The sequence below is a fragment of the Tenrec ecaudatus genome, chromosome 7 (genome assembly GCF_050624435.1).
Source record: "Tenrec ecaudatus isolate mTenEca1 chromosome 7, mTenEca1.hap1, whole genome shotgun sequence".
NCBI classification, from domain to species: Eukaryota; Metazoa; Chordata; class Mammalia; order Afrosoricida; family Tenrecidae; genus Tenrec; species Tenrec ecaudatus.
Window position 1 is genome coordinate 36,883,187 of NC_134536.1, and position 72,089 is coordinate 36,955,275.

At 40.2% G+C, this 72,089-nt stretch overlaps 5 protein-coding genes and 1 pseudogene across 5 annotated transcripts in view; all 6 read right to left on the minus strand.

The window, feature by feature from the left end:
* Positions 1-725: 725 nt before the first annotated feature.
* On the minus strand, positions 726-1,790 carry LOC142452703 (trace amine-associated receptor 6-like). The gene has a single exon (XM_075553926.1). It carries the CDS (start codon positions 1,788-1,790, stop codon positions 726-728), a length of 1,065 nt encoding a protein of 354 aa, XP_075410041.1.
* A 4,366-nt stretch (positions 1,791-6,156) lies between these two features.
* On the minus strand, positions 6,157-17,340 carry LOC142452337 (trace amine-associated receptor 6-like; annotated as a pseudogene).
* Positions 17,341-23,189: 5,849 nt separating this feature from the next.
* On the minus strand, positions 23,190-24,254 carry LOC142452338 (trace amine-associated receptor 6-like). Its single transcript, XM_075553719.1, has one exon. It carries the CDS (start codon positions 24,252-24,254, stop codon positions 23,190-23,192), a length of 1,065 nt encoding a protein of 354 aa, XP_075409834.1.
* A 12,439-nt stretch (positions 24,255-36,693) lies between these two features.
* Positions 36,694-37,758, minus strand: LOC142452339 (trace amine-associated receptor 6-like). Its single transcript, XM_075553721.1, has one exon. The coding sequence runs from the start codon at positions 37,756-37,758 to the stop codon at positions 36,694-36,696; it is 1,065 nt and encodes a 354-aa protein (XP_075409836.1).
* A 16,266-nt stretch (positions 37,759-54,024) lies between these two features.
* Positions 54,025-55,056, minus strand: LOC142452704 (trace amine-associated receptor 8). The gene has a single exon (XM_075553927.1). It carries the CDS (start codon positions 55,054-55,056, stop codon positions 54,025-54,027), a length of 1,032 nt encoding a protein of 343 aa, XP_075410042.1.
* Positions 55,057-70,463: 15,407 nt separating this feature from the next.
* The window catches only part of LOC142452705 (trace amine-associated receptor 9), a 3,985-nt gene continuing 2,359 nt past the window's right edge, over positions 70,464-72,089 (minus strand). Inside the window, exon 2 of the mRNA XM_075553929.1 lies at positions 70,464-71,516. Within this exon, the coding sequence (XP_075410044.1) occupies positions 70,464-71,510 (1,047 nt within the window). The 5' untranslated portion in view covers positions 71,511-71,516. The remainder of the gene's footprint in view (positions 71,517-72,089) is intronic.

Genomic DNA, 72,089 nt, shown 5'->3' on the forward strand with positions numbered 1-72,089 from the left:
GTCACCATTCCTTGAATAGGTCACACTTTTGACAGCTTTGAGTGCCTAGTTTTGATAACCCACAGTGGACATAAATTGGGTAGTTTGCAGAAAACTTTGGAAATACAAATGAAAAATACACAATTGTTCTTCAGTATGAAGGACAGGGAGCATCACAAATTTTATGCAGTGAGACAACCATTGTAGAAATGACACACTCCGTTCATGGTTATTGCCAACACTCTGAAAAATGACCACTGCACTGAGTGCAAAATGACAGATAAAAATGAAACCGAGAAGTCTTAAGAGTTCCAGAAGTACCACGCCACAGAAAGAAGCTGCCGAGAAATGAGGTTAGGGCCAATCGATTCTAGAGAAAGACATTGAGTCTGAAATGTTAACAGGAAATATGAAACCAGGACCCTTTGAAAGTGACAGAAGGTTTAGGCATGAAAAGGAGGCTCAGAAGAAGCAAACAATACCTGAGAGCCAGAAAGAAGCAAATGGTGAAGACAGTAGGTAAGAGAACCTGTAAATACCACTTAGGAAAAGAGGTCAAAACCTATTTACACTATTTAGTAAACACCATTGTAGCAAATATTTTGTGATGCTCAGTACCAAATAACTGAAAGTATAAAACATGCACTATTGTGAATAAATAAGGTAATATTTATTTCCTTCCATTAATTTAACATGAATTATAATTTATGTCCACAATATATGTGCAAATATCACATTTCTCACATTTAGGCTTCTTTGGAAAATAAATTGATGGTGGAAGAACTATCTTTTAATACTTTACCTGTTAAAATGAGTTTTATTGCTCTCCTAAACCAAGGGTAAAATACAGCATATATCAAAGGATTTAGAGCAGAGTTATAATAACCAAACCAGACTAATATTTCATAGACAAAAGAAGGGGTCATAATACCCAAATAAGAATCAAAAAAGGAGTCAGTAAAATACGGTAGCCATGAAATCAAAAATGCCACCACTGTGACCCCCAGGGTCTTAGCTGCTTTTCTCTCTCTCTTGGCCACTCTGGCTTTGTAAGATTCAGATGATGATTCTGAATTGCTAACAGAGGCTTCAACCTTTTGAGCCTGTTTTCTCGCCACCAGAAAAATCTTACTGTAGAGAGTGATCATAACAAGGGTAGGTAGGAAAAATAACAGAAAATCTGTCAAAATCCAATATTGATTTAAAACAAATTGACAACGACCTATGCAGTAGAGGTCACGGGCTAATTCCTCTAACCCATCATCGTTGGCTCCTGTGTAGAACAGGGCACCAATGTACACAACAGGCAGGATCCAGGAAATGCTGATGCACATTACTGACACAGACACAGTGAACTTGGTCGGATAGACCAGAGGGTCAGTGACAGCGATGTACCTGTCGATGGAGATGAAGCACAGGTGGAAAATAGAAGAGTAGCAAAATGCCCCATCACAGCATGTGTGGAAGGTACAAAAGCTGTCCCCGAAGTACCAGCAGCTCTCCACGGACCTGACCATGCTGAAGGGCATCACGGTCACACCCACCAAGAAGTCAGCACAGGCCAGGGAGGCAATGAGGAAATTGGTTGGAGAATGCAGCTGCTTGAAATGTAGGACGGAAATGATCACCAGCAGGTTTCCAAACACTGCGAGCACAGCTCCAAAGCCAAACACCACATACAGAAGCACGCGGGGTCCTGGTGAGTAGGGAGACTTGACACAGGATCTGTTCATGTTCTCATAGCAGAGCTCCAAGGGGGAAGGCGGGGACTCACTGCTGCTGCTGATGGTGCTGCTTACCTGGAGAGACATGCTGTCCTTCTTGTCAATCATGGAAAAACTGGGAGAAAAAAGATCCCATAAAATGAATTTTAATTCCCAAATCACTAGAATTATCTGTCACAACTTCATTTTTTAACTATGGATCATATGGACCAATCAAGAGTTCCATAAGTATGATAAAACTTGTTATAAGTAATTATATAATCACTTTTATTCTTTTTATCCAAACACACCTGGTTCCTAAAAGAGAAAGTGCTCAGATGTTAACTAGAGGTCTACAGTCTGAGCTAGCAGCTCTGCTGAATCCAGAAAGACAGCTTTGGAAACTCTATTGGCCAGTTCTCTTCTCACCTGGAATTTTGCTGTGACTCAGATTTGACTCCACTACAGTAGGTTTTCTGCTTCAGATGGAGAAAAATTGAAGCTTAAGAAGAATTTACTCTGAAGAAAATCTGTCACAAATTCTGTATTACACACACACACACACACACACACACAAACACACACACACTCATACACACCAATTCTTGCTTTTCAATTTATCAAATCCTTTTTGCTAGCTGGTCTAGATCACTAAGAGATTGGTCATTGAAAAGTTATTCAAATGTGAAGGGCTTTGTTACGGTCTGCTACCTTTAATACCCCTTCCCCACTCCGCCCCCGTGGGAGGTTGCTGAGTTAATATCTCAAGCTCCCAGGACACACAAAAAAACCCCATGTCAAAAACACCCTTGTGTAAGGTGAAAATAGTGATGAAAACTTGTATTTAATAATCTCACACAAAGTATCATATTGATATCCTTAAGAACAGTGTTTTTTAAATGAAGGACCAGTATCACACATCAATAAACACATCTTTAGAAATACAACCCAGTAATACATGTAATGGATAATAAATCCAAAATTAAGTCTGTACTGAAAATGGTAGTTTACTGTACCGAGAATGATAGTTTATGGCAAAACCAAGGGACCAGATGCCTGAGAAAGGGAGAATCAATCAGAGAATTTGTCTGTTGCCCAAGGACAGGAGATGCCGTGACCAAAGAAAATGTTCTTCATAATTTCTGATTCCTTCTCTTTCTTTTCCTCTTTTTTTGGAAATATCAAAAGCAACATTTAGGGCCAATTTTTCTTATGCTTCAGATAAACAATAAAATATTAAAATCAGTTGCTGATTCAAACTTGTGGTAACCTAGTTTAATTGCCCCAATAAACCTCCATAATGGTGAGCTTTGTCTCAAAGTTCCCTGGAGTCATTGAAACGAAAGCTCAAACCTAGTTTGAGGCAGAGTGCTGTGGAGAAACTGTTGGTGTCAGAATTGGTAAAGGAAGATGGGAGGGGGAGACAGAGCTGATGCTGCCTTTTGAGAATTGGGGATGTTGGATTCTCTTTCTGCTTTGTGTAACCAGGGAGGTCAGCTGTGATCCCCAAGCCATTTACTCAGGTTTCCATCTAATACATGAGAAAGATGTAAAAGTGTAAGAACCTAATGGCTAAACCTGACTCCTGCACAGAGTTAGAAGAACAAGAAGTTCAAGCTGCACTGAAACATTAGCCAAAAAGAATAATTAAATGGCTCCAGAAATTAACAGAAAAGCAATTGAAACATTTTAACAAGATAATGAAGCACTGGAGGCGCTCACTAGTCTCTGCCAAAAAATTTGGAGGACAGCTACTCGGTCAATGGATTGAAAGAGATTCCTACTTCCACCTACTCCAAAGAAGGGTGACCCAACAGAATGCTCAAACTATAGAACAGCATCACTCATGCCACATGCCAGGAACATTTTGCTGAAAATCATGCAAAATTGATTGCAGCTGTAGACGGACAGGAAGCTGCCAGAGGCTCAGGATGGATTCAGAAGAGACGGTGGAACAAGAAATATCATTGCCGATGTCAAGTGGATCTTGGCTGAGAGCAGAGACTATGAGAAAAATGATTGCTTGTGTTTTATTGACTCTGCAAGGCCATCCAAATGTGTGCATCATATCAAACCTTGCATAACCTGGAGAAGATGGGAGTGCCAGAACACTTCAGTGTGCTCATGAGGAATTTGTAAGTGGATCAAGAGGGAGTTGTGCAAACAGAACAAGGGCAGACTGCCTGGTTTAAAAGCAGGAAAGATGCGTGTCAGGGTTGAATCGTCTCACCGTACTGGTTCAATCTGTATTCTGAGAAAATCATCAGAGAAAGGAGATTATATCAGAAAAAGAAGAATATGGCATCAGCATTGGAAGAAGGCTAATTAACAACCGTTGATATGCAAATGACAAGGCATTTCTACCTGGTCTTGTGAGGCTTCTAGGAGGCAGAATGACTTTTACAAAGGCAGTGAACTTTTCATTTGTGATTTGACAGTGAGAAATACCGTAGGATGAACTCACAGGACAGCATGTGCATGGGAAGGATCAGCCAGGAGATAATTTTGGATCTAAGGATGAAAGGAAGTATTGAGTTAAGAAAAGGGAAAGCTTCAAAATTGAGCCCGGGCTTTTCCCTCATGGCACTCATTCCAGAGTGTTGTTGTTCATGGTGTGGTCAAGTCAGGTCCAGCTCTCAGTAACTCTTCTCAACAGAAGGAAACACTGCAAGGTCTGGCAGCGCATCAAAATCTTTGTCATGTTTCAGCTGCTTGTTGTAGCCACTATGTCAGTTCATCTCCTTCACAGTCTCCCTCTTCTTCACTAACCTACGTTCACAAGCATGGTGTCCAGACGCCCTTTTCCAGGAACGATCTCTCATTCCAGACTTCCCCTGTGAAGTGTCACCCTCTGCGAATGGACTCCTCAGAGGACGCAAGCATCCGTGAATAGCTATGTGGTGGATTATCTCTAATCATAAGAAATCAGAGTGGGAACTTCAACTACCCCAATAAGTATGAAGAAGGAAGGATTCTCAGTTGACAGGGATGACACTTTATCTATAAAAAAATCAGAGCTGAAACAATAGGATAGGATGACCTGAAGAAACCCATGTTATGGGATTGATGAACGAGGTGACATAAGAGGTGAAAAGGATGGCTCAAGTCTTCACTTGATTTGTACAAGCAGAAAAACTTTACTTCTGAGAAACAAAAGGCTAATTTCACTTATTGAAACCTTATTATGGTCCCTGACTGACTTTCCAGATTTGCTCCAGTTGACACAGCTTGAGTAAGGGGAAGCTAATTCCTGGAGGAAGAACACTGTGTCATGGCCAACACTTTATACTGTCTATCTGTCACGCGCCAGGTCTCGCCAGCAAGAAAAGACGCACCACAACAGGATTCTTCCACAAGCATTTAATTTTTCATAATGCGGTAAAAGACCCCGAAACCCCAAACTACTGCTGCTTATATATGCTCTATGGGGACGTGCTGTGCCTTGATTGGTGCATTTGCCAAAACCTCATGCATTGATTGGTGAGTTCGCCAGAACCTTCGTTTGCATACTCCAGGGTGGAGTTATGACTACGTCATCTCAGCATCGCGCATGCCCTAAGTGGTTGTTTACCACTTAGCTGGGCCACCGCCCTGACTGCCCGGCGCCATCTAGTAATGGCGGCGAGAGCTGCAGCTACCCACATCACGAGAGCTGTGGCTTCCCACATCTCGCGAGAGCTAGGGCTTCCCACATCTATCTACTTTTCCTTATGTGGCATGTGGACACTTATGAGGAGAAAAAACTTTGGAGCAGAGGGACAATTCTCACGTGTTGGGAATTACTGGACACTCGTGTTAAACTGGCATTATATGCAGGAGTCAAAAATACTTCTCTGGTTCTGTGGTTTTGAGTGTACTATGACCAACAGAGTTTTAGTTCAATTCAACCTCACAGTGTCTCCAAACACCTCATTTTTATTTCCCCAGTGTAGGATTTCATATTAGAAAAGACACAGGTACCAACTGGTAGAACTACAGCATTTTCTTGCTGACCGAGCGAGTGAAAGCTATTGTGGTTGTAAAACCCAAGTGGAAACCACTATACATGCTCTACGTACAAAACTAATTAACTAATAAACCCACAGTGAATGCAATTATTAAGGTTTTGGAAGGTGCTGGAGTGGAGACTTGATTTCTATGAAGTCCTCATTGCGTTTGTTTATTTGAGCTATGAGGAAGACCAAGGGAACTTGGAGAATAGTAGATTTTCCTAAATTTAATCCGGCGGTGACTTTGATTGTAGCCACTGTTTCAGATGTGGTTGTAAGAGGAAAGCTCCACATCTGCATGTACCTGTAATGCAATTTTATTCTGGCGATTTTTTTCTCCCTCTATGTTGTCATCCCTCAATATCCTAAAAAAAATTGTGTAGAGTGGATTTGTTGCAGAACCACTTAGGACACCAAGATCAACTCGTGCATTCCTATAAGAGCTCTAAGAGCCCCCAGTAAAGGTATTTGGAAAAAGAGGGAGGTCAGAAAAATGGAAAAAATTCAAGACATACATCATTAATATATGGTAGATATGAAATAAAAAATACTACCACAGTCACCCCAGGGTCTTAGTTGCTTTTCTCTCTCTCATGGCCATTGTATCATTGCAGATTTCAGATGATGATTCTAATTTGCTAATAGTAGCTTTAATCTTTTGAGTCTGTTTTCAGCTAAAAGGAAAACCTTACTATAAAGAATTATCGAAAGAAGTGTAGCTATAAAGAAACACAAAATTTATGAAGAAACCTAGCCTCAATTTATAACTGTGGTACAACCACATATACAGTTGATGGCATGATGTAATTCTTCCAGTCCTTCATTGTTGGCTACTGTGTAGAATAGGGCACCACTGTACACAACGGGCAGTATCCAGGAGAATCTGATGCACATTTTGCTGACAGACACTGTGAACTTGGTAGGAGAGACCAGAAGATCAGTAACAGCGATGTACCTGCTGATGGCAATAAAAAGCAGAAGAGAGAAAAGTAACATAACACCATATCACAGCATATGTCGAATGTACAAAGGCTGCCTTCAAAGTACCAGCAGCAATTTATGGACCTGACCACGCTGAAGGGCATCATGGTCACACCGACCAAAAAGTCTGGACAGGCCAGGGAGGCAATGAGGAAATTGGTTAGAGAATGCAGCTGCTTGAAATGTAGGACTAATATGATCACCAGAGGTTTCCAAACACTGCGAGCACAGCCCCCAAACCAAAGACCGTGTACAGAAGCACGCAGGGACCTGGGGAGTAGGGAAACTTTGCGAAGGGTCCATTCACACTCTCTCAGAGATCCATGTGGATAGGCTGGGATGCACTGCTTCTCTGGATGCTGCAGTTTATACTGACAGGCATGTCCTTGTCAACCACAGAAAGCAGAGCACCTCCACATTTCCTGAAGGGAGAGAAAAGTTCCCCTAAAGGATATACTTATCAGAAATATGATCTGACACATATGCATTTAACCAGTGACTGTACAGAATGATCAGAAAATCCATATAAATATTTGATAAATGATATAAGTATTACCTTTAATATTATTGTTCTTGATGTAGCACTCAGCTACTTATATAGTGAAGTCTGTATTTTGAACCCACCAGCTCTGCAGAATTCCATAAAGATTTATAGCATGAGGAACACTATGGAGAAGTTCTATTCTGTTCTACAGAGTTCCTGTGAGTCAGAATCCACTCCAGTGCAGTTTAAAAAAATTTTTTTACTTTAGAATATATTGGGGGAAAGGGTTTGAAACCCAATCAGAGTTTACACTGAAGCAAATCTATTGCAAATTTGTTATTGCCACACACACACAAAATATCTTTGCCTTCAAATTTATCAAACACCTTTTATTACCTAGTTTTGATATCTCTCTTTTTGGAAAAGTTTGTGAGATGTGATGGGCTTTGTTATGTGTTACCTTTTATTATCTTCCTTCCCTTGAAAGACTGTGAAGTTAAACAAAGCTCCCAGGACACAGGAAATCCTATCTGAAAATAAACCTGAGTGCAAAGTGTGAATACTGACCAAAAATTTAAATGCATTTTGTTCCACTTGTTTAATGTTTTAAAAAATCCTGATTAAATCCCATAAGGAGCATATTTTTAAAATATCATTACACTTTCATAAACAAAGGTGTAATTAGCATAAACAAATGCTTATAAATGATATCCATAAATACATACAAAAGATGGTGCTTCATTAATTATCTGGACTGTGGAGGGAGATTTACTTTAATATGCAAAACTACGAAGCACTATGAGATGAGAACATTAAAATTTTAAGATTACCTAATGAAATACAAGGAAAATCATTTGTGAAAATCCAATACATGTCCATTAATAGAAGAAATCTGGGATTTCCGGGAAAATGACGACCAAGTAACACATACCAGAGTGATTGCAGAAATCACCACAGGACAGACACTGAGAAGGAATTCCACTCTTCCAGATCACAGGAGGAACATCATACAGATAAGTAGGTTTTGAGGAGCTATTGTCTTTTGGCTTACCACTGTAGAGGCTGATTAAGGCTTACCCTTAGCCCTGTCTCAATCTTGGTCAGATCTGGACGTTTTTGCTCAATCCAAGGCCTTTAATTCCACACAAACACAGTTTGCTGCTGCATTAGGGCAGTGTTTAAACCCCTCCAGCCCCATGGTCAGGCGATAGAAGATCAGCTATTTCTTTACTTCAATCAGCTGGGAGAACTCCCACCGCTCTTTGTGGCATCCTATTCGGCTGGGGGAACATCTACCCACCTTCCATGACACTTCATGTGGCAAGGGGAGACCTTGACCATACTCCGTGGATCCAATGGCTAAGGAAGTTCCTTGAGCTCACCACAGTGCTTCACACAGCCTAAGGCAGCTTCACCAGCCCTCTCTATCTCTTCATGCTCCTGCAGGAACCTCTGAATGACATATGTGGCGATTTTGCAGACCAAGGAAATTCCGCCTATCCATGGTGCTCTCCATCAAAGCGTGCACACCCACCAGCCCTCTGCTGCACTCATGTGGCAGTAGGCACCCCTGCACGCTCTCTGAGATATTCTAAGCTTCTGTGTAACACACCACCATGGCTACCTTTGAGATCATCCAGTGTAGTGATATCCTTGTGGGTCCACAACCATCCAAAAAGCATCCCCTGAGAGGACCATCCATCCTGCCCACCAAATAAGTAAAGACTGGTTGCTAGGGAAAGAGTAAAATCACAGGAGGACAAAACAATAGCCCAAGCCCCAGTGCAGTTATCTGCAGGAAGTTTGAAGAAGCATTCCTATAAGTCTCCAAAAGAGAGAGCCCAGTGCTCTTCACCACTCTGGAAAATAGTACCAAGCTCCTCTAAAACAACACAATGCAAAGAGAAATCAGCCCCAACAACCTCAACAGAAAAATAAGAGAATCAAAAAACAATGTTAGAAGGTGGCCTTAACCTAACAACACGCATAGAAGAAGCATACATTTCTCTGCCACAGAAAGAAATCTTCAGAATGCTGCTTGGAATCAAACAGCATATGAGGGAAGCAATACAGAAAAAAGATGAAATGTTAGAGGCAATAAATGCCATATAACAAAGGGAAATACAAGAAACAAGGGACGAGAAAACAAAATCCTGAAGTAAATTAGAGACTTTAGCAACAGATTTGAGGAGGCAGAGAATCTCACTAGTGACCTAGAGGATAATGAGGCAAAATTCAACAAACGGGATAGTCAGTCAAATAAGATAATCAAAGAAGCTGAAGGAAATCTGAGAGCCATGTCTAATACTATGAAAATGAACAACGATAAAATATTTGGACTACTGGAACAAAATCCAATAAAAAAGTCAACAGGAAAAATAGTGAGAGAATTCTTAGAGGTAAACTTCCCTAGCTCAATGAATGAAAACCAGGCAACCATTCAGGAAGATTAAAGAATACCAGCTGGACTGGATCCCAAGAAGAAGTCAACAGGGCAGAAAATAGTTAAACAATCCAACATTGAGGGGGAAAAAAAAAAAGAAAATCAGAAGAACAGGTAGGGGAAAACAAGCAGTCACCTATCAAGGTATCCAAATAACAATATTCTCAGATCTATCAGCAGACACTGAAGAAGAGTAGAGAGTAGAGTAATAAATTTCAAAAATTGAAAGAAAAGAAAGCAAACTGAAGAATTCTTGATCTAGCCAAATTATCTAACAAGATAGATGGAGAAAAAGAGACTTCCAAGACAAGGAAAAAGTCAAAGAATATATTATAAGAAACCCAGGTTACAAAAGATCCTTGCCGACTCAGTATGGGCAGAAAAACAGCACTCACTGAACACAAATAAGAGACCACCACATAGAACAACCCCACCCAGAGGGCAACAAAAAGAAAACAGCCCCCAGAATAGCATTGGCTTAAGGATGGAAAGAAGGCAAGAATAACCCCTGCACACACATGCACAACACACTGATAAGAAATGGAGGTTGGAAAACACACAACACAAAAGGAACAGATGAAATCACAGGGTCCACAGATGGATGTAATAGCCCTGAATTTCAATGGATTGAAATCAAGCATTAAAAGGCAAAGGCTAGAAGACTGGATTAGAGACCACAACCTGCCTACAGGAGCCACATTTCAAGATCACAGACAAAAATAGGCTGAGAAGCAAAGGCTGGAAAAAAGTATTCCAAGCAATTGGCAATTCAAAAATAGCAGCGGTTACGATCCTAATCTCAGACAAAATTGATTGCAAGGAGCAAGGTATAACAAGAGATAAGAAGGGGCAAAATATAATGTTCAAAGGAACAATAAACCAAGAACCAGTGAGTATAATAAGTGTATACGCATCCTAGAAGAGAACTGCAAAATTAATCAATCAAACACTGCAAAGATAAAAAAAAGAAATCACAGGCTCAACAATTATTATAGGTGACTTTAATACATCACTCTTGAGAAAGATTGAGCACAGAGAGAGAAGCTTAACAAGGAGGCTAAAGAGGTACATATTATAATTAGACAATTGACCTGATATATTTTCAGAGCACTTCACCCAGATGCAATAAATTCACAATCTTTTCAATCCCACGTAGCACATATTCAAAGATAGACCACATGCTGGTACATAAGTCGAACCTGTGTTATTTATAGCACATACAGATCACACAGACTTCTCTCTCTGATCACTATGCGATAAGGCTAGCAATCCACAAAGCACAATGAAGACTACAAGGGCAAACAATTGGAGGATAGATAACTCTCTATTGCAAAAGGAGTGGGTATGGCCCCAATTCAGGAATGAAATTAGGAAGTTTCTAGAAACCAATGAGAATGAGAATATGACATACCCAAACCTTTGGAACATAGCAAAGGCAGGTAACAGAGGATGTTTGATAACAATATGTGCACACATGAAAAGGAAAAGAGATTTATGACTGATATGCCGACACAAAACTTACAGCAATTAGAGCAGAGTCAACAGGACAATCATACTAATAGCAAAACAAAGAAATAATAAAAATCAGGGCTGACATTCATGAGACAGAAAACAAGAAAACTATGGAAAACTTTAATGTAGCAAAAAGTTGGCTCTTTGAAAGGATTAACAAAATCGACACACTGCTGGCAAACTTAACCAAAGAAAGGAAGGAACGATTTCAATAACAAGGATGAGAGATGAAACAGGGATCTTTACAATGGACCCTAGTGAAACCAAAAGGACAATTACACAGTACTATGAAGATCTGTACTCCAATGAATACAACAACTTGGAAGAAATAGCCAAAATACTTGGAAAAATGATCCCTCCCAAAACTATCCCAGGTGGACATTAAGAACCTCAACATACCCATAGCAATAGAAAAAATAGACAAGGTTATCAAGGGATTATAAATTTAAAAACCCTGGACATGAGAACTCTACCAAGCATTCAGAGAAGAATTGACATAAATCCTACACAAACTCTTCCAGAATATAGAAAAAGATGGCAGACACCCAAACTCTTTTCATGAAGCTAGCATAACTCTAATACCTAAACCAGACATGGATATCATGGGAATTGAGAACTACAGACCAATATCTCTAATGAACATGGATTCAAAAATCCTAATGAAATACTAGGTAAGAGAATACAAAAGTATATAAAATAAATAATTTGCTATGACTAAATGGGATTCATACCAGGGATACAGGGATGATTCAACATAAGAACAACCATTATTGACATTTGCAACATTGACATGAAAACTATACCAACCACATGATAATATTGATAGATGTTGACAAAATATTCAACAACATCCAACACCAATTCCTATTTAAGACACTCAAGAATATAGGAGTACAAGGAAAATTCCTCAAGATAATACAAAGTTCATGGCTTTCTGTTTTAGAACCACAGTGCCTCGTGCAATGAATGCTACAGTGAATAGCCCCAATAGGATCAGAGCTCTTTTCTTTAGTATGCGTCTCCAAATTCTGTAATGGTGAGCTTAATTCTAAGGTTGAATTAAGGTGTTATTTTCATTTCTTATAAGCACTAAATAAACTGCATTGCTGCATTTCAGAAAAAAAAGATAATAAAGCTACATATGAAAAACAACAGCCAACATGGTAGTCAATGGAGAAAAGATGAAATCAATCTCACTGAAATAGTGGACCAGACAAGGTTGACCCCTGTTCCCACTCTTATTTAACATTGTACTAGAGGTTTTAGCTAACAGCATAAGGCAAAGAAAGGACATCTAAGGTATTCCCTTGGGGAAGGAAGAGGTGAAAAAAAATTATTTGCAGATGATATGATTTCATATATGGAAAATTCCAAAAGCTCCACAAGGGTAGTACTGTAAGCAATAGAGGACTATGGCAGGGAGGCAGGATACAAGGTCAACAAACAGAAGTCTATCGGACTGCTATACACATTGGAAAAAACTGTGGAAAAGGATATCAAAAAAGTAGTACCCTTCACAATAGCCAAGCAGAAATTGAAATATCTAGGGCTATACCTGACTAAAAAACCAAAAGATGTGTAGGAGGAAAACTTCAGAACACTATTTAAAGAAACCAAGATTGAGCTCAACAAATTGAAGTATATTCCATACTTGTGGACCAGAAGACTCAATAGTGTAAAAATGTCAGTTCTGCCCAAGGCACTATATAAGTTTAATGATATCCTGACAAGGATACCATCATCTAACTTCAAAGAACTGGAAAAACTGATTACCAACTGCATATGGAGAGGGAAGAAGCCCAGAATTAGAAAATTCCACAAGAAGAAGGACAAAGTGGGAGTGCTTGCTTTACCTGACTTTAACACCTATTATACAGGCACAGTGGGCAAAACATAGTGATACTGGTATAATGATAGATACCCAGACCAATGGTAAAGAATTGAAAACCCAGAAAAAAATAATCAGCATACATACAGCTGATCTTTGATGAAGGTCTAAAAAATATCAATGGGAAGCAGATGCCTTCTTCAACAAGTGGTGCTGGAAAAACTGGATATCTACCTGCAGAAACATGATGCAAGACCCTTCCCTCCCTCCATGCACAAGAATAGACTTAAGGTGGATCACAGACCTTGAGGTAAAACCCCCAAATATTAGGGCTATCAATGAAGGAATTGGGACAAACCTGAGAACTTTGGTGCAGGGACTACATAGGCTATCGGAATTAGGGAAGGACACAAATATAAAAGAGGCAAAAATTGACCAGTGGGATATTCTGAAGATAAAACACCTGTGTACATCAAAATTAATCTCCAAGAGAGAGCCTACAGACTGGCACACATCTTTAGTAATGACACATGAGACAAAGACCTTAGTACTAAAATCTACAATACTTTGTTAGTTTATAATAAGACAAAATCTAACCACTGAGGAAGTGGGGAAAGACTTGAAAAGAAGTATCACAATAGCAGAAATCTGAATGTCCAATAAACATGAGAAGATGTTCCCGATCATTACCCATAAGATATATGCAAACTAAAACAACTATGAGACACCATCTAACACCCTAAAAGGTAGAATAATTCAAAATATCAGAAAATAACAAGTGTTGGAGGGGCTGTGATGAGATAGGAACTTTCGTCCACTGCTGGTGGACCTGTAGGTATGTACAACACTATAGGCCTCGATTTGGCGATATCTAAAACAGGGGAAAATCTAGGTACCATACGACATGGCAATCCACGTACTGGATATATGCCCAGGAGAGGCAAGAAACAAACCACAGCCAGACATTTGCGCTCCACTGTTCATTGTGGCATAGTTCACAATAGCAAACAGTTGGAAACAATCCAAATTTCCATCAATGGACAAATGGATTAAAAAACTGTGGTACATATATTCAATGGAGTACTCTGCATCCCTAAAAATCAGTGCTGAGTACATGAAGCACTTCGCTGAATTGGCCGAATTGGAGGAAATAATGCTAAATTAAGTAAGCCAAGCACAAAACGACAAGTACAACATGAATTCGCTGAAGTAAGCTTAAATATGCAAAAGGGGAACATGGGAAAAGCTACTGTATACATACATTCCCAGGGTGAGGTCCAGGTACTATGAGAGGGACCAGACCCAATCCAGGGATATATATGGCAGCCAACTAAAAAGGAGGGGAAAAGAAAGACATGTGTAGCGGGGGAACAGGGCACTAACCTACCCAAGGGGAGGGTATTGTTTATATCTCCACATGAGAGGGAGAGAGAGAGAGACCAGGCTTCAATTCCATGTGCCAAGATATGAATGCAACATACTGGCGTGAGGAAGGGAAGTAATAGAGAGGTCTTTGGGGCTAGCCCCAATCCCAGCTATGTGGAGAGACACCCCCCTCCCTCAAGCAGAATTCAGTTCAGAGGACAGCACTGAAGCTACAGCTCAAGCAGAAGGACTCGTCTGATTAGAGCACACAGGAGCAAATGAAGAAGGAAGAAGAAAGAATGGAATGCATCGTGGCCCACCAACCCCTAGGATGATATTCCTTCTCAGAGCAGCCAATGCATAGAGAAGACCACAGGGCCAGCTCTACCAGGAGATACAACATCCCTCACTGACCCATAACACTATGGGACACAGAATTAGAGATACAGTATGGGGATCTGACCTTATCACAGTGGGGTGAAACACTAAGGGTGTGCAACAGAGTAACCAGGCAAGCAAAGCAACGAAGTCCCTGGAAACACCAAAAATAGACTTTGGGTCTAGGGTGAGGCACCCCATCAGCTTCAACCAGAAACACTCCTAAGGTCAATAAACAGACCTGGAATGATTCATAAGCTTTTCTTTTATTGTCATTTTTCCATTGTTATAGCTTTGTGGGGTTTTATTCTTCGTTTTGTTTTAGTTTTCTTTGGTTGCTTTGTTTTGCTCTGTCCTGGTTTTTTTGTTTGTTTGTTTTTGCTATTATTTGTTTCTGCATGTCTATGTAGATAAGATAGGCAGGATAAACCACCTGGAGAAGAAAACAATGGGATCAGTGGTTCGGAGGGGACATGGAGAGGGGGAGGGGGGGTAAGGGTGGGGGTTGTCAACCAACCCAAGGACAAGGGAACAACAAGTGATCTTAAAATCCATAGCGACGGGGATATAGGATGCTTGGTGGGGCTTAATCAAGGACATTGCAGCTGAGAGGAATTACTTGAGTCCAAATGCAGGCCCAACATGGTAGTGGGACAAGAGGAAAGTAAAAGGAAATAGACAAAACAAGTAGGAGGCAAAGGACATTTACAGAGGTCTAAATACAGGCATGTGCATAAGTAAATATATTCATATATAAGGATAGGGAAATAGATCTATGTACATTTATTTATATGCTAAGTAGTAAGGTAGCTGACAGAGATTGGGCTTCTACTCAAGTACTCCCTCAATGCAAGAACACTATTTTCTAATAACCCGGCATTCTGTGATGCTCACCTTCCCAATACAACCACAGAAGACAAAATTGGTACATAAGCAAATGTGGTGAAGAAAGCTGATGGTGCATAAGCAAAGGTGGTGAAGAAAACATATAGCATCTGAGGTCTTAAAGGCTGGAAAATCAATAAGTGTCCATCTACCTGAGAAGCAACAAAGCCAATATGGAAGAAGCACACCAGCTAGTGTGATCGTGAGGTATTGATGGGATCAAGCATCAGGCATCAAAGACCCAGAACAAAAAATCATATCAATGTAAATGAGGGGATATGCAGAGTGGAGACGCAAAGACCATCTGTAGACAATTGGGCATCCCCTTACAGAAGGGTCATAAGGCAAAAAATGAGCCAGTCAGGGTGCAGTACAGCATTGATGAAACACACAACTTTCCTCTAGTTCATTAATGCTTCTTACCCACTCTCTGCACTCATGACCCCAATTCTACCTTAAAAATTTGGCTAGACCAGAGCATGTACATAGGTACAGATACGTGCTGGAAACACCAGGAATACAGGGCAGATAAATCCCTCAGGACCAATAATTAGAGTAGTGATACCAACAGGGTAAGGGTAATATGGGGGGAGAAATGGGGAACCGATCACAATGTGCTACATAAAATTGCATCCCTGGGGAAGGACAATAGAAAAGTAACTGAAGGGAGAAATCAGTCAGTGTAATACATAAAAAAATAATAATTTATAAATTATCAAGGGTTAAGAGGAAGGTGGCAAAGGGAGGGGGGAAATGATCTGATACCATGGGCTCAAGTAGGAAGAAAGTTTTCTGAAAATGATGATGGTAACATATGTGCAAATGTGCTGACACACTGGATGTACATATGGATTGTGCCATACGAGCCTCCAATAAAATGATTAAATATATACTTTTTGTTTAGATCAGTAGTTCTCAACCTTCATAATGCCATGACCTTTAACACAGTTCCTCATGTTGTGGTGACCTCTTAACCAAAAAATTATTTTCGTTGCTACTTCATAACTATAATTTTGCTACTGTTATGAATTGGGTGATGGCTGTGAAAGGGTCATTCAAGCCCCAAAGGGGTCGTGACTCACAGTTTGAGAACTGCTGGTTTAGAAGAACAATAACCAGAACGTGTGTTGCTCCTCATAGGGACACTTGAGAGCACCCTTTTCATATACATAGTAAGATCAAGATGTTTCAATGTCAGACGAAAAAATGGGATATGAATCCTCCCAGGAAAACCATAACTCCAAATGAAGTTCACGCTTTCATCTATGCAACTTAGCTAATAATCATGAATCTATTTGCATCAAGTGTTTACAGATACAATGTACAAACAAGAAATATCACCTGCCTTTATTTGTTGTTCATGATAATAATTATAAAAATATAAGAACACGATGATGTCAAGATAAAATCAACACCTTTATTGAATTTAAAGTCAGAAATGGCAGGTGTTCAGCTCCCATGGCTGTAATTGCATGAGAAGGAATCAGCAAGGAGGGACTGTAGCTCCCACGGAGGGCGATGAGGGGAAGGGGTTCAGGTAAAGATCACAAGGCTGCAGAATAGTGATCTGGATTTTAGATCATGCTGCTCAAAGATTAACAGATACAATGTGTACATGAGAATTGAGAAAAATAGCATGAGAATTTCAACTGCTTTAAATGTAGGAGAGACAGAATGTTACTTTCTTTTATTTTTCATCATTGAATTCTGAATCTGTTATCAATTACTATCTGATGTGATACCATAAACAAGCTTACTTTGGCTTTTCTACCAAAGCTGTACCACACTGACATACCGCCCATGTGGTCTACCTAGCTTGCACATGAGAGTTTTGGATAGTCTTCGTATGTGTCATTTTGAACAAAATGGCCATCTTTCCCATAATATGAAAAAGGGATATCCCTACTTCCTCAAACTATGTGTATGTGTTTACCAATATGTCCCCTCTAGGCCTCGGAAGGGCTATGACTTAGTGACCGCATTGGCATGCTTCAGATCACCCATATATGAGGTCACATTTGTGAAAATTAATTCATGTTATAACCTTGCTCCTTACTGTAGTCAAGAACTTGCTGTGGAAGCTATTAAACCCCAATCCCTTAATAACTCATTCTGTGGCATACAGTGGAATCCGCTTTATAGTGATAGAAGAAAGAATAAAACTTCCCTAATGGGTTTCCAAGCTGGTAAATGTTTCCTGAAGCCTAAAGACTCATATTTAGCCCGTAGAGTAGCTGGAGGGCGTCAACTGCCGACCTTTAAGTTAGCAGCCCAATAGGTAACCCACAGTTGACCAAACACCCCATTGCCACCAAGTCTATTTCAACACATAGAAATCATATATGACAGGGTAGAAGTGCCCTTAGGGTATCAGGGACTCTAACACTTTAGACCATCGCTTGTCTGTCATTTCATCATAGTCTGGTGGCTTACTACTGCTGTGTCGCTGGAAGCTCTGTCACTGGTATTTCAAATGCTCACAAGGTCACCCAGAGAATGTAGGTTACAGCAGAGCTTCTAGATTAAGAACGATCGTTGCAGCAGTAAATTGGAAGTACATCTAACTGGATTCAGATGTGGATACAGAACAAGAGCTATTATTACAGATGTCAGATAGAACTCGGTAGACAGCAGAGTATTCCAGAATGATGCTTCCTTGTGTTGTTTTAACTATACAAAGGAATTCAACTGTGTGGATCATAATTAGCTTTGGTGTGGAACATAACTGACTGTGGATCACCTTGAGAAGAATGGGAATTCCATAACAATGCATTGCACTTATGAGGAACATTTTCATAGATCAAGAGGCAGTTGTGTGAGCAGAACAGGGGACTATTGCATGGTTTATAACAGGAATGTGTGCATGAGGGCTGCTTCGTCTCCCTGAAATTATTCCATCTATATGCTGAAAAATAATCAGATAATAGGGATTATCAGAAGAAGAACACAACATCAAAAAAGGATGAAGGCTTATGAGCAATCTGTGATATGCAGATGACACAATCTGGCTGAAAGTGTGGAGGTCTTGAGGCCCCTGAGAAAGATCAAGGATCGATGCAATTGAATTGTAGTGCTGGGGAAGAATATTTAAATGGCTTGGACTGCTAAAAGGACAAACTGTACAAGCCAGTAGGCTTTGGAAGAAGTAAGACTAGACTGCTCCTTAGAGGCAAGGATGGCAAGACTTCACCTTATATACTTTGGACATATTGTCAGGGAGACCAGTCGCTGGAGAAGGACATCGTATTTGGTAGAATAAAGAGGCAGTGGAAATGGGAAGGGCTCTAACAAGATGGATTGATCCAGTGGTTCCCAGCAATGGGATCAAGCAGAGAAACAATTGTGAGGCTGGTGAGGATCATGTGTATTTTGTTCTTTTGTTCAGAGGGTCATGATGAGTTGGAACCAATTGCATGATACTGTACAACAACAACAACACAAAAAATCTTCAGAGGAGCAGACAGACTCATCATTTTTCTACGGATATTTTCATGGGTTCAAACATATGACCACCAGTTAGCAGTTCAATGCATACCCACTCTACCACAGGGTTCCCAAAGCGTGGACATGGACGGCAGTGTCAATATGATTTGCTGTCAAAATGGGCAGCAGTGTCGATATTATAGAACAGTATGGTCTGTAGGATGTTATTGGACAGATGATCAAAGCAAGATTAGAGGTGAACTATATGATTCAAACCTTGTTTCATCTGTATAAGGAGAAAGGTTTTCATTATGAGGAGTAGAAGGCCAATGTCAACCAAAATAGTATGCCATATTTAATTCCCAGATTTGTACTGGTTCACAGAGCAGGAACCCTGGAAGTAAGGGGAGGCCGGATCCCTCTGAAGAAGGATATGTTCAACACTTTATAGTGTCTATATCTTCATCAAATCCTGTCCTAATGTTGAGTGTAGCTACTTACCAAGAGAATTAGCAGTAGAGAGGTACAACTATAAAGGTGGCTGGTGGTATACTGGACACGTTTTCCGTGGAATTAAGTCCAGGAGGCACAAAAGGCTGCATTGTTCACTAGGTATAGACATTAGGTGATCAGAAGAAATCGAGTTTACCTCAGGTCCATCACACAGTGGATCCAGGGTGTGACTGAAACGACCCTTTGCCCAGTTCAGCACACAATAAAATAAACACACTTAACAACTGGCAAAACTCCAGCTTCTTCTAGCTGACCCAGAAAGAGAGAGCTATTGTTGGGGGAAAAGCCGAGTGGAAACCACGAGTATTGGCTCTCCTTACAAACGGAGTAACCAAAAATTCTATCGGTAAAACCTTTAATGGCTTAAGAGATGCTGCAGGGGAGGCTTGATTCCCACCAGGTCTTCATAAACATGTCTAGTTGTTCTACAAGCAAGGCAAATAGCTCTAGAGAATTCCAGTGGATCACCACAATGTCATTCGGGTTGTGACCATGAGGAGGGTCACAGATTTTAAGCTGTCTAGTCCTAGGTGTTTGTCCCACTACCAAGAAAGACTTCACGCGAGGGGCAAAGTCCAGACCAGAGTCAGAGAGAAGGAGGGACAGAAGGAGTGAGTGTATTGGATGGGGATACTTAGAAAAGAAGACCAAAGACCCTCAGCTGGTCTGAAAGGCCTGGCAAAATGGCAAGCGTGGCCTTATGTTCAACTGATGGCAGACGCCCTCCTGGGCTGACTTTCTGGCAGGCCTTCTGCTATTGGCGGGTTTCTAGGGTACATCTCTTTTATTGTGGCATGTCAGCACCCAACACAATGCTGTGCTCTTGTGTCAGACTTCAAAATCAAGTCACTGTGGGCATTGTCAGAACATCTCATCTTTCTTCCCACCTTCACCCATGCCCACCCCAATCCTTTCATGATTCACAATCTGTCCAGGTCGCCTCCAGGAATAAGGCAATGTGTTTCCGTCTGCCCCCCACCTCCTTTGTGTTGGTGCATCTGTGGCATGGCTCTGCCTCACTTTGAGTTAAGCTTCCCGCAGTTTCCTTCCAATATCACCTCTTCTCCCCTTGCCAGTCTCTCACTAGCCAACAAGGTGGTGGTTTAGATTGCAGCTGCTGTTTCAGATGCGGTTACAAGGACAAAGCAGCACACCGAGTGACACCTGGTCTGTAGCTTTAAAAAAATCTGTCAAATGCGTTTTTTCTCTCTACAGCCATCCATCAATATCCCTGGAAGTGTGAAAGGGATTGGATGCAAAAGTCTGTCAGATACCAAAATGCACTATGTTCACATCCTTTATAAGAAATAGAGTAGTGTTTACATATGACTATTCACATTCTCCCTTGGTGCTATAAATCATCCTAGATTTCTTGTAATCCCTACAATATAAATGCTATGCAAATAACACCCCATACGCCTCCCCCTCCCCAGCTTTCAGAGATTCTTTTGACCACTGTATTAGAGCTTAAGTGTTGAGCACGCTGGTTTCCAAAAGGGCATGATTGGCAGTGACAGCCCCAAATGCATGTGGAGAGTCCCCAGGTAAAGTTAGCCTCCAATGAATGCTCTCTAATCATTCAAGGGGATCTAGATTATCTTGGCCTCTGGCAGACTGCCTGGGTCACTGGACTGTCTCCACCCCTTTCCAGCCAGCCCAGGGAGGGACAGTCTCTCTCTTGGATGCTACCTGAGGTGCATTCTTGATGGCAGTCACTATTCGGGGACAGTACAGGGGATCCCATAATCATAAATAATGCCCCATCACTGTGGTCCTTACTTGGCATGTTCATAAGACCCTGGACCAATCTTGTAAAACCTTCTATCTAACAATGTATGTGTCCCAATTTTGGTCCTATTATTGCTTCTATAGTCCCACCTGTAACTGCTGTATTGCCCGGCCTTAAGTCATGCTTTTGTGCATTTCCTTTACCCGCTGACTCCCCTTTTAAAGCTTGGCATGTCAATGAAACCTAGATGCCACTTCAACTTCCTGTTGGTGGTCTCCCTCATCTGCATGGTGTGTCTGTGCCTTTGAGTGGTACTTGTCTCTTTTAAGACTTAATAAATGTTCTTGTTAAATTATAGTTGAGATGCGGTCACTTTTGTGACCCCCAAAATATTTTAGCTGCAAAACCTGCTGTTCATGAAGGCAGAATGTACCTAACATTATTGATAACTATCCTGTTACAGTATGAATTATATCCTTCTATACTCTACACTCCAATTTATGTGAAGCTCATTTTCCTTAGAATGTCTAAGAATTGTTAAATGGGTCAATTTTGAATACTTTACACTGCAACTACTTTTGATTCTTTGTCAACAGATATGCATAACACCACTTTAGCCAGGCATTCACTTTTTGATAACTATGACAGGAATCATCATGCCACTTCACCTTAACCAATGGGACTTCTCAATCAATGTTAACCCTCCTTTCCCCACTTCAGTGTGTCCTTGGTGATCAATAATAATATCTGTTTTCTAGTCATTTATATGAAAATTGTTTTGTATACGGTAGTCCCTCTTGTTAACTCGTTTTGTACATACAGCCTAAGATTTCAAGTTTTATCCATATTGTAATAAGTATCAAGAGTTTATTTCTTCTACTGGTTGAAGGTTGTATCATCGTACATATGAACCACATTTTGTTTGTCCATTCATCTGCTGAGGACATTGAGGTTGCTTCTACCTGTTGGCTGTGGTAAACAGTGCTGCAGTGGGGAATGCATCTCTATTTGATACTCTGCTTTCAAGGCCTTTGAGTAGACACCTAGAAGTGGAAACACTGGGATATATATATATATATATATATATATATATATATATATATATATATACATATATATATTCATACATTTATCTGCATTTTCTATGTGATTCCACCAATAAAATTATAAAACCAATAGTTATTTTTCCTGATTCCTTAATATCTAAAATAAAGCAAAATGCTCAATAGTATTTGGTCCTAAATTCCATATCTGATCACCTTTTCTTGAGTAAGTTCCTCTTTTCAACAGCTCTGAGTGCCTTGTTATTTTGATTACCCACAGTGTACAAACATTGGGTATTTTTTAGAAAACGTTGGAATCACAAATTAAAGGATACACTCTGCCCTTCACTATGGTGGGCAGGTAGCACCACAAAACTCATGCAGTGAGAAAATCATTGGCGAAACTGCACCCTCAGTCCATGGTTATTGCCAACACTATGAAATCTTATTACTGTGCTGAGTCCAAAATGATGGATAAAAAATGATACAGAGAAGTCCTAGCAGTTCCAGAGAGAACAAGCCACAAGAAACAAGCTTCAGAGAAATGAGGTAAGTCAGTCCAATCTAGAGAAAGACATTGAGTTTGAAATGGTAACAGGAAATATGAAACCCGGACCATTTGAAAGTGACAGAAGGTTTAGGCATGAAAAGGAGCCTCGGAAGGAACAAACAATACCTGGCAGCCGGAAAGAGGCAAATTGTGAGGAAACTGTAAACCCAGTTTAGGAAAAGAGGTAAAAACCTGTTTACACTATTTAGCAAACACCATCGTAGCAAATGCTTTATGATGCTCACTACCAAATAACAGAAATGATAAAGCATATACTTTTGTGAACAAATAAGTGATTTATTTGCTTCCACCAATGTAACAGATACTGTTCATAGACTATAGTTTATGTCTACAATTTATACACAAATATTTCTTATCACATATTTAGCCTTCTTTGGAAAATAAATTGATGGTGGAAGAACTATCTTTTAATACTTTACTTGTTAAAATGAGTTTTATCGCTCTCCTAAACCAAGGGTAAAATACAGCATATATCAAAGGATTTAGAGATGAGTTATAATAAGCAAACCAGACTAATATTTCATAGACAAAAGAAGGGGTCATAATACCCAAATAAGCATCAAAAATTGAGTCAATCATAAATGGTAGCCATGAAATCATAAATGCCACCACGGTGATCCCCAGGGTCTTAGCTGCTTTTCTCTCTCTCTTGGCCACTCTGGTTTTGTAAATTTCCGATGAGGATTCTGAATTGCTAACAGTGGCTTCAACCTTTTGAGCCTGTTTTCTCGCCACAAGAAAAATCTTACTGTAGAGAGTGATCATAACAAGTGTAGGTGTGAAAAAGAACAGGAAATCGGTCAAAACCCAATCTTGATTTAAAACAAGTTGACAATGACCTATGCAGTAGAGGTCACGGGATAATTCCTCTAACCCATCATCATTGGCTCCTGTGTAGAACAGGACACCACTGTACACAACGGGCAGGATCCAGGAGATGCTGATGCACATTCCTGACACAGACACAGTGAACTTGGTCGGATAGACCAGAGGGTCAGTAACAGCGATGTACCTGTCGATGGAGATGAAGCACAAGTGGAAGAGAGAAGAGTAGCAAAATGACATATCAAAGCAGCTGTGAAGGGTACAAAAGCTGTCCCCGAAGTACCAGCAGCTCTCCACAGACCTGACCATGCTGAAGGGCATCACGGTCACTCCCACTAAAAAGTCAGCACAGGCCAGGGAGGCAATGAGGAAATTGGTTGGAGAATGCAGCTGCTTGAAATGCAGTACTGAAATGATCACCAGCATGTTTCCAAACACTGCGAGCACAGCCCCAAAGCCAAACACCATGTAAAGAAGCACGCGGGGTCCCGGTGAGTAGGGAGACTTGACACAGGATCCGTTCATGTTCTCATAGCAGAGCTCCAATGGGAGAGGCGGGGACTCACTGCTGCTGCTGATGGTGTTGCTTACCTGGAGAGACATACTGTCCTTCTTTTCAAACATGGAAAAAATCGGGAGAAAGAAGATCCCATAAGATGAATTTTCATCCTCTAATCACTAGAAATAATTGTCACATATACATTTTTAAATTCAGATCATATGGACCAATCAAGAGTTCCATAAGTGTGTGATAAAACTTGCTATAAGTAATTATAATCACTTTTATTCTTTTTATCCAAAGACACCTGGTTCCCAAAAGAGAAAGTGCTCAGGTGTTATCTAGAGGACTACAGCCTGAGCCAGCAGCTCTGCTGAATCCCAGAAAGACAGCTTTGGAAACTCTACTGGCCAGTTCCCAATCTCACCTGGAATTTTGCTGTGACTCAGATTTGACTCCACTACAGTAGGTTTTCTGCTTCAGATGGAGAAAAATTGAAACCTAAGAAGAATTTATTCCGAAGAAAATCTGTCACAAATTCAGAATTCCAAAAAAAAAAATTCTGGTTTTCTAGGTTATCAAAGCCCTTCTCGTAGCTGGTCTTAATCCCTATTATATTGGTCATTGAAAAGTTATTAAGATGTGGAGGGTTTTGTTATTGTCAGTTACCTTGTAATACCCATTTCCACCTCCCCCTGTGGGAGCAGGTGGAGTTAATAACTCAAGCTCCCAGGACACACAACAAATCCCATGTCAAAAAACCCTTTTGTGCAAGGTGATAATAGTGATGAAAACTTATATTTAATAATCTTACAAAAAGTATTATATTGATATCCTTAAGAAGACTATTTTTTAAATGAGTGACCATTATCACACATCAACAAAGTTGCTTAGTAATAAAAATCTTTATGAATTGAACTCAGGAATGCATATAAAAGATAATAAATGCAAAATTAAGTCTGTACTGAGATTGGAAGTTTAGTATGGCAAAATCAAGGGACCAGATGATGAGAGGTGAGAATCAACTGGAGAGCTTGTCTGCTGCCCAAGAACAGGTGATGCCAAAGACCAAGGACCAAATCAGTCGCTGATTCACACTTGTGGTAATGTAGTTTCATTTCCCCAATACCACTCCATATTGGTGAGCTGTGTTTCAGAGTTCCTGTCGTCACTGAAATGAGAGCTGCAGCCTAGGAAAGAGGGGGAGTCCTGTGGAGAAACAGTGGGTGTCAGGATAGGGGAAGGAAGATGCAGTGTAGAAAGTCATCTAATGCCTGCCTTTGGCCATTAGGAGTTGTTGGATTCTCCTTCTGCTTAGTGTAACCAGGGAGGTCAGCAGTGACTCCCAGGCCATTTACTCAGGTTTCCAGATAAAAGGTGAGAGGGATGTAAACAGGTAAGAACCCAATGGCTAAAACTGACTCGTGCACAGAGAGAGAGAGAAGAACAGGAAGCTCGAATTGCACTGAAACATTAGCCACAATTAATAATTAAATGGCTCCAGAAATCGGTAGAAAAGTAATTGAAACACTTCAACAAGACAATGAATCACTGGTGGCACTCAGTGGTCTCTGGCACCAAATTTCAAGGACAGCTACACCATCAAAGCACTGAACGAGAATCCTACTTCGATAGAACAGTATCACGCATACCACATGCGAGGAAATGTTGCTGAAGATCATGCAAATTGATTGTAGCTGTAGATGGCCAGGAAGCTGCCAGAGGCTCAGGATGGATTCAGAAGAGACGGTGGAACAAGAATTGTCATGGCTGATGTCAAGTGGGTCTTGGCTGAAAGCAGAGACTATGAGAAAGATGATTGCTTGTGTTTTATGGACTATGCAAGGCCATCCAAATGTGTGGATCATAACAAACCTTGCATAACCTGGAGAAGATGGGAGTGCCAGAACACTTCACTGTGCTCATGAGGAATTTGTAAGTGGATCAAGAGGGAGTTGTGCAAATAGAACAAGGGCAGACTGCCTGGTTTAAAACCAGGAAAGGTGCGTGTCAGGGTTGTATCCCCATTTCATACTAACGTAATTATTATTTTGAACAAATTATCAGAAAAGGTAGATAATATGAAGGAGAATGTGGCAATAGCATTAGAGGAAGTCTAGTTAACAACCGTTGATATGCAAATGACAAGGCATTTCTACCTGGTCCTATGGGGCTTCTAGGATTCAGAATGACTTTTACAAAGGCAGTGAACTTTTAATTCATGATTTGACAGTGAGAAATACCATAGGATGAACTCACAGGACAGGATGTGCATGCGAAGGATCAGCCAGGAGATAATTTTGGATCTAACGATGAAAGGAAGTGATGTATTAAGAATAGGGAAAGCTCATTCCAGAGCGTTGTTGCCCATGGGTGTGGTCAAGTCAGGTCCAGCTCTCAGTAACTCTTCTCAACAGAAGGAAACACTGCGAGGTCCTGCAGTGCATCAAAATCTTTGTCATGTTTCAGCTGCTTTTTGTAGCTACTGTGTCAGTTCATCTCCTTCACAGTCTCCCTCTTCTTCACTAACCTACGTTCACAAGCACGGTGTCCAGACGCCCTTTTCCTGGAACGATCTCTCATTCTAGACCCCACTGTGAAATGTCACCCTCTGCAAATGGACTCCTCAGAGGACGCAAGCATCCGTGAACATCTCTGCGGTTGATTCTCTCCGTAGGTAAGATATTAGGGTGGGAACTGCTACTACCCCAATCAGTATGAGGAAGGTAGGATTCTCAGTTGACAGGGTTGAAACTGTAAAAAAAAGCAGAATTGAAATAATAGGACAGAATGACCTGCAGAAATCTGTGCTATGGGATTGGTGAATGAGGTAACATAAGAGGTGAAAAGGATGGCTCAATTCTTCACTTGATTTGTACAAGCGGAAAAACTTTACTTCTAAGGAATAAAAGGCAAATTTCACTCATTAAAACCAGGCCGTGATGATGATGTTCCTGAGTAGAGCAGCCAGTCCACAGAGAGAACAACATGGCTGGCCCCACTATGAGACATGATGCCCCTCAGTGACTAAGGGCGATACAGGGGACAGCACCGGAGACACAGAGTGGGAATTGCACCTGACATGATCCCACCACACCGAGGCAAATCACTGGGGGAGTGCAGCGGAACAGCAAGGGAATGGAGTGGCAAGGTCCCCAGGGAATGCTGAAAGTGGACTTTGGGGCCAGGGCGTGGTGCCCCAACAGACTGGACTGGAAAACGCTCCTAAGGGCCAGCAAACGATCCCTGAACTAACTACAAGCTTTTCTCTTGTGAACTGTTTTATTCTGTTCTTTGTCAGTGGTTTGTTTTTGTTGTTTTGTTGTCTGGTTGTATACTGTTGCTTTGTTTTCCTCTGTCTAGTTTTCGTGCATGTTAGTGACTCCACAGGTCTGTCTGAATAGGACAGGCTGGATGAAATATCTGGAGGAAAAACAATGGGACCGACAGTTCTGGGGGGACTTGGGGTGGGGGGGGGTAGGGGGGGTAAGGAAGTGGTGTTAACAAACCCAGGGACAAGGGAAAAACATGGGACCCCAAATGGTAGAGAAGGGGGAGTGGCAGGCCTGGTGGGAAACGATCAAGGGTAAGGTTGCTTAGAGAAGAGGTATACTCTAGCCCAGGTGGCGATGAAGCATGGTAGTAGGGCAGGAGGAAAGTCAAGGGAGATGGAGGAAAGAGCTAGGAGTCAAAGGGCATTCATGGAGGTCTAGACAAAGACATGTACATGCAAATATATATAGGAGGATGGGGAAATAGATCTATGTGTCTATATTTATAGGTCAAGTATTAAGGTGGCGGAAGGACCTTGGGCTTCTACTCAAACACTCCCTCAATGCATGAATACCTTCTTTTATTAAATTGGAACTCTATGATGCTCACTCTCCCGACACAACAGCTGGAGCCAAAGTGGGTGAACAAGTAAATGTGGTGAAGAAAGCTGATGGTGCCCGGCTATCAAAAGAGATAATGACTGGGGTCTTAAAGGCTTGAAGATAAACAAGCGGCCATCTAGCTCAGAAGCAACAAAGTCCACATGGAAGAACACACCAGCCTGTGTGATCGAGTGGTCCCAAAGGGATCAGTTACCAGGCATCAAAGAACAAAAAATCATATCATTGACTGCACACCTCCATGATAAGATCGCTGAAGACAAATGGGTGCATAAGCAAATTTGGTGAAGAAAGCTGATGGTGCCCGGCTATCAAAAGAGATAGTGTCTGGGGTCTTAAAGGCTTGAAGGTGAACAAGCGGCCATCTAGCTCAGAAGCAAATAAGCCCACATGGAAGAAGCACACCGGCCAGTGCGATCACGAGGTGCCCAAGGGACCAGGTATAAGGCACCATGCCAAAAAAAAAAAAAGATATAAGTGTGTGTATGCATGTGTATATATGTGTATATGTATATATGTATGTATATATGTATATATAGATATCATATTAAATGAAGGGGGAAGTGCAGAGTGGAGACCCAAGGCCCAAGTGTCGACCAATGGAGATCCCCTCATAGAGGGGTTTAGGAGAGGAGATGGGTTAATTAGGGTGTGAGGTAGTATCGATGAAGAACACAGCTTTCCCCCGGATCCTGGATGCTTCCTCCCCCCAACTACCATGATCCGAATTCTACCTTGCAGGGCTGGATAGGACGGAGGCTGTACACTGGTGCATATGAGGGTTGGAGGTACAGGGAATCCAGAGTGGATGATGCCTTCGGGACCAGGGGTGTGGGGGACGATGCTGGGAGAGTGGAGGGTGAGTGGGTTGGAAAGGGGGAACTGATTACAAGGATCCACATGTGACCTCTTCCCTGGGAGAGGGACAGCAGAGAAGGGGGGAAGGGAGACTCCGGATAGGACAAGATATGACAAAACAACGATGTATAAATTACCAAGGGCATATGAGGGAGGGGGGAATGGGGAGGGAGGGGGGGAAAAAAAAAGAGGACCTGATGCAAGGGGCTTAAGTGGAGAGCAAATGCCTTGAGAATGATTGGGGCAGGGAATGTATGGATGTGCTTTATACAATTGATGTATGTATATGTATGGATTGTGGTAAGAGTTGTTGGAGTCCCTAATAAAATGTAAAAGAAGAAAAGGGAAAAAAATGATTAGGGCAAAGACTGTACAGATGTGCTTTATACAATTGATGTATGTATGTGCATGAACTGTGAAAAGAATTGTATGAGCCCCAATAAATTGTTAAAATTAAAAAAAACAAAACAAAACAAAACCTTATTATGGTCCCTGAGTTACTTCCTAGAATTGCTCCAGGTAAAACAGCTTGAGTAAGGGGGAAGGGCACTGGGTCATGGCCAACACTTCTTTTATTTTTTCATTATGTGACATGTGGACATTTATCATAGGAACAAACTTTGGAGCCGTGGCATTATTCTGATGGGTTGGCAAATACTGGACACTCATGTTAAAGTGACATTATATCCAGGAGCCCAAAAGGCTTCTATGGTTCAGTGGTTTTGACTATTCTATGATAAATCGAGTTTTAGCACAGTTTCACCTCACAGTGACTCCAACCACCCAATTGTTATTTCCCCAGTGAAGGGTTTCATAATGGAATAGACACAATTACCAACTGGTAGAACTACAGCATTTTCTTACTGACCTAGGGAATGAAAGCTATTGTGGTTGTAAAATCCAAGTGGAAACCCCTCGAACTGCCTCTACTTACAAAACTAATTGAGGTACAAACTTTATTGTGGCAACCTGGCCCGTAAACACATGTGAGGTTAATTGAAGGTGTAGGAATAAATGGCTCAGTGAGCCTCACCTTTCTAGTTCTCAGGTCTTGTGCTTTGTGATGGTCGGACAAGGGTGCAGCTTCCTTAGCCAGTTCCCTACTTCAGCTCGCAAGGCTCACTTCCTGCAAGACATCCCCAAGGAGAAGCCACATTGACCTGCCCTGATGCAGCCATGCGTGTTGGAGCAGCCATGTGGAGACCCTGCCAGCACTGAGATGCTTACACACTCATGGATTCAGCTTTCCTCCTGAAGTTAGCATCATAGTGTGTATTTTGTGAGATGGAGGAGGACTTTGTTGATTGGTGTCAGACATATGAGTTAATGTTGGGCTTTGGGGCTTGTGCAGCACAGGGTTGTGATGTTTTCTTGGTGTGCTCTTACCATTTATATAAACTCTCTCTTATACATATGAGATTTTGTGGATTTGTTCCTTTAATGTACCCAGACTATCACATTATGGTACCAGGAGTGGGGTACTGGAGAAACAAATCATAAGATGGAGAGTAGATGTTTGTTTTACCTCTCCCTTATGGTAGTTTTTCTTATTTGTATAGCCAGAGGTCAGATAAAGTCACATTGTTCACTCAGTTGTCTCTGGAAAAAATATGGGAAGTATGAAAATAGAATGTTTATAAGCCCACTTGCATTCAGCCAATAAAATTTGATCTTTAAGAGGAGAAGATGAGAGCAGGTTGACTGGTCTAAATTTCATGACCTAGCATGAGGGAGCTAGGTTTGTTGAGTATTTTTGAGAGCCCAAGTTCTAAAGGCAAGGCAGTCAATGGGCATCCTGTGGAGGCTGAGTGAGGCAGCCCACATTGAGTTGACCAGACCCCAACCAGCAGGAGATTTTTGACCCTGTGAACTGGTACATATTGTTGCTGATTTTATCAATGGCCTGTCTAGATTTGACTCTACTTATGGATTCAGACTTCACAAGGTTCCAACTGGAATGAAGATTCTTCATGTCGGAAAATTTGATTGTCTCCTCAGAACACTGGGTTGATGTAAGTGGGCAGTGTATAAAGTGGACACTCAAAATTGGGGGGATAAAAGTATGAAGTGGATGACTTACAAACTTTCATAGGTGGGGGAACATATTCACAAGATTATAGGAATAAGGTATAGGTGTTACTTAATTGTCATTGTGAGACTAAAAAATGATGAACATGTGCCAAGTTGGCAAGGGGTCAATTGAAGTAGTTAGTTTATTGTGTCAACCTGCCCGATAAACATATGCGGGGTTTACTGAAGGGTAGAGGGATAAATGGCTCGGTGAACCTCGCCTTTCTATTTCCCAGATCTCTTGCTTTGTGATTTTTGGAACAGGGTGCAGCTACCTTAGCCAGTTCCCTGCTTCAGCTGCCAAGTTCACTTCCTCCAAGAAAACCCCCAGGAGAAGCCGCATGGACCTACTTCAATGCAACCCTGGGTGCTGGAGCAGCCGTGTGGAGACCCCTGCCAGCACTGAGATGCTTACACATTCATTGATTCAGCATTCCTCCTGCAGTCGGCATCATTGCGTGTGTTTTGTGAGATGGAGGAGAACTTTGTGGATTGGTGTCAGACATATGGGTTAATGTTGGACTTGTGGGCTTGGGCAGCATGTGTCCTTAACCTTAATATAAAACTCTCTCTTATACATATGAGTTTCTGTGAAATTTTTTGCCTAAAGTACCCAGACTAACACACTAATAAACTATTAATTTCATAGTGAATGCAACTATTAAGGGTTTGAGAGATGCTGGAGTGGAGATTTGATTTCTATGAAGTCCTCATTGAATTTGTCCATTTGAGCTATGAGGAAGACAGAGGGACCTTGGAGAATAGCAATAGATTTTCATAAATGTAATCAGGTGGTGACTTCAATTGCACCCACAGTTTCAGATGAGGTTGTAAGAGGAAAATTCCACATTAATGTGCAACTGGAATGCAGTTTCTATTCTGGCAATTTTTTCTCCCTCTAGCTTGTCATCCCTCAATATCCTCAAAACAAAAAAAAATGTGTAAAGGGGATTTGTTGCAGGACCACTTAGGATACCCAAATCCACACACGGATTATTATAAGAGCTTCCAATAAAGTTACTCAGAAAAAGAAGAAGGGGTCAGGAAAACCAAAAAAGAGCCAAGAAATGCATCAATTATATATGGTAGATATGAAATGAAAATGCTACCACTGTCACCTCAGGGTCTTAGTTGCTTTTCTCTCTCATGGCCACTCAGGCATTGCAGGTTTCAGATGATGATTCAAATTTGATAACAGTAGCTGTAATCTTTTGATCCTGTTTTTAGCCACCAGGAGAACCTTCCTGTAAAGAATTATCATAACAAGTATAGATATAAAGAAAACAAACAAACAAAATCTATGAAAAATCCCGTTCTCAATTTACAACTGTGGTACAACCACATATGCAGTTGATGGCATCACATAATTCTTCCAGTTCATCATTGTGACTCATGTGTAGAACAGGTCATCACTGTACACAACAGGGACTATGCAGGAGAGGCTGATGCACATTTTGGAGACAGACACTGTGAACTTGGTAGTAGAGACCATATGATCGGGAACAGCAATGTACCTGTGAAAGGCTAATGGTGGACTTACGGTCTTGGACAGCACTGGATTGGGGTGTTTTTTTAATGTGCACTTACTCTCTATATAAAACTCTCTCTTATATATATGCATTTCTGTAGACTTGTTTCCCTAGTTTACCCAGACTAACACAAGTTGTACCTCAAGTCCGTCTCACCGTGGAGTGACTGAAAGCACCCTTTGACCCAATTTAGGACAAAGTAACATAGACACACGTAGCTGCTGTGAGAACTCTGCCTGTTCTAGCTGACCCAGGAGGTGATAGCTATTGCAAAGGAAAAGCCAAGTGGAAGCCACGAGTTACTCTCCTTGCAAACATCTCCTTTCCAAAGAGTAACCCAAAGTTCTATAAGTGCAACCACCCAGGCTACAGAGATGCTGGAGGGAGGACTGATTTCTATAGAGTCACCATAAACTTTCTGTGATCGCTGAGGACGGCAAATAAATCTAGAGATTTCTAGTGGATTACCATGATGTCATTCAGATTGTGACCATGAGGAGGGTCACAGATTTTAAGCTGTCTAGTCCTAAGTGTTTGTCCGGCTACCAAGAAAGACCCCAGGCGAGGGGCAAAGTTCAGACCAGAGTCAGAGAGAAGGATGGACAGAAGGAGTGAGTGTATTGAATGGGGATACTTAGAAAAGAAGACCAAAGAGCCTCAGCTGGTCTGAAAGGCCTGGCCAAATAGCAAGCGTGGCCTTATGTTCAACCGAAAGGCAGACCGCCCTCCTGGGCTGGCTTTCTGGCAGACCTTCTGCTATTGGCGGGTTTTCTAGGGTACATCTCTTTTATTGTGGCATGTCAGCACCCAACACTATGCTGTGCTCTTATGTCAGATGTCAAAATCAAGTCTATTCAGTCACTGTGGGGGTTGTCAGAACATGCTATCTTTCTTCCCACCTTCAGGCATGCCCACCCCCGTCATTTCATGATCCACAATCTGTCCAGGTTGCCTCCAGGAATAAGGCAATGTGTTTCCATCTACCTCACACCTCCTTTATGTTGGAGGGTCTGTGCAGAAACGTGGATCTGCCTCACTTTGAGTTAAGCTTCCCGCAGTTTCCTTCCAATATCACCTCTTCTCCCCTTGCCAGTCTCTCACTAGCCAACAAGGTGGTGGTTTAGATTGCAGGTGCTGTTTCAGATGCGGTTACAAGGACAAAGCAGCACACCGAGTGACACCTGGTCTGCAGCTTTAAAGAAATCTGTCAAATGTGTTTTTTCTCTGTACATCCTTCCCTCAATATCCCTGGAAGTGTGAAAGGGATTGGATGCAAAAGTCTGTCAGATACCAAAATGCACTATGTTCACATCCTTTATAAGAAATAGAGTAGTGTTTACATATGACTATTCACATTCTCCCTTGGTGCTATAAATCATCCTAGATTTCTTGTAATCCCTACAATATAAATGCTATGCAAATAACACCCCATACGCCTCCCCCTCCCCAGCTTTCAGAGATTCTTTTGACCACTGTATTAGAGGTTAAGTGTTGAGCACGCTGGTTTCCAAATGGGAATGATTGGCAGTGATAGCCCCAAATGCATGTAGAGAGTCCCCATGTAAAGTTAGCCTCCAATGAATGCTCTCTAATCATTCAAGGGGATCTAGGTCATCTTGGCCTCTGGCAGAATGCCTGGGTCACTGGACTGTCTCCACCCCTTTCCAGCCAGCCCAGGGAGGGACAGTCTCTCTCTTGGATGCTACCTGAGGTGCATTCTTGATGGCAGTCACTATTCGGGGACAGTACAGGGGATCCCATAATCATAAATAATGCCCCATCACTGTGGTCCTTACTTGGCATGTTCATAAGACCCTGGACCAATCTTGTAAAACCTTCTATCTAACAATGTATGTGTCCCAATTTTGGTCCTATTATTGCTTCTATAGTCCCACCTGTAACTGCTGTATTGCCCGGCCTTAAGTCATGCTTTTGTGCATTTCCTTTACCCGCTGACTCCCCTTTTAAAGCTTGGCATGTCAATGAAACCTAGATGCCACTTCAACTTCCTGTTGGTGGTCTCCCTCATCTGCATGGTGTGTCTCTACCTTTGAGTGGTGCTTGTCTCTTTTAAGACTTAATAAATGTTCTTGTTAAATTATAGTTGAGATGCGGTCACTTTTGTGACCCCCAAAATATTTTAGCTGCAAAACCTGCTGTTCATGAAGGCAGAATGTACCTAACATTATTGATAACTATCCTGTTACAGTATGAATTATATCCTTCTATACTCTACACTCCAATTTATGTGAAACTCATTTTCCTTAGAATGTCTAAGAATTGTTAAATGGGTCAATTTTGAATACTTTACACTGCAACTACTTTTGATTTTTTGTCAACAGATATGCATAACACCACTTTAGCCAGGCATTCACTTTTTTTAAAAAACGTTTTATTAGGGGCTCATACAACTCTTATCACAGTCCATGCATATACATACATCAATTGTATGAAGCACATCTGTACAGTCTTTGCCCTAATCATTTTTTTCCCTTTTCTTCTTTTACATTTTATTAGGGACTCATACAACTCTTACCACAATCCATACATATACAAACATCAATTGTATAAAGCACATCCATACATTCCCCTCCCCAATCATTCTCAAAGCATTTGCTCTCCACTTAAGCCCTTTGCATCAGGTCCTCTTTTTTTTTCCCCTCCCTCCCCACTCTCCCCTCCCTCATGTGCCCTTTGTAATTTATACATTGTTATTTTGTCATATCTTGCTCTATCTGGGGTCTCCCTCCCCCCCTTCTCTGCCGTCCCTCTCCCAGGGAGGAGGTCACATGTGGATCCCTGTAATCAGTTCCCCCTTTCCAACCCACTCACCCTACACTCTCCACTCACCCTACATTCTCTTTTTGATAACTATGACGGGAATCATCATGCCACTTCACCTTAACCAATGGGACTTCTCATTCAATGTTAACCCTCCTTGCCCCACTTCAGTGTGTCCTTGGTGATCAACAATAATATCTGTTTTCTAGTCATTTTTCCTTTGATTTTATATGAAAATTGTTTTGTACACTGTAGTCCCTCTTGTTAACTCATTTTGTACATACAGCATAAGATTTCAAGTTTTATCCATATTGTAATAAGTATCAAGAGTTTATTTCTTCTACTGGTTGAAGGTTGTATCATCGTACATATGAACCACATTTTGTTTGTCCATTCATCTGCTGAGGACATTGAGGTTGCTTCTACCTGTTGGCTGTTGTGAACAGTGCTGCAGTGGGGAAGAGAGCTTTATTTAACACTCTGCTTTCAAGGCCTTTGAGTAGACACCTAGGAGTGGAAACACTGGGACATATTTATTTTTTTAGGTACTGGATTTCATACATTTATCTGCATTTTCTATGTGATTCCACCAATAAAGTTATAAAACCGGTAGTTTTTTTCTGATTCTTTAATATCTAAAATAAAGCAAAATGCTCAATAATATTTGGTCCCCAAATTTCCATATCTGATTGCTATTTCTTGAGTAAGTCACTCTTTTCAACAGCTTTGAGTGCCTTGCTATTTTGATTACCCACAGTGTACAAACATTGGGTATTTTTTAGAAAACTTTACAATCACAAATTAAAGGATACACTATTGCCCTTCACTATGGTAGGCAGGTAGCAACACAAAATTCGTGCAGTGAGAAAATCATTGCCAAAATTACACCCTCAGTCCATGGTTATTGCCAACACTATGAAATCTTATTACTGTACTGAGTCCAAAATGACGGATAAAAATGATACAGAGAAGGTCTAGCAGTTCCAGAGAGAACAAGCCACAAGAAACAAGCTGCAGAGAAATGAGGTAAAGTCAGGCCAATCTAGAAAAAGACATTGAGTTTGAAATGGTAACAGGAAATATGAAACCCGGACCCTTTGAAAGTGACAGAAGGTTTAGGCATGAAAAGGAGCCTCGGAAGGAACAAACAATACCTGGCAGCCGGAAAGAGGCAAATTGTGAGGAAACTGTAAACCCATTTTAGGAAAAGAGGTAAAAACCTGTTTACACTATTTAGCAAACACCATCGTAGCAAATGCTTTATGATGCTCACTACCAAATAACAGAAATGATAAAGCATATACTTTTGTGAACAAATAAGTGATTTATTTGCTTCCACCAATGTAACAGATACTGTTCATAGACTATAGTTTATGTCTACAATTTATGCACAAATATTTCTTATCACATATTTAGCCTTCTTTGGAAAATAAATTGATGGTGGAAGAACTATCTTTTAATACTTTACCTGTTAAAATGAGTTTTATCGCTCTCCTAAACCAAGGGTAAAATGCAGCATATATCAAAGGATTTAGAGATGAGTTATAGTAAGCAAACCAGACTAATATTTCATAGACAAAAGAAGGGGTCATAATACCCAAAAAAGCATCAAAAAATGAGTCAATCATACATGGCAGCCATGAAATAAAAAATGCTACCACTGTGACCCCCAGGGTCTTAGCTGCTTTTCTCTCTCTCTTGGCCACTCTGGCTTTGTAAGTTTCAGATGATGATTCTGAATTGCTAACAGAGGCTTCAACCTTTTGAGCCTGTTTTCTCGCCACAAGAAAAATCTTACTGTAGAGAGTGATCATAACTAGCGTAGGTATAAAAAATAACAGAAAATCCATCAAAACCCAATATTGATTTAAAACAAGTTGACAACGACCAATGCAGTAGAGGTCACGGGATAATTCCTCTAACCCATCATCGTTGGCTCCTGTGTAGAACAGGGCACCACTGTACACAACGGGCAGGATCCAGGAGCTGCTGATGCACATTCCTGACACAGACACAGTGAACTTGGTCGGATAGACCAGAGGGTCAGTGACAGCGATGTACCTGTCGATGGAGATGAAGCACAAGTGGAAGAGAGAAGAGTAGCAAAACGCCACATCACAGCATGTATGGAAGGTACAAAACTGCTCCCCAAAGTACCAGCAGCTCTCCACGGACCTGACCATGCTGAAGGGCATCACGGTCACACCCACCAAGAAGTCAGCACAGGCCAGGGAGGCAATGAGGAAATTGGTTGGAGAATGCAGCTGCTTGAAATGTTGGACTGAAATGATCACCAGCAGGTTTCCAAACACTGCGAGCACAGCCCCAAAGCCAAACACCATGTACAGAAGCACACGGGGTCCCGGTGAGTAGGGAAACTTGACACAAGATCCATTCATGTTCTCATAGCAGAGCTGCATGGGTGGAGGCGGGGACTCACTGCTGCTTCTGATGGTGTTGCTTACCTGGAGAGACATGCTGTCCTTCTTGTTGATCATGGAAAAACTGGAAGAAAGGAGATCCCATAAAATAAATTTTCATCCTCAAATCTCTGGAAATAGATGTCACGATTTCATTTTTAACTTCTTATCCTAAGGAACAATCCTGAGTTCCTTGAATGTTTCATAAACTTTGCTATAAGTAATGATAATCACTTTTATTCTTTTTCTTCAAGGAGACCTGGTTTCCACAGTAGAACGTCCTTGGATGCTAAACAGAGTTCTACAGTCTGAAGCTTACAGATCTGCAGTTTTCCAGAAAGATTTACAGCCTTGGAAACACACTGGTGTAGTTCTGTGCTGCCCTGTGAGGTTGCTCTGAGTCAGAATGGACTCCTCTGTGGAAGGTTTTATTTGGTGTTTCAAATGTAAATGGGGGAAAAATGAAACCTAACAGAAGAAAAACTGTCACAAATTCAGTGTTTCAACAAAACTAGTCTTGCTTTTCAATTCATCAAACTCCTTTTGTTAGCTACTCTTGATCCCCATATTGGTCTGTGGAGAGTTAGTAAGATGTGATGGGCTTTGTTATAGTCTATTATCTTTTAAGCCCGTTGCTCCGCCCCCTCCTTTCCCCGGATGCGAGGCGGTTCAGTTAATAACCAAAAGTCCCAGGACACAACAAATCCCATGTCATAAACACCCTTGTACAAGGTGTAAATAGTATGAGGTGTAAATGACAACTTACATTTAATAATTCCACATGAAATATCATATTGATGTCCCTAACAACATTTTTTAAATGAAGGGCCACTGTCCTACATCGATAAATATGCATAGTAATAAATAAATCTTTATTGATAGTATGCAGGAATACATATAAAAGATAATGAACCCAAAAGTATGTCTGTACTGAGAATGGAAGTTTACTTTAACATGGCAAAGCCAGGACACCAGATGACTGAGAACCAATGAGAGAACTTGGCTGCTGCTCAAGGACAGGTGATGCCACAGACCAAGGACAATATTCTTCCTCATTACTGATGCTCTCTCTTGTTTTGTTGTTGTTGTTTAAGTAAAGATGAATTCTGGTCAAATTTTCTTAGGCTTCTAGTAAAAAATAAAATATTTAAGCCAGTCACTAATTCGAACTTGTGGTAACCTATTAATTTCCCCACTAAATTTCCATAATGATGAGTTTTGTCTCAGAGTTCCTGTTGTCACTGTCACAAGATCTCCATCCTACTTTGGAGGGGGAGTCCTGTGGGGGAAACGGTGAGTGTCAGATTAGGTAAAGGAAGATGGAAGGGGGAGACATATTTGATGCCTGCCTTTTAGAAATTAGGAGGCGGTGGATTCTCCTTTTGCTTTGTGTTAGCCAGGGGAGGTCAGCTGTGGCCCCCATGCCATTTATTCAGGTGTCCATGTAATATGTGAGAGAGATGTGAAAATATAAGAACACGATGGCTGAAACTGACTTCTGTATACAGTTGGAAGAAGTTCAAGATGCACTGAAACCATAAGCACCATAAATCTTTTCCAGGAAATTTGAGAGAAAGCTCCTTGACCAACTGACTCAAAGAGATTCATGTTACCACCCACTCCAAGGAAAGGTGACAAAACAGAATGGTCAACCCATAGAATATCACTCATTCCACATGCCAGAAAAATCTTGCTGAAGAACATCAAACTATGATTGCGGCTCTACATAGACAAGAGGCTGCCAGAGGTTCAGGCTCTAGGCAGAATGTGGAACAAGTAATATCATTAGTAATGTCAACTGGATCTCGGCTCTAAGCAGAGAATACTAGAAATATGATTACTTGTGTTTTATTGACTATGCAAAGGCATTCAACTGCATGTATCATAACAGCCATGGGTAACTTGGAGAAGAATGGGAGTTTCAGACACTTCATTGTGCTCAGGAGGACTTGTACATGGATCAAGAAGGAGTTGTGCAAACAGAACAATAACAACTTCATGGTTTAAAACCAGAAAAGATGTATGTTAGGGCTATATCCTCTCACTATACTTAGTCAATCAGTATTCTGATAAAATCCCCAGAGAAATGGATTATATGAAGAAGAATGTGGCATCAAACCCAGGGGGAGGCTTATTAACAACCATTGATATGCAAATGACACAAGCTTGCTTGTTGAAAAGGAGGAGAACCTGAAGCAGCTGCAAAATGGTACCAGGCTCAGGCTCAGAGTTCAAGCCTCTCCTCTCTCTGTTCTTGTCCCTCTTGCAAGAGGGATTGCAGGAGAGGGACAAAATTTCAGAAAGACTCAGAAAAAGGTTTGAACAGAAAGAGTGAGTTTATTAAAGAATGTTGTTTTTTTTTTTTTTTTAAAGAAGTCCTAAAAGCCCCTTAGCTAATCTAACAGCCCTGGAAAAACATCAATCTGGGCCTTATATTGGATGCAGTGATGATGGCTCAACATTCATAAACCAATTCATGTAATCCATCACATCAGCAAGAAAAACCACAAGAACCACATGATCGTATCAATTGGTGTATAAAAAACATTTGATGAGACTCAACACTCATTCCTAATCAAGTCTCTCAAAAAGATAGTATTAGAAGGAGAAATCTTCAATACAATAAAAGCCACACAAAAAATCAATTGCAAATATTATACTCAACGGAGAAACACTGAAAATATTTCTACTGAATAAAGGAATCCAACAAGGATGTCCCTTATTTCCACTTCAATTCAACATTATTCTGGACGTCCTAGCCAAAGCCATAGACAATGGCAAGGGATCAAGGGTGTACAATTGGGTGAAGAAGAAGTGAAACTTTCACTATTTGCAGATGATATATTTTTTATATATTGAAAATCATAGGAGTCCACAAAAGGGTTGCTGGAAACAGTGCAGGAATTTAGTAGAGTATCAGGATGCAAGATTAACAAGCAGACATCAATTGTATTCCTATATACCAGCGATGAGAATACAGAAAAAGATAACAAGGAATCAGTACCATACACAATAGCCATGCAAAAGCTGAAATACCTAGAAATAAGCATTTTTTAAAAAAGATTTGAAAGAAGAAAACCAAGGAACAGTGCTACAAGAAACCGGAAGGGATCTATACAAACGGAAGCATATTCCATGTTTATGCATCGGAAGACTCGATATTTTGTAAATGTTACTACTACCTAAAACAACCTACAAATTCAATGTAATCTCAATCCAAATTCCAGCATCATTCTTCAAAAAATGGAAAAACTGATTATCAATTTCATATGGAACAGGAAGAAGTCCAGCATAAGCAAAGAACTCCTCAAGAAGAAGAATAAAGTAGGTGGCCTTGCATGACCTGACCTCAAAACATACAGCCATAGTTTTCCAAAAAAGCCCGTTAGTGTTATAATGATACATACTCAGATCAGGACAGAAAACTCAGAAAATAAAACTGTCCACATACAGACAATACATTGTTGAAAAGGGCCCAAAAATCATTAAATGGGAAACAGATACCTTCTTCAATAAATGGTGCTGAAAAAGCTGGATATCTGTGTGCAGAAGAATGAAACAACATCCATATCTCACTCTAGGCCCCACAACAAATTCAAGGTGGATCTAAGACCTACATGTAAAGCCCCAAACAATCAGGATCATCAATGAGAAAATTGGGACAAAGCTAGGGGCCCTAGTGCAGAATACACATGGTATCAGAAATAATAAAGGAAACACGCCCCACGGAAGATAAAATAGATGAATGGGACCTATTAAAGATAAAGCACTAGTGTACATTGAAAGACTGTATTAAAAGAGTGACATGAGAATCCACAGAATGCGAAAAGATACTTAGTTATGAAAAAACAAAGGACTAATTACTAAGAGCTACAGAACTTTACAAGCTTACAAGAAAAAAACTAATAGCCTTCTGAGAAGGTGGGCAGAAAACCTTAATCGATGATTCACAAACGATGACACTCAAATGGCAAATAATCACAAGAGGAAATGCTCCCAGTCATCAGCCACCTGGGACATGCAAGTCAAAACAAGCATGAGATAGATAGCTCCCATTACTGTAACCCAATTTAAAAATACTGAGAACAGCAAATGTTGGAGAGAGTGTTGTGAGTGGCACTCTAATCTACTGCTGGTGGACTTATAAATACATGCATCGACTTTGGAAGGCACTATGGTCATACCTAAAACAGAGGGCCATTGAATTACCATATGACCCAGCAATACCATTGTTTGGCATGTACGCAAAAGAAATAAGAAACCGATTATGAACAGATATTTATTCCCCCATGTTCATCACAGCACAGTTCATAATAACATGAAGCAGGAAACAGCCTAAATTCCCATTAATTAAAAAACTCTGGTACAGACGCACAACGGAATACTACACATCCATTAAAAACACCAATGAAACCATGAAAAACCTCAACTCCTGGAGGGGTCTGGAAGACATTACGCTGAATGAAGTTAGTCAAGATGAAGCGGACAAATATTGTATGCATCCACTGCAGTAGGAACAAAAAGCAGAACAGGTACACGCTCAAGCTTGCAGGGTATCCAGTCCTCTGCCCTGGGATCAGACAGCCTGGTAAAGAGCTGGACCAGTGCCAGTGAGCCACATCATCTGCTCCAGGTAAGTAGGTCACTCGGCTAGAGGCTCCTCACAACAGCTGTGATCAAATAAATGGTAAGGGGAATTCTGTCTGCTGAGTGGCAGCCATGTGGATCGGTGGTGAGGTCTCCCAGAGAAGGAGGTGGCCCTGTCAGAGGGCTGAGGCTTACTGATGGTAGGAGCAGCACAGGAGAAGGGAGAAGGAATGGCCAAGTTTGGGTGAATAGAATTGTGTGTCTGTTGAGGGATGGGGAGGGAGAAAGCGCTGAAATTCAGGTGTGGGGAGGAGAGATTCAGGAGGCTCTTGGGAACATTAAGTGGGGAGGGTCTTTAGTGGTGTGCAACTAGTGGACAGAATTGATCTAGGACATCTGGGGTATCCCAGAAACCCAGGTTAGATGCCAGAACACTGAATTCTGCATCCTTGAGGTGTACGTCATGTTCCAGAGGCTGGATCGGTGAGACCCCATATGGGAACTCCACTATGTAAGTCTGGACTGTACCCTAGACACACACGTAATCCGAGGACTTAAGCTGGAAAACACACAGTGTTGGAGAAGCAGAAGACAGGTGTACCATAATCTGTGTACTGTGGCCTGGTGGACAAACGAGGTCTTGCTACGTCAATGCCCTGTATGCTGTATTAAGATACATCTTATTCTGGCAATCGTGTGAGGTTATTGTGTTGTATTTTGCTTCTGCTTGTTTCTATTAGGGTGTATCCCAGAGGCGTGTCGCTATTGGAGCTCACCCTCTTAAAGCTGTTGTTTATTTCTTTGTTTTTCGGTAAATGAATCCCAGAGACATTGAGCCTATAAGGACAGCAAATAAAACATGTTTCAGGGGGAGGGGGAATATAGAGGGGTGGGAGAGATGAGAGGAGATGATGTCAAAAAGTCCAGGAAGGAAATGTATGCTTGGAGACCGATTAGGAAGCAATTGTACAATTATGTTTGATGTGACGGAACTATGGTATGATGTGACATATGTATTAACTCCCATGTCACAGCAAATTTAAAAAAAGCATAGATCCAGGAATGCATTTTGGGCTCACACTAAATCTTTGCTACAATTTAAGAATAATCAGTTCTTATATCGTGACCCTGCTTGATTCATGAAATGATCACTGAAGATAAGGGTGCTACTGAAAAATGCAGTGATGAAAGCAGATGGTGTCCGGCTATCAATTGGAATAGTATATGGGTTTTTAAAGGCTTGTATGCAAACAAGCAGCCATCTAAGTGAGGAGTAAATTAAGTCCGCATGGAAGAAGCACACCAGCTTGTGTAATCCAAAGATGACAATTCCAAAATTTAAATATGTGAAGAGAACAGCAAAGACCTAACATCATAAACACCTAATTTGTGGAGGGCTATGGGACGGTGGGAGTTCAAAACCCATCAGCTGAATATCTAGTCAGATTGAGCCACTGGCAGATAGATCTGCTTTAGCCAAAGCCAAGAGTCTCAAACAGCCTTACTACCAGGCAGAGACTATTGTAATCTTGATTATGCTGGAATGAACTCGATACTTGGCCAATAGCATACCCTAGAGATGAGACCTGCATTTATTCTGGGCGCAAGTATCTCTTATTTGTTCCAAGACAGAAACTTCTTCCCTGGCTTTTCAAATGTTGATAGGGGTCTTTTCCTTCTTATGCATTATTTGTAATTTTGTCCTTATACTACTATGATTTTATCTTTTCACCTTAGTGCAATTTTGATTTTCATTGTTTTCTGTTGGGTCTCCCAGCTGTGAAGCACGGGAGGAGTGGATGCATAATGCATAATGCTGTTACAGGGGATATAGGGAAAGCAGGGGGGGTGGTAGGGAGGGAAAGGGGATTTCAGGAGTAAATAATGAAGTTGGGAGGGGGAAGGGATCACTCGAATGGATTTTGAATGTACAACTCATTTTAAAGGAAATTTAACTGGGGGTGGTGCTGATTGTACAGTAATTCTCCCTGATAGAATTAAATGATTGAACTATTGAATTTTATGATATGTAAAATACTCTTGAGGAAAAAATCCATATGGATAATATTTTTAATGAGGTAACATTATCACTAATAAATAATGATGAAATATTCATAAATAAATCTTTATCAACAGAATCAAGTAATTCACAAAGATAATGAATAAAGTATATAGTGAAAATAGAATAGAAATTTACTTTTTCATGGAAACTTAAATAATATAATTTACCATATTATAAAATCAAAGCATTAAATTTTTATGACTAAGTAAATGCAGACAAAATATTTATTCATTATTAAATAGAACAACTCAGCAAACTAACATAGAGGAGATCTATCTGGGTAAATAGCATAAAGAACATAAGTTACTCATCCTAAGGACATTGAGAGCTTTCTATTTCAGATCAGTAGCATGGCCAAGATGTTTCAAATATCTGAAGATAAATGTAATTTTAACCTTTCTAAAACATCTGCAAATCCAAATATAATTCCCTCATTCATCCATGCAATTAATATAATTATTATATCTATTTGAATGAAGCTTCTAAAAATGAAACGTTATAAATAAGAAATACCATCTGCTCTCCATCTAATATGAGAGACAGACATAAAAATCTAAGAACACGATGACTTCAAACTAAAACTATCATCTGTATAGCATTGAAACTCATAGAGGATAGGAGATCAACTCACATGGCTGGAAATGCATGAAAAGAAATCAGCCAGGAGTTAACTTGAGAGCCAGATTGAGAAGGATGGGTAGAAAGTGTTGTTGTTAGGTAATGTTGACTAGGTTCAGACATATCTGGATCCTATGCACAAAACAATACACACTGCTTGGTCCTGCACCATCCTCACCATTGTTACATTTGAGCCCATTCTTGTACCTACCATGCCAATCGATCTCCTCAATTGTCTTCCCTTTTCCACTGACCTGGCACTTTTCTAAGTATGATGTCCTTCTCTGGGAACCCGTCGCTCATGGACTTGTTTATGAAAAGCAAAGACTTCTGTGTGGATTGCAGCTCAGTGTTAAGAAAACAAAAATTCTCACAACTGGGTCAATACACAGCATAATGACAACAATGATTGAAGTTGTCAAGGGTTTTATTTTACCTGGATCCAAAATCAATACTTGAGTAATCTAACAAAGGCATTAGGCAATTCTGCTTCCCATGACCTCTTCAAACCATTGAAGAGCAAGTTCAATTTCTTCATAACATGTGAAAGTTAAACAATGAAGAAGAAAGGACACAGAAGCATCGTGCACTTGAATTATGGTGCCGGTGAAGAATACTAGAAGTACCATGGACTCCCAGAAGGACAAACGAATCTGTTTTGGAAGAAGTATATAGCCTAAAGTTCCATAGAGGTGGGGATCACAAGACTTGATCTCACAGACTTAGACATAGTATGAGAAGAGACCAGTTCCTGGAAACGTGCATCACGCTTGGTAGAGATCGTTGACATTTAGGAAGAACCTCAATGAGTTGGATTAACACAATAGCTGTAAAAATAGACTCAAACAACATTTGGGGGGATGATGCAGGAGCTGACTGTGTTTCCTTCTATTAAAAATAGTGTCTTTATGAGTTGGAACTGACTTGTAGCATAACAACAACAATAATAATCTGATTAATTTATGACAATTTAGGAAACATAAAAGCAAGTAAAAATCTCAATTGCCTCAAACTCAGGTGGGAGAGATGAAATGTTCATTATAATTAACTAAATATTTTATGAACTCTGTCTCATATTTTCCAAAGAAATGTGGGTATGGTTACAAAAATGGACATCAGTTATATTAAACGGGTATCTTATATTATTAGATAGAATTCAGGGGTAGGCAAATTTATATGACAGAAGAGCCAATCCTGCCCCTCACAAAAATTTTAAGAGTATTCAATAGCCATAAATATACAGATGCAGTTAGGTTAAAGTTTAGTACCCTATCATTCAGTCTTCCTTGTTTAAATTTATTCTAGTTTAAAATATTTTCTTTCTTTTTGATTGAGGTTTTTTATGTTTTGTTTTTCTTGTTAGTTTTATTGTATTTATTTTAGTTTTATTTCTTTTATTGTATTCTTGTTGGTTTTTGCTGTGGCTTGTTTGTTTTTTTAATGTTTTTGAAATCCAGGATAGGTAACTCTATAGAGGCATTAACTGGATAAATAGTTTTTTGGGTGTATGACAGAGGAAGTTGATGGGTGAGGGGATGGAGAGCTGATAATGAATACAAGAATGAAGAAAATGTGTTAATAATGATTGTGGTGATGAGTGTACAACTATTCTTGATGTGATTGAATTATAGAATTGTATGATATGTGAGTTATATGCCAATAAAACTGTTGGAGAAAAAAGCAGAACATAATAAAAGCAAAATGAGAATGAGTCAGAAGGGGAAACAAATTACAAGGTGTTACATTTTAACATAGCTACACATCTGCATTAGCTTGATTGCCAAGGCTACTCATCTCCCTGGTCAACATCAGAGAGGATTTACCATAAGGTTGATCCATGCGGGGACCCTGCAAATGGAATTGGGGCGTTCACTGTCATCCCTAGCCTTCTGCAAACTGGGTGCTCCGAAGTTGAGCTATAATATTGTTCTTGGATTTTATTACTTACTGTCCTTGCCTCACACAAGCTGGTGTGCTTCTTCTGGGGGCAACCATTGAAGTAAGATGTCAGCTAAGCAGAAAGTTTAGTTCTCAGGAAACAAAAAATCCAAAACTCATTGCCCTTGATTCTATTTTGACTCAGAGTGACTGTGGTGCTATACTGGTTACATACTGGGCTTCTAACCTCAAGCTCAGCAGTTTGAAACTACCAGATGCTACTCGGGAGAGTGATTAGGTTTTCTACTCCCCTAAAGAAATACAGTCTCTAAAACCCCAAAGGACAGTCCTTCCCTGTCCTATAGAGTTGCTATGAGTTCTCAGGAATAGAAGGCAAATTCAGTCAACAAAGCACTATTACAGTGCATCAATGAATTCCCAGGTTTGTGCCAGTTCACAGCTGTAGAGCCCTTGGAGAAAGGGGATACTGGATCCATTTGAAGACGGACATTGGTACGTAGCTAACTTATTATAGTAGCAATCCTCCCCACAACTTCTCCCAAATTGACTTTTATCTACTTACCAGGAGAACAGGCATTGGAGAGGAGAACAAATGTGATGTAATTAGAATTACTGGACACTCACTTTATATCAGGAGAAAGATGGGGCTTTCTACTCCAGTAAAGAGTTATAGTCCTGGAAACTCACAGGGTCAGTTTTACTCTGTCCTATAGGGTCACCATGAGTGGGCATCAAATAAATGGCAGAGAGTGAGTTCATTTAATATTAGTGGCATTATATCCAGGATACCCCAAATTTTCTGTGTTTCACTAGTTATAGAGATCGGGTGATCAGTAATTGAGTTTTAGCTCAGGTCGATCGCACAGTGGATCCAGTGTGTGAGTGAAACCACCCTGGGGTTATTTCGCCACTACAGGGACACATAATGGGATAGACATATTTAGAAACTGGTAGAGTCCCCACATTTTCTACTTTGCCCAAAAGTGACAACTTTCACAAGAGTAAAAGCCAAAAGCAGTGGACAAAAATCTGTAATACATTCTTGAAGGATTTAGTACCACCAAGGGCTTGAAAGATGCAGTGGGGCTTGATCCATGTTTTCCTTCACCTTGTCTATTTGCGCTATAAGGAGATGAGTAGATCTTCGAGAATAAGTGAATGATAACACATTTTATCAAGTGGTGACTTTAATAAAGCACCACATCAACGGTACATGGTATGCAGCTTTTAATCTGGCAAATGATTTTTTCCTGTATACATTCATTCCTCAATATCCAGGAAAGTGTGAAGCAAGCTGATTTCAGTACTCCTTTGGATATCAAAACCCATGGATACTCAAATCCCTTATATAAAATTTTAAAGGGGTCATATTTACATATAACCTATGCACATCCTCTTGTGTACTTAAAATCATTTCTAGATTTCTTAGAATTCCTAAAACAAGTTCTATGTAAATATTAATTTAATGTCCCTCCTAGCTTTTAAGAGATTGCTTTGATCAGATAAATTTTTCCCAAATATTTTAATGCAAAATTTGCTGATACTGAGGGTCGACTATACCCAACATTACTATTGGACTTTGAGTTATAGTCAATAATGCATAATCCTGTGTTCTACTTTTAGGGGTATGTGCACCTGATTTTCCTTAGAGTGTTTTAGAATTGTTAAGTGTTGTCACTTGGAATTCTTTCCATTGTAAATACGCTGACTCCCTGCCACCAAATGGGTGTTTAGCTTTGTTGGTGGTGGTACCATGGAGTCAATACTGACTAAGAGCGACCTTATGTACAACAGAATGAAACATTGCAAGGTCCCGAATTATATTCATAATTGCTCGTGTGGTTGACCCCATTGTTGCAGCCATTGTGTCGATCCATTTTGTTAAGAGTCTTCCTGTTTTCTCTGCACTTCTACTTTTATGCATGATATCCATTTTTAGACTGGCTTTCCCCGACAATATGTCCAAAGCACATGAGACAAGATCATGCCATCCTCAATGCTAAGGATCATTCTAGCTGTAATTCGTCCAAGACATTTGTTTCTTCTCCAACAATTCATGGTGCTTCCAATAGTATTCTCCTGCACCATAATTCAAATGCATCGAATCTTCTTCAGTCTTGCTTATTCAATGTTCAACTTTCACGTGCATATGAGGTGTTTGGGTCAGGCTTATTTAAGTCCTCAAAGCAACCTCTTTTCTTTTCAATACCTTAAAAAGATGTTTTGTCTATCCAATGAAATACATCATTTGATCTGACTGCTGCTTCCATGAGCATGATCCAAGCAAGATGAAACTCATGATAACTTCAGCCTTTTCTCCTTCTACCATAATGTCAACTATTGGTTCAATTGAGACGCTTTTGGTCTTTTTTATATTGAGTTATTAATCCATACTGAAGGCTGTAATCTTTGATCTTCATCAGCGAGTGCCCCAAGTCTTCCTCATTTTCAGCAAACAAGGTTGTGTCATCTGCATATCGCAGGTTGTTCATAACCCTCCTCCAATTCTGATGCCACTTTTCCCCATGTAATCCAGCTTCCCAGATGACTTGCTAGGATACAGATTGAATAAGAAATGTGGTGAGAGGATGCAACCCTGACACATAAATGTTCTGATTTTAAGCCATGCAGTAGCTCCTCGTTTTGTTTCCACAACTGCCTCTTAATCCATGTACAGTGTAGAACTGCCCCTGTGGATTTCTGAAGTTGTAACTGCTTATAGGAGTAGAAAGTCTCATATTTCTTCCTGGTCAACTCTAGTGGTCGAAATCAAGTTCATTTCCATCTATATTCCAACTCATAGTGACACTATCAGGTATGGTACAACTGCTCCTAGGGGAGTAAACAGCCTTGTCTTTCTCCTGCAGAGAGGCTGGTTATTTTATGAGTAACAGCTCTGTTGGCACAGTTACATGTTGGGCTGTTATGTGCAAAGTCAGCAGTTCAAAACCACCAGAAGCTCTGTCAGAGAAGGACACGGCTTTCTATTCCCATAGTTAGCAGCTTGGAAACTCACAGGAGCAGCTCTACTGTGTCCTATTTGGTTGCTATGATTCAGCATTAACTCGATGGCAGTGAGTGAGAGTTTTGACCCTGGTAGTAATACAAGAGAATGAGAGTTTTGACCCAAAGATTAGTCCCATACATTGAGTGATTTTCCTTCCTGTCTCACTTCCCACTGTCACACCGGTGTTTTCTCCACTTCTAAATAAACTTAATTCACCATAATTCTTGCTTTGTGGTCTACTTTTGGTGCAACCAAAATGAAATCACATTCTACCTTATTGATTGACTGATTCTTAATGAAATTATTGAGTTATTCAAATTTCATTTATAATATTATATTCTACTTATTCTACTTCCCTACTTTTAGGGTGAGAGAACAACATGCGATAAAGAATAGCAGACCAAAGTGTTGACTGCAACACTAAACAGATACAACTATATAGATAGAATTCATGTAAAGAAAAATGGAACACTTTATTTTATCAAATGGTATCTGGGGAGAATGGTTCCAGAAGTGACACGGCAGTGGCCATAACCAGCTGATATAAGATATTTAATGTAAACACAGGGGAAAGGATACACGAGCAGAAAAGACACAGTGTGAAATGGCTTAGAGGGAGCAGGAATAAGGCGGGGATTGAGACTGTGTGTTGTAGCACAAGAACAATGAGAGGAATGGTAAGAGGCAAACTAGAAATGAGTGAAGCATTAAGACTGATCACTCCTTCATTCATTTTTCCAAATATTTTGAATTTATGCAAAGAAAAATAGGTGGAAGAGAAGTGACAAAAACATATATAGTGATAGGTATAAATTTTAGCTACTACCCACTCACATATGATACAAATGTCATTTATCTTTTGGTAATATATTTAAATTTGCTTATAGAATCCTATTTACCAGTCCAACATATAGATCTCATTAAATTGGGGTTTTCAATTTTTTCCTCTACAATTACATCATCGTTATAACAGACATGAACTCCTCCTGAGTAGCCATAGATGCTCTTCCAGTGAGAAATTTAAAAAAGAAACAAAACACTCCCATCCAATCAATGCTGACTCACAGGGACCTTATAGGAAAGGTTAGAACTGCCCCGTGTGAGTTTCAGAGAGGGCAGCTCTTTACGGGAGTAGAAAGCCATGTCTTTCTCCTGTGGAGCATCTGATGGTTTAGACCATTGACCTTTCCTATCTCAGCCCAATGCATAACCATTTGCTAAGAACCACCCATTAGCTGTCAGTTTGTGGCATTATGGTGGTATGCATATTGCTGTGATGCTGGAAGCTCCATCACCAGGATTTCATATATCAGCAAGATCAGCCATGGTAGACAGCTACCATGTCAGCAAAGTGCCCACAGGAACAGTAGACTCGGAATAAGGAAGAGGCTGCCCTTACTCTTCTGAAGGATGAGTCATTGAAGACTGAAGGGCAGTTGGACATTGCCTGTTACAGTACTCAAACTTCTGTATCTATAATGATTTAGATTTTTATTTTACTATGTGCAAAGGTGCTTAAATTAATTTCTTAACATAATACTTAGTTTTATGTTCCTGAGTGGATGGACCATGAAATTATATTTGGGGCTTCTACAGCTAATGAAAAGAGTCATACTGGATCCTTCTGAAGGAGGAGTAGGAAGATATTGAAGACCCACCATAAAAAACGTAAAATGACGGAAATGAATGTCCTAGATGTCATTCATAAAATAAGCTAATGCCGTTACAGTTTAAATTAATTATACAAGAAAAAGATGTATGTATAATCATAATATATTCTCCTTAAGTTAAAATAAGAAAACAGAATAACCTTAAATCAAGGCTAACAACAGAGATATATGAAATTATTGTATCAATTTTAATATATTTATTTATACACACAAAAGTTTTGAATGACATTTGAGATATAAAAATAACAAAATTAATTCTTAAACACACACATATACCTGTTACACACAAATGAGTCTTTGTTTAAAAAAAACCATAAATATATATATATACAGGTAGGCCATATTACATAAACTATCTTTTCCTTGAACTTTTTCTTGTGATTTGGGTGAACTTTTACTCAACAATGCATATGCATTTCTGTGACCTTGGTTGCAATCCTGAATGTAACAGCACTCTCCTCACTTACTTCTGATGTTTCCATTCATACTTTTGTCCTACTCTTGCCTGCCTGCTCATTTTCTTTCTGACAGATGCTGCTCTTTTGATCTCATCTGGTTGATGGTTCTAAAGAGTAGGGATCTCCTTGTTGCTCCTGTGCACCTTTAAGCCTGTCTATTGTTTGGCTGAGAGCCGAGCTTTGGGGGTAAGTTCAGTTCCAGACTGACGTGCAGGGTGTGTCTAAGGGTTATCACTCAAGGTTCCATAGTTTCTATCACACCAGTAAAGCCTGGTCTTTATTAGGCTGAGTTTTGCTTTATATTTTTTGCCCACTCTATTCCAGACCACTCCATCCCTTTCAGCAGTGGTGGCCAAACATCACCTAATTCTTCTGGTTTCCTGCTCCCCGAGGTTGGAGGTCTCATGGTCCGTTAGACCTTTTCAGTAATTGTTAGCTTATGTTTTTTTTTCTTTTTTGTATTTCCTACAATCTTCTTTGCTCCAGACAAGGGGAGATCAATAGTTCCACTTTCCATGGTTGCTCACAGCTCTTAAGACCCCAGTCACTACTCACTGAAGTGGGCTTGGTGTGCTCCAAACCTAAGGATCATGACATTCTTTCATAACGTCTGAAACTGTTATCCTGACGTCTTGTGTATAGTGAATGATAGCAAGAAACTGCATTGGATTTTACTCTGCCACTAGCCTTACTAATGTGCTCCCTGTTTCCCAACTTGACAAGCCTAATCATATGCATTCAGAAGCTCATTCTTAATGCTGTACATCCATACAACCCCAAATACACTTTTTTTAAAAAAAGAGAATGAAAGATTTGTTAACCTTCTTTAACCTCTCAGGTGACAAGATCACGCAAGAATGAGAAGATGATGCTGTACGAATGACCAGCATCAATGACCAGTTTTACAATAGTAATTGCTCTTCTGCTCATAGATATTAGCGTGTCTGATTGTCAACAATATGACTTGTCATGTGCTTTCTCACACCATTACCTACAAAATATTTTTACCTGTGCTTGACACAGGTAATTCACAAAATGTATAATCCAAATTTGCCTGAAAAGAATGAAAAGTTTTACTGAAACCATTGAGGAAAAATACTCCCATGGTCGTATGCAACTGGTTGCTCTGCAGATAAACCACAAACACGATGCTACTATAATTTACTTTTATTGTGTGAAATACTACAGGTACACATTCCAAAAAGACCTGCTACTTAATAAACAACTGTAAGATATCCAAGACAGCAACATATAAATTCTAACACCTTGTTCATGCTCTTTCATAGACATTGAGGATATTTATCAGCTCCATTATCACAATTCTTTTATTTTTCACAACTTCCATATGCTTAATGATCATTGTGACAATCTTTATTTGGTCATTTTTTCTTCTTGCACAATTTCCAGATAATGTGCACAGTTACTAACTGATCTCAGGCTGAACTTACTGCTCCTACAGAAACACAGGAGAACAGCGCAAGGTTTTATCCAGTCATTAAACAGGAGAGTTTTACCTGCTGCCTGCAAAGCTCCAGACAGGTGCAGAACAGTGGGGAAACAGGGAGAAATATTCACAAAAGGAGCAGCAAATGAACAGAACCTTAACCACAGGGAGACCCGTTACACCCAGACTATGTCAGAAAACAATAACAAAAAGGGCAAAATATAAGAAAAAATGAAAAGACCATTTAAAGGTAACTGAGTGTTAAGAATGAAAGCGAAAGTGATTAGAGATTTCACATCCAAAAGTGAGATTTGGAAATCAATGAATTGGAAGCAACAAGAAGGTATATAATCTACCAAGGTAAATGACGTACACAAACACAGTCGCATATTTTATTGTGAACAGTAAACACTTTCACCAGGGTTTGATGGAAACACTGTCCCATGACTACTTTTCCTGGGGAATTTTAAAAAGAACACATTTCCCAATTTTGAAAGGCTTAATTAATTTCTTATATCATTTAATCATAAATTCATAATTTTCAAAACACCTCTCAACATCTCATTTAGTGCTCACACTTATTCTGAAAACAAACTCACAGTTGAGGAACTATCCTTTAAGACTTCCCCACTTAGAATAAGCTTTATAGCTTTCCGAAACCAAGGATAAAATAAAGCATAAATCAAAGGATTCACAGCTGAGTTATAATAAGCAGCCCAGCAGCAGATCTCATAAATATAAGCAGGGGTAATGAAGCCCATGAAAGCATCAATTAATATATCAACTGTATACGGTAGCCAGGAAATCATAAATGCCACCACTGTGACCCCCAGGGTCTTAGCTGCTTTTCTCTCTCTCTTGGCCACTCTGGCTTTGTAACTCTCTGACGAGGATTTGATTTTACTACTAGTAGTTTCAATTTTCGTAGCTTGTTGTTTAGCTATAAGGAAAATTTTACTGTATAGAATGATCATAACTAGAGTAGGTATGAAGAATAACAGAAAATCTATCAAAACCCAGTCTTGATTTACAACAACTTGACAGCCACCGATGCAGTTGAGGGCACTTACCAATCCCTCCATCCCATCATCATTCACTCCCGTGTAGAACACGGCACCGCTGTACACCACGGGCAGGATCCAGGAGATGCTGATGCACATTCCTGACACAGACACAGTGAACTTGGTCGGATAGACCAGAGGGTCAGTGACAGCGATGTACCTGTCGATGGAGATGAAGCACAAGTGGAAGAGAGAAGAGTAGCAAAATGCCACATCACAGCAGCTGTGAAGGGTACAAAAGCTGTCCCCGAAGTACCAGCAGCTCTCCACGGACCTGACCATGCTGAAGGGCATCACGGTCACGCCCACCAAAAAGTCAGCACAGGCCAAGGAAGCGATCAGAAAGTTGGCTGGCGAGTGCAGCTGCTTGAAATGCAGGACTGAAATCATCACCAACAGGTTTCCGAACACAGCGAGCGCAGAGGCAGAGCCAAAAGCTGCGTACAGAGCCACCCGGGTTCCCGGAGAGTAGGGAGACTTAATACAGGAGGCGTTCACATTCTCGTAGCAGAGCTGCAGCGCCTCCGGTTGTGAGAAATTGCTGGCCATGGTCCTGTGTAAAGCCTGCCTTCTTTCTGCCGTTCCTGGTGGGGGGAGGGACAACAATGTTCGATTGTAAATACTCTCTTAAAAACTAAGCAACTGCTTTTATTACATCACATTATATGCTTCTGTCCATTTCAATTATCCGAAGAAATTCCAAATAGAAAATTACTTTTTCTACCTATAATTCGTGTATTATTTCTGTGAGTAGGCCCCATTCTGATAGCCAATTAATCATAAGAAAATATACTGTAAATTTTCATTGGCTCAGAAATTACATCATCTAAACAATTGAAGAAACTGAATCCACAGACCTTATTCTGTTTGTCTGTGGAGTTCTTCCTTGCAAGGTATAACCACATATAATTGTGTAATTACATATTTGAGAAGTCACCTTTTAAAAGGCTTCCCCCTCCAACTTGTTGGAAAAATTAACAGAGAGAAAGTTTTAGGAAGGCACCCAATAGACTATGATCATTACACATCCTCAAAGGAATCCCGGCACTGCAAGGTGTGAATCACGACAGGAACTGGACTTTAGGTCATGATAATTAGTAATGCCTCATATAAACAACACAGATCTCGGCCACTTTTTAGAAACATGTAATTTTTAGAATCAAGAGATTCCTTTATGTTCCACTCTTTGAAATAGCTTAGCCTACTACTGGAGAGTAATTTTACCTACTCTCAATTTGCATGAGCAGCTTTATGATGTAGGAGGTGCAGTGAAAAATGGAAATTTGGGCTTTTGTTCAAAATTACCCAAAAGATGCAATGAAGTATAAAGCTTTATCATTTCCTCTGTGAGTTTGGTTTTTGGAGTGGTTTTTGGTGCGTTTTGTAAAATTTGACTCATTGCTGAGAATATCCAGTGCAAGGCATGTCAATTCAACAATTTCTACATGTATGAGTTAATGATACTGAATCTATTCTTCAAGTTGTTCACTCTTCCTCACCTTCCTTTCTGAGTTGTTCCTCCTTGCTTAACACAAGCTCAAACGCCCTAACATTCCGATCTAATATTTCAAGTTGCTATTGTCAAGTTGATCCCATACAGATAGTTCCAGAAAGAGCACACTACTCAAGGCAAACCCTTTTACTCATTTAACCCAACCGCTGTTCCATTTCAGCAAGATTTCCGGGGTTGTTTGTGGCTTAAGGTTTAAGGGTTGTCTCAGAGCAATAGTTCCAGGAGTACATCCACCTCCCATGGCTCCAGAAAGTTCAGAATCTATGAGAATTTGAAAACCTGTTCTGCATTTTCCTTTTTTTGGACCAGGATTCTTCTGTGGAATTTCTGATAAAAACGTTCAAGCATGGTAGCGGGGCACCACTCAATTCTCTGGGTGTCAGGACAAGGAGGTAGTTGCTCATGGAGGCAATGAAGCACACACTCCATTGCCTCCTCCATTCCTGACTCTCCTTCCCCGCTGTAGTTCCGGGTGAATAGAGACCAACTGTTGAGCCATGAATGCCCATTTGAAAGCTATGAAGAGCCCGGACACTGTGCGACAAACTGGGAGATAGAACAGATACGCTGAATAGCTGAGTGAGGTGGGTTGGGAGCAGGATATTTTTCTATAAGAGGGAGATGAGAAATCCAAGAGGATGGGCAGGGTGAGTTTTGAAGCAGTTTGAGTGCCTAAATGCAAAATTGATGATGTGAACGTAAACCCTTAACTAATTCACAATAAGGGGTATAAATAAAGAAATAAAAATAACACAAACACTATAAGAAAAACAACAAAAGGAGGCAATGTTGGTTGCAATAAGAGTTTAAAGGTGGTGTCACTGCCAGCTTCAGGGACAAACATTGGCTTCAAGCCTGGGGCTCAAGAATGGTGACAGAGTTCAGGTGAGAGACAAGACCACTTCATTGACTTGTATCCTTCCTCTCTGATAGATTAAACCTAATAAATCCAAGGATCTGATGCCAGGGGCTTAGGTGGAGAGCAAATGTTTTGAGAATGATGAGGACAATGAATGTACAAATGTACTTTACACAATCGATGTATGTATGGATTGTGATGAGTTGTATGAGTCCCTAATAAAGCGATTTAAAATTTTTTTAAATGCAATAAATCCTTCCAACATCATTTCCCTTTAGTGCCTAGTGTCCATTCTCTGACTTTTCCCCATTTCATTTAGTAATTCAAACAGAAAATACTGACACATTACCTTGTGTTTGGGAGTGAATCCCATTCCTTCAAAATATGTATTGAAATTCTGGTATGCATTTATCTCAATAAGAAGCCTTAATGTCATTGTGGGATAGTGCTGGGCTGTGGGAACTAGTGCAAAGCCACTGGTTCGAAGCCATCACCAGGTCTGAAGGAGAAAGATGAGTCTTGTCAGCCTTATGTCGTGTGTCAGTGAGTCAGAATGTCACTGGACCAGGCAGTGTTCTCTTCTATCGTACACAGGGTGGCTATGAGGAGTAGGGATGACTTGACAGCACCTACCAACCTTAGTCAGCAATGACTCAATGGCAATGGAATATACCTGTGAATAAGGAGTCCTGATGGTGCACAGGAAAAAAAGTGTTCTGAGCATCCTCACCCCTCACACCAGAAACCTGGTGTGAGTCAAAAATGAAGAGAGAAGAGCTCTGGATCCTAACTCCAGGTAAAGCCATGCTGCTTTTCTGACTCCTCTCTTCTTATTTGATTTACTTTCTCATCTTTACATTGAGAAGCAGAGTCAGCGTTGCACCCACTTCGCTCAGATGTACGTCTCATGAAGAGTTTTCTGCAACTCTAGAAACTCTACAAAGAGGCTGGGGTGATCTAACTTCTCTTCTTATCCACGTCTTGTCCTCTTCTGAAAAACCCTTCCGCTGGAGGAGACATTCCATATCTTCCTTGACTACTCTATGGCTGAGAACTTTCCCCACCTTACATTCCTACCCTAGCATCTCATCCACTCACTCCTTATTCTGCTTTCCCCCCATTTTTCACACCAACTTTTGGGTGTCAGATTGATGCTGCTCAGAGCAGTGCCCAAGAGTTCGAGGGAAATTGGTTTGGGTAGAGGGGTGAAGTGGGTGGTGCCCACAAAAACAACAAGGTATGTTGCTGGGATCAAGTTCCTCACTGAAGTCGCCCTGCTACAGGCCTGGGTCAGCAGTCCTCCTACTTAGCATTTGTGTTAAGTGTTTTTGCCTGTGTTGAATTTGTTGTTTTACAACTTAGAAGGGAGCCGGTGTGGAACACACTAGTATGGCGTCAACAGTGAACATCACATTATGTATTGTGATTGTGTTACATTTGTAAGTATAAAAACAAACAAACAAAAAACCAAACGGCATTGCCGTTGCATTGATTATGACCCAGCAACCCGACAGCGTTTCTAAGGCTGTAAATCTCTGAAGAAGGTTCTATGTGCACATAGAACCACATCAACATTTCTCTCTATTGTTTCACCATTTTCTCAAACAGACCCTAAAAATTAACAAAAGTGAAGCTACCTATCTCCTTTCATCTACCCACACCCTCCCAGCCCCAAATAACACACCAGTAACAGTCAACCGCTACGAACACGCAATGCTGTTTGCACAATGTCTCCTGACCCATGTACAAGTTCCCCATGAACACAATGAAGGGTTCTGGAATTCCCCTTCTTCTCAAGGTTATTCATAGTGTTGATGGTCCACAAAGCCAAATGCCTTCGATAGTCAATAAAACATAAGCAAATTCCTCTCTGGTATTTTTTCAGCTTTCAGACAAATCCACCTGACGTCAGCAAGAATATTTCTTGTTCCATGTCCTCCTCTGAATCTAGCCTGAATATCTGGTAGTTCCTTCTTAATATGTTGCTGCAACCTTTGTTGGATGACCTTTGGCAAAATTTTACTTGCATGAGATGTTAATGACATTAATATCTATAATTTGTGAATTATTGTGGGTCGCCTTTCTTTTGAATGGGCACAAATATGCATTTCTTCCCGTCAGTTAGCCAAGTAGCTGTCTTTCAAATTTCTTGGCATAGGCAGGTGAATGCTTCCAGTGCTTCATTAGCTCAATGAAGCATTTCAATAGCTACTTCTTCAATTCCTGGAGCCTTTATTTTGGTTATTACCTTCAGTGCAGCTTGAGCGTCTCCCTTTAGTGTCATTGGTTCTTGATCCTACGCTACCTCCTAAAATGGTGGAATGTCGACCAGTTATTTTTGGCAATAGTGTGTTTATACATTCTTTCCATCTTCTCTTGATGTTTTCTGCACCCTTCAATATTTTGACCATAGAGTCTTTCAAGATTACAACCCAAGGAACGAATTTTTCCTTCTTCTTTCAGTTTAAGATATTCTGAGCAAGTTCTTCCCTTTTGGTTTTCTAACTTCAAGTCTTCACACATTTCATTATAATACTTTATCATCCCCAGCTACCCTTTGAGATTTTCTGTTCAGTTCTTTGACTTCATCATTTCTTCCACTTGCCTTAGGTACTCTACTATCAAGAGCAAGCTTCGGGGTGTCTTCTGACATCCACGTTTCTTTCCTGTCTTTTTGATGACCTTCTGCTTTCTTCATGTATGACGTTCTCGATGTCCTCCCACAATTCATCAGGTCTTCCGTCATTATTCTCAATGTATAAAACTTGTTTTTGAGATGGTCTCCAAATTCAGGTGGGATGTACTCAAGGGTGTCTTTTGGCTCTTGTGGGCTTGTTTTTCTTCAGCTTCAACTTGAACTCACATATGAGCAAAAGCTGGTTTTTTCCACAGTCTGCTCCTGGCCTGTTTTGAGAAGCTGATGATGAACTTCTCTTATCACAGATGTAATCAATTTGAGTTGTAGCTATTCCATTGAGAGACATGCATGTGTGGGATGACCTTTTGTGTCGTCGAAAAAGGGTATTTGTGATGAAGTCAGTCTTGCAAAATTTCAATATGCAATTTAGAATGTGTGTTTCCAACTCCAGCTTTGTTTCTATCACACAGGCCATAGATTTCAAGTACTTTTCCTTCCTCTTTGTTTCCAACATTTGCATTTCATTGCCAATAATTATCAGTGCATCTTGATCATATGTTTGATTAATTTCATGCTAAACTGTTGGTAGAATTCTTCTATTTCTGCAACAATAGCTTTTGTGATTGGTGCATAAATTTGAATAACAGTTATATTGATGGAATTTCTTTGTATGGAGATAGATACTATGCTATCACATACTGCATTGTATTTCAAGCTAGATCTTGAAATGCATGCAAGTCATTCTGATAGGATTTGTCAATCCAGCATAAATCATGGGATTTCCTGGTTTGGAATGGCCAGTACCAGTCTACTTCAGCTCACTAATGCCTAAGATATAGACTTTTATGCATTCCATCTCACTTTTGACTACTTCCAGTTTTCCTTAATTCATACTTTATAAACTCAATATTCCAAGTATTAATAGATGCTTGTAGCCATTTCTTCTTATTTCTGGTTGTGCCCTATCAACAAATGCAAGTCCCAAAAGTTTTTCCTCCACCCACATCATTGTAGTCTAATTAGCTTGGGAACGTAGCTCTTCCTCGGTTATATTTTGAGTGCCTTCCACCCGAGGGGCTCATTTTTTGGCATTAACTCTGACAATGTCCTGCTGCTGTTCATCAGATTTTCAGTATCTGACAATGTTGTGATGCTGTCCATCAGGTTTCCTGTCCTCCAAAGTGGACATTGTCTTTCTTCTTTGTAGTCCTTCCTACTCTGGATCTCTACTTAAACCTGTTCAACTTGGGTGACCCTGCTGATCTTTGAAAATCCGGTGACATAAATTCCTACAGTACAGCAATGCGCAGCCACCCCAGGAGTACAGACTAACGGACACATGGTGGAGAAGCAGCTAGTAGGATACAATGTTGTAATGACCTTCCCCAATGCTGAAATGACAGCTCTAAATCAATACTGAGTGAGGATGGGATGTCATTCACCTGCATGTAGTATATGCACTGCTAAGTCATTAAGCTCTCTATAGTCCCATGACCTCAGCAGCAAGAATACTTTGCAGTGGCTCAACAGGAATATTTGGTCCCTTGGATGTTACAGAGATAGAGTTTCTCCTACCCTTAGGGGCCATCTGGCCAGGGAACATAGCAAGTGCTTCATACCGCTGCCATAGAACTTGGGTTTCTTCTAGTCAGCAGGAAGAAGGTAAGGAGAGGAATCTGAATATTACAAAAAATAAGGTAGTTAATCAGAATCATCAGGTAGGACTTCTGTTACACAATGGTGGCAAAGAAGAATGCGTATGGAACTCCAGTGATATATTTGGACACTTTGTAGTACTTTTGGGCCCAAATGTGATGGTGATGCAAAAATATAATAAGAATATTAATTATATATTCATATAATTCTATATTAATATAATTAATTTTAATACAGTTTAAAAATTAAGGATAGATTTTCCAGGGGCTACACCACAAGGTAACACCCTGGGATCAGCAGAGGTGATAGATGAAGACAAAGAGAATTTAGAAGGGACAGTAGAGGAGACCACTATTTGCTTCTCATGTTGTACTGTGGTGGCATGTATGTTACTGTGATGCTGGAAGCTATGTCTCTGCTATTTAAAATGCCAGCAGGGTCACCCAAAGAGAACACATTTCAGTGGAGCTTCCAGGTTAAAAACAGACAATAAAGAAGGACTCAGTTCCACACTTCAGAAGAAGGAGTCACTGAAAACCTTATGTGTCGCTTCAAAACACTGTCAGATACTGAAGGCTTAATGAATGGTAGTCGAATGTTGTCAGAAGTAGTGCTGGAGGATGGGGGCATCCAAAATGTGACTGAGGAATATCTGCTCTCAGAGTGGAGCTGAACATGGAGACATGAGTGGGGTAAATTCTGGGGGGTGGGGAGCCTTTGGTATCATCATTTGCTATTGGGAATTATTCAAGGTAAAGAAAAACAGGTGAAAAAAGTCTTCCAATAATCAAAATTTGGAATGTGAAATGTATGAATCTAGGAAAATTGGAAGAGGTCTAAAATGAAATGGAATGCATAAAGAGCAGTGTTCTAGGCATCAATGAACTGAAATGGACTGGTATTAGTCATTTTGAATAGGAACATCGTATGATTTACTCTGTCGGGAATAAATCAATCAAGAGGAATGGGGTGACATTCATGGTCAAAAAAAGGCATTGCAAAATTAACCATGAAGAACAATGCTGTCTGTGATAAGATTATATACATCTATTTTCAAGGAAATCTAATTAATAAAGCTCTTATTTAAACTTATGCATCAACTACAAAAGTTAGTGATGAGGAAATGGAATAATTCTACCAATGATTTTAGTCAGAAGTTGACCAAATATGCAATCAAGATGAATTAGTGTGTATTGGTGTTTGGAATGCACAACTTGGAAACAAAAGAGAAGAGTAATTGGAATATACACACTTGATGGTCAAAATGATGCTGGAGATCACATGATAGAACTTTGCAAACCGACTTTTTCACAGAAAATACCCTTTTTTCGACAACACAAGAGGTGACGATACACATGGACCTCTCTAGTTGGAACACACAGAAATCAAATTGACTACATCTGAGGAAAAAGAAGTAGGGGGAGCTCAACATCCACAGCTAAAACCAGGACAGAGGCTGACTGTGGAAAAGACCACCAAATGATCGCATGTAAGTAAAGGACAAACTTGAAGAAAATTAAAACAAGTCTACATGAGTCAAAATATGACCTTGAGTCCATCTCACCTGAATTTTGAGATCTCAAGAACAGATTCGACGCATTGAACACTAATGACCCGATGAGCTGTATGAGGACCTCTAGACTGTCATTCATGAAGGAAGTGAAAGGTCAATAAAAGGGAAGGAAGGAAAGGACAGAAGTGGACATCAGAAGAGACTGACACTCGCTCCTCATCATAGAGTAGCTCAAGCAAATGGAAGAAATGATGATGTCAACGAGCTGAACTGAAATTTACAAAAGGCAGCTTGAGAAGTCAAAGCCAAATATCATAATTAAATGTGCAAAGACCTAGAATTGGAAAAGTCAAAAGGAAGAAATGCTCAGCATACCTTAAACTGAAAGAACTCTAGAGAAAATTCAAGCTTTGAGTTGCAATCTTGAAAACTTCTATGGGCAAAATATTGAATGATGCAGGCAGCACCAACAGAAGATGGAAAGAATACACAGAGTCACTGTACAAAAAGAACTAGTCAGCAATCCACCGTTCAGAAAGTAGCATAAGAGCAAGAACCAGTGGTGCTGAAGGAAGAAGTTCAAGCTGCACTGAAAGCATTAGGCAAAAGCAAGGCTCCAGGGGGTTATGAAATACCAATTGAAATGTTTCAACAAGCTGGTGACTCGCTGGAAGCACTCACTCATCTCTGCTAGGACATTTGGCAGACTGGGCCAATTGACTGGAAAAAATCCATATTCGTGCCAAATTCAAAGAAAGGTGACCCAATAGAAATGCACCAAGTATAGAGCAACATCGTATATAAGTAAGCTTTGCCAAAGATCATCCAGCAACTATTTCAGCAGCAAATTGACCGGGAACTGCCAGAGGTTCAGGTCAGATTCAAAAAAGGACCTGAAACAAAGAATATCATTGCTGGCGTCAGATAGATCTTGGCTGAAAGCAGAGAATACCAGAAAGATGTTTACTTTTTTTATTGACTATACAATAAAACTTTATGGACTGTAGTAAACAATGGGTAACATTGAGATGAAGGGGGATTACAGAATCCTTCATTGTGCTCGGGAGGAACTTGTACATGGATCAGGAAGCAGCTGTGCAAACAGAACAAGAGAATATTGCATTGTTTAAAATTAGAGTAGGTGTGCATCAGAATTGTATCCTCTCACAATACTTCTTCAATCTGTATGCTGAACAAATCATCAGAGAAGGTGGCTTATATGAAGAAGAATGTGGCATCAGGATTGGAGGAAGGCTTATTAACAAGCTGAGATATGCAGTTAACACAACCTAGCTTGCTGAAAGTGAGCATTGATTGAAGCTGTTATTTATGTTGATCGAGGATCATATCCTTTGGTACGGATTATAACTCAATGTAACAAAATGCCAAAATCCTCAAAACTGGACCAATAATTAGAAAAATTATAAATGTAGAAATGGTTGATAAAGTCAAGGATTTTGTGTGGAGTGGTTGTACAATCAATACTCATGGAAACAACAGTCAAGAGATCAAATGACACATTGCATTGGGCAAATACTCTTTGGAGTATTGAAAAGCAAGGATGTTACTTTAAGGACTAAGGTGCACCCGACCCAAGCCATGGTATTTTCCATTTCCCCATATGCATGTGAAAGATGAACATTGAATAAGGAGACCAAATATGAATCGATGCATCTGAATTGTGGTGCTGAAGAAGAAAGTACAATGTACTTCTGAAAAGACAAACAAATCTGTCTTGGCAGAAGTACAACCAGAGTGCTCCTTAGGGCCAAGGATGGCAAGACTTTGTCTTGCATACTTTGGACATATTGTTAAGAGAGACTAGTCCTTGGAGAAAGACATCATACTTGGTAACGTGGACAGGCAGTAAAGAAGAGGAATGCCCTCCACGAGACGGGTGGACACAGTGGCTGCATCAATGGGCTCAGGTATGGGAATAATCGTGAGGCTGGTGCAGGACCATGCAGTGCTTACTTCTATTGAGCTCGGGGTCACTATGGGTTGGAAGCAATTGATGGCGCCTAAAAGCAAAGTGGAGGAGAGAGAAGATGTGCAATCGTTGGTCCTGCGGTGAACCGTAGGAAAAGCTCCCTCTTCTGTTCTCCTTCAGGTCCTGAAGGAGCCAAGCCCTAGTAATGCCTGGAGAAGTAACTACGTGTCTGTACATTAAGGGGTGTGCTATAGCAGACAGAGATGCATGAAGATTCCTCGGGAATCAACTCATTGTCCAGCTGGGAGGATCTCCGACTATGACCTCCTTAAGAGTTGCTTCTGATTTTGAGTCAAATTCTTCTTGATTCATAGCCTTTACTGGTGACCACAGGACTGTGATGTAAGGGCGTGGCTATGCCTCACCAGTTTAGGATTCTTCTAGTGGTAATTTTGCTTCAATATTCCCCACAGTGTCTGGAAGATTTCATAAAATACATATCCATCTTAGGCTCACCCTTGTTTTCTCCTCCCTCTTCTTTTGCAGGTTCAGGTCTGCACTACACTCTGAAGGGCTTTGCTGCCTGATCCTGCTCCCTTCTCTTTTATCTGGTACCGCTTCCACCGCCAAATACACTGTTAGCTTAAGGCAGTGGTTTTCAACCCTCCTAATGCCGCGACTCCTGAATACAATTCCTCATGTTGTGGTGACCCCCTACCATAAAATTATTTTCATTGCCACTTCATAACTGTCATTTGCTACTGTTATGAATCAGGCAACCCCTGTGAAAGGGTCCTTTGACACTCAAAGTTGTTGCGACCCCCAGGTTGAGAACCACGGAAAGGAGTCCTACTTGCACAGTGGTTATGTGCTCACTTGCTGAAGAGCAATTGCTAACTAAAAAGTTGGCAAGTTCCACCTCACCAGCCATTCCACTGGAGAAAGGAGTGGCTGTCGGTTTCATTGAAGATGTGCGGCCTTGGACATCCTTTGAGACAGATCTCTCTGAGTTGCTGTGGGTTACAATCACCTCAATGCCAATGGTTTGTTTCTCTAGTACTCCTAACTGCTAATGTGCCTTAACTCTGCTTCACCATGAACTCAAACGGATGCAGTCTGGAATTCCTTGTTCTGCTCTCCTCCAGCAAACTCAAACTTCACCTTCAAGAGTCTTATTTAGTGCTTACAGATTCTATCCTCCTTTCCAGACTTGGGTCCTGTCAATCTATCACCTCATTGTAACTTTCTGATCTAGCTGAGGACAGTAGCTTCTCTGAACATTTCACTGAGAATGTGTTTGTGAGCTTATGTCCTTGGGTTGGTTTGTATCAGTTATTGTATTGTCTCCTACAGGCAGAAAAGGCAGTTGCTACATCAGCATTAAATGAGATCCCAAAACGTTGTTTGTTCTACTTGAATAAATCTCCCCTTTTTGAAGTACCACTCAATGAACTTATTCTTTTTATTCAAGTACTTCTCTCTGAGTAGAGTCCTGGTGGACTAGTGGATTCTACATTGAACTTCTAACCTCAAGGTCAGCAGTTAAAAATCACCAGCTTTTCTGCAGGGGAAAGATCAGGCTTTCTACCAATGTCTCCCATTACCATTTTTCTGTTGTCCATCCCCCAAGGAGGGGTTATATTTAGGTCATTGTGATCCGGTTCCTCCTTTCTCCCCCCACCTTTCCTTACCCTCCTGGTATCGCTACTCTCATTATTGGTCCTGAGGGTTTTATCTGTCCTGGATTCCATGTTTCCAGCTCTTATCTGTGGTAGAGTATATACTCTGATCTAGCCAGATTTGTAAGGTAGAATTGGGATCCTTATAGTGGGGGTGGGGGGAGAGGACACATTAAAAAGCTAGAGGAAAATTGTATGTTTCCTCGATGCTATATGGCACCCTGACTGGCTCGTCTCCTCCCCACAACCCTTCTGTAAGGGAATGTCCAGTTGCCTTCAGGTGGGCTTTGGGTCTCCATTCTGCACTCCCCCTCAATCACAATGAAATGATTTTTTTGTTCTTTGATGCCTGACACCTGATCCCATCAACACCTCGTGATCACACAGGCTGGTGTGCTTCTTCCATATGGATTTTGTTGCTTCTCAGCTATATGGCTGCTTGTTTGTGATAATAGTCATGACTTTTCCTTTCTGAGAAATGTTGTTGGTTTCACTTTATTACATTTAGTTAGCACTGTCTTTAGAAACAGACAGACAGGTAGACAGGGTTTTAAATATTCAGGCATTTAGTGTATATGTTTACTTGGGCAAGCCATATAACTTCTGCAGAGATGGTCTCTACATAAATAATGTTTTTAATAATGTCAATAAGAAAGACAACTTATAACTGATAAGAACCCAGATATTGTACACCAAATATAAAAAGTTTGTGTAAATCTTCTTTTCATTTATGTATCTCTGAATAACATTTCATTTGCATATTTGGATTTCTTCTGAGTCTTATTCTTGAAAAAATAGAATGTTTATACTTATCTATGAAGGATTTACTTTTTTTAAAGTCATTTTATTGGGGGCTCTTTTAGCTTTTATAACATTACATACAGTAGTTGTATCAAGCATATTTATACATATGTTGCCATCAGCATTTTCTAAACATTTACTTTCTATCTCAGCCTTTGGTATCACCTCCTTTTTCCCCCTTCCTCCCCTCTCCCTCGATAAATTATAAAATTATTATTACTTTCATATCTTACACTGACTGCTGTCTCCCTTCACCCATGTTTCTGTTGCTCATGCCCCTGGGGGTGGGGTGGGATTTGCATCCAATCATTGTGATAGGTTTCCCCCTTCCTATCCTCGGGCCCCCTTTCCCACTAACCTCCTCATATAATTACTCACATTTCTGTTCCGGGGGGGTGGGGTGGGTATCTGACCTGGATTTTGTGTGTAGTGAGCTCTTATCTGTATCAGTGTACATGCTCTGGTCTACCGAGAACTGAAAGCAGGACTGGGTTTCTAATAATGAAGGGGTGAGGAAGCCTCAAAGAACCAGAGGAATCTTATGTGTTTCATCAGTGATATTCTGCACCTTGGTTGACTCAATAGGATGTCCTATTGTCTACAGATGGGTTTGGGGTCTCTGTTCTGACCCCCCTCATTCTCAACCTTTTGTTTTGTTTTGTTTCGGGTCTTCTGGCCCCTGTTACCTGATTCCATCCACACCCAATGATCACACAGGCTGGTGTGCTTCTTCCATGTGGGCTTGTTGCTTTTCTGCCAGTGGGCCACTTGTTTAACTTCAAGCCTTTAAGACCCCAGATGCTACATCTTTTGATAGCCAGCCAACATCACCTTTCTTCAACACATTTGCTTATGCACCCATTTTGTCTTCAGCAATTGTTCCTGAAGGGTGAGCATCACAGAATGTCAGGTTGCTGAGGGAGAGCTTGAGCAGAGGCCCAAAGTCTGCCACTTCCTCAGCATATTGCCATGGAAATATATGTAGCTAGACCAACACCTCTATTTTTATGAATTAATATATTTACATGAGTGCAAATCTATGTTTATACCTCTATCTGTAGCAAGATATTGTAAAGTCATTCTTTTCAGTTAATTAGTGTTTTATTAATCAAAAGATGCATATTTATTTATAATAATAATGCATATATCTGAGAGAAATAATATTTATATAATATAAAGCTTGGCATAAATGGATTAACTCCTCCTTTGCAGAAGTTTTGCAGCCTCCCAGTGACTGAGGCAGCTATCAGAACACCAAGGTTTACCAGAATTTCAAGATGAAACCCAGCAGCATGCTTCAAGGTCATGTTTTATTTTGCAGAGAGCGGCTGGTGGGGTGAAGCATTTCCTCTATGATGTGCCTTTTCCAAATATCACACTCTGCAGCTGGCATGACTGACTTAGATACACGGACGAGGACTGGGAAAGGAAGGTGACGCTGGGCTAACGCTGTTTAGTTTTGGAGTAAAAGAATTAGGTACTGTTTCATCAACAGAGTTCCTTCAGGCAGGGCTCACCTGTGAACAATAAATCCTTGAAAATATCACTGGAAAGTATTCCTGCCATCAATCCATTTAGAAATTACACTCTGCAGAATATGACTGACCAGAATAGTAACAGTATATATATTTTTCAATTACTTCAAATTATTTTCTTTATTGTTCACAAGTGTCAATGACAGTTCATATGCAGTTGAGGACAAGAACACAGATTTCTTTGAAAACAATATTACTGGTTCACCATCAAATGGATACAGCCTTTGAGCTGCTTTTTAAATTTTATTTATTTACTTATTTTTAATCATTTTTGTGGGGGCTCTTAAAAATCTTATAACAATCCATAATTCAGTGGTATTAAGCACACTTGTACTTATGTTGCCATCACCATTTCTAAATCAGTTTCTTTCTACTTAGGGGCTACTTCTTAAAGAGTAAGAACGATGGATCTGATCGTGCTGACTTGCAAAGTGGTCAGTAAACCTGACCCTTGGTATCCTGGTCTGAATCTCAATTCTGGCATGAGGACTTCTCCGGCACAATTTTTCCTTTAATTCTCTTTATCATCTCAGTTCTACTTGATAGACATTAATATAAAAATATAGAACAGCTGAATCTTGTACAAGGTACTTCCAAGCTGGTTAATTTGTAAAATATACATTCATTATGTAGCTCTATTTACTTCTACTTCTTAGGTTTACATCTATATAAACCAAATTTTACTTATAAAATAATCTGTGAAAATCAGTGACATAAAGATCTAAGTCAGGATTCAAATATTTTAAACGGTAAATCAATTTTTTATTAGCTGTATCTTAAACCGTCAAGCAGGAGAGAGCTTTAAAAAGTTCATGGAAAAATCCCATTATCTTTCCCTTGCACATCCCACAAACTTTTTGAAGTTCCCCTCATATTTGTTAATTAAAATGAATTGGGATTCTTATTAATTTTTAAATACATAATATCAATTTAGAAAACTGAAGATTCTCTTAGAGTATATTGTACCAATATGAGCACTTGTTATTTTAGCACCATCTTTGGTTATGTTTGGATTGCACAATTTGATATTTCCAATGCCAAATACCATTACTATCAAAAGTGAGAAGTCAAAAAATTATTTTAAATTTATTATTAGAATTTTATAAAATTAAATATTTCAAATGACTGAGACACAAGTACATGAACTGTTTTGGACCACATCGCTTTTCTAGAACAATAGCTTATGTTATAACAAAATTAAAATGTACTTGTGAAATCACCATTCTAAGAGTTGAAGTAACTCAGATACAAAAGAAACAAGTTGTCCTGAACAGCACATAATCTCAAAATGTATTCTTGTGAACACAGTCTTTGCCCACTGGAAAGGGAAAATTATCGGGGTGAGTAAGGACATACAGTCCAGTTTTTATCCAACTATTTCCAATCATGACTAAATTCTACACTACAGTTCTCAATAGAGTCATTTTAGTTTTAAACAAACAAAAATACTCCAGCATTTGTAAAAGAACATTTTTAATCCAAGCTAGAAATATTAAAGGACTTTTTTTGTACTCTCTAGAAATCTAATATTTGAATTATTCAGGAGTTTCCTCCAACCCCCCAGTACTCTGAACAAATCAACACTAATACTGAACTTGGAAGAAAATGATACATCTCCAAATTATTTCAAGAAATAAACAGATATTTCAGAGAAGGTGGAGAATTGGGGGGGAAATGTGAAACAGTACTAAATAGGAAATTTATTCCTCTCTCTCTGTCTCTTGCTCTCCTTGGAAAATGATTACAATTTATTTACCTCTCTAGATATAAGGGTTTATTTTTGCCCTTGATCTTAATTCCACATTAATTTTGAAGGCCCTGCAATAGCCTTTTCAATCTGTATCTGCTTCCTCAGTGAACAAATTAATTGTTGATGAGTCACTCCTTAACACTTTGCCACTTACAATAAGTTTGATTGCCTTCCGAAACCACGGGTAAAAGAAAGCATATATCAAGGGGTTCATTGCCGAGTTATAGTAGACACACCACACTAAAATCTCATAAACGTAGGGAGGAGTTATGAAATTCATATAAGCATCAATCACTGCATCGATGATGTAGGGGAGCCAAGAAACAAGGAATGCTGCCATGGCGATTCCCAATGTCTTAGCAGCCTTTCGCTCTCTCTTTGCCACCCTTTCCTTGTAACTCTCTGAGGAAGACTGCCCCTGACTGGCGGTACTTTCTATCTTCCTAGCCTGATACTTTGCCACCAAGAATATCTTACCATATAAAAAGACCATCGCAACAGTGGGTACAAAGAACAGAAGGAAACAGAGCAGGACCCAATTTTGATTCAATGGTGCCTGACAGCCCCCTATGCAGGTAAGAGCGACGACTAATTCTTCGATGCCTTCTTCATTGGCCCCAGTGTAAAAGATAGAAAAACTATACGTTACCGAGAAGAACCAAGAGAGGAGAATACATATCCCTGAAACTGAGACAGTGAACTTGGTTGGATAGGTCAGCGGATCGGTAACAGCAATATATCTATCAATAGAGATACAGCATAAATGAAATAAAGACGCAAAGCAAAAGGAGGTGTCGAAGCAAGTATGAAATTTACAGTAACTCTCCCCGAAGTACCAGCAGCTCTCCACAGACCTCACTGTGCTGAAGGGCATCACGGTCACACCCACCAAGAAGTCAGCGCAGGCCAGGGAGGCGATCAGAAAGTTGGTCGGCGTGTGCAGTTGTTTGAAGTGAAGGATGGCGATAATGACCAGTAAGTTTCCGAACACTGCCAGCACAGCCCCAAATCCCAGGACTGCGTAGAGGATTGCCCGAGGCCCCGGCGAGTAGTGGGTTTTGATGCAGGATCCATTCACATTCTCATAGCAGAGCTCCACAGCTTCAGTCTGGGAGAAATTGGTGGTCATGTCTTGCTTTGAGTTACTTGAAAGTTCTCAAGTGTTGGATTCCAGCAATCTGAAACACAAAAGAGAGGGCAATAGCCAAGTTCCTGGGATGGGAGGGAAAAGCAAAAATCTCTAGTTAAAATGAAAGCGGCTTTTCCCCTCCTCCCCTGTGAAACAGTAACTATATGGATTTGTCTTTCCAAAATGTAGCCTCACATTTTTAAAATAAAATGAGGGTTTTGCTTCAGAGAGCCATTGAAATTAAAATAAAATAAATGGTTAAATATATTTAGTCCAATGATACATATTATGGATTATAAGGTAATGATCATTAAGAAGAAGCTTTTAAAACATTTTTCATTACTTCACCTTTGGAAATCTTCTCTGTAACCAACTATGGTGCAGAATAATTAGACGTCCAGAGCACAGTTTTATTTACTCGTTTAACCCCCCTGAGTAGCCACTTTCACAGTAACAAGATATTTCATTTTTTTCAAGAAGGAAGATATAAATTGCATTGCGTTCACATTATATCATCAAAATCCCTATAGTATAGAGTGTGATGACTGAGGAACAGTTTGCTCATAATAGCTTGCTAAA

Excerpts from the sequence above, each read along its gene's own strand:
- LOC142452703 (XM_075553926.1), bottom strand. The coding sequence starts at position 1,790 with ATGTCTCTCCAGGTAAGCAGCACCATCAGCAGCAGCAGTGAGTCCCCG.
- LOC142452338 (XM_075553719.1), bottom strand. The coding sequence starts at position 24,254 with ATGTCTCTCCAGGTAAGCAACACCATCAGCAGCAGCAGTGAGTCCCCG.
- LOC142452339 (XM_075553721.1), bottom strand. The coding sequence starts at position 37,758 with ATGTCTCTCCAGGTAAGCAACACCATCAGAAGCAGCAGTGAGTCCCCG.
- LOC142452704 (XM_075553927.1), bottom strand. The coding sequence starts at position 55,056 with ATGGCCAGCAATTTCTCACAACCGGAGGCGCTGCAGCTCTGCTACGAG.